The 72089-nt window shown below is 42.1% G+C and overlaps 2 protein-coding genes across 2 annotated transcripts; both read left to right on the top strand.

Moving 5' to 3' along the window:
• The first annotated feature begins 33956 nt into the window (after window positions 1-33956).
• LOC135770313 (olfactory receptor 6N1-like) lies at window positions 33957-34874 on the top strand. Its single transcript, XM_065280032.1, has one exon. It carries the CDS (start codon window positions 33957-33959, stop codon window positions 34872-34874), a length of 918 nt encoding a protein of 305 aa, XP_065136104.1.
• Window positions 34875-45172: 10298 nt separating this feature from the next.
• Window positions 45173-46090, top strand: LOC135720896 (olfactory receptor 6N1-like). The gene has a single exon (XM_065243006.2). It carries the CDS (start codon window positions 45173-45175, stop codon window positions 46088-46090), a length of 918 nt encoding a protein of 305 aa, XP_065099078.2.
• Window positions 46091-72089: the final 25999 nt, after the last annotated feature.

Genomic DNA, 72089 nt, shown 5'->3' with positions numbered 1-72089 from the left:
ATACTGCTACCTTACCTGTGCCCTTTTATCATCACAGAGTTGGAGGCGAAGGAGATCCGCCGCCCCGAGGTCTCGACGAAAGGGCGCCCCGGTCCAGTTTTCGATTGACCAACGGGTCTCGAGGAAAGGGCAGCGCTCGACCCGGTGTGCCGGCGTGACGTCCTCGCCCCTCTGTAGACCAACGAGCTCGCCGAGAGGGTTTTGGCCCCCGGCTTCACATAGGAAAACACTGTCTAGCTGACGCACCGCGCAGCCAGTTACCGTAAGTCCGCCACCCTGTTAAAATAACATATGACCTGTTAAAACTGCCAAATCAACAGGGAAGAGGAGTGTGATGTGAGAGCTGTGCAGAGAGCCATACCTACCTCGAAGCGGTAGTCAGCAGTCATCTGCGGAGAGAGAGAGAGAGCCAGCGTGAGCACTGAGATACTGAACTGTGCAGAGAGCCATACCTACCCAAAGCTGTCGTCAGCGCAGAGGTGAGAGAACCATTGGAAAATCGATTCATTGTGCCTTGTGTCCCAGCAGTCATCTGTGGAGAGAGAGAGAGAAAGAGCCAGCGTGAGCACTGAGATACTGAACTGTGCAGAGAGCCATACCTACCCAAAGCTGTAGTCAGCGCAGAGGTGAGAGAACCATTGGAAAATCGATTCATTGTGCCTTGTGTCCCAGCAGTCATCTGTGGAAAGAGAGAGAGAAAGAGCCAGCGTGAGCACTGAGATACTGAACTGTGCAGAGAGCCATACCTACCCAAAGCTGTAGTCAGCGCAGAGGTGAGAGAACCATTGGAAAATCGATTCATTGTGCCTTGTGTCCCAGCAGTCATCTGTGGAAAGAGAGAGAGCAAGAGCCAGCGTGAGCACTGAGATACTGAACTGTGAAGAGCGCCATACCTACCCAAAGCTGTAGTCAGCGCAGAGGTGAGAGAGCCATTGGAGACCGATGCATTGTGCCTTTATGTCCCAGCAGTCATCTGTGGAGAGAGAGAGAAAGAGCCAGCGTGAACGCTGAGATATCGGACTGTGAGGAGAGAGCCATACCTACCCTAAGCTGTAGTCAGCGCAGAGTCCTCTTTGGAGAGAGAGAGAGACAGAGTCAGCGTGACCGCAGAGATATCAAGCCGTTCAGGAAAGCCCAACGTACCAGAAGCTGTAGTCAGCGACGAGGTGAGAGAAACTATTGGAAACCGATTCACAGTGCCTTTGTGTCCCCAGTAGTTATCTGTGGAGGAGTAGAGAGAACCCGTGTGCGTGTTAAAGGAACAGTAAGGAAGGAAACCTATACTTACCAAGAGCCGCAGTCGGTGAAGAGGTGAGAGAATCCTCGGAGATCGATCCACCGTGTCCTCGTGTCCCGGCGGTAGCCTGTGGAGAAAGAGAGAACAGGGAAGGAGAGTGAGTCGACAAGCAAGGAGCTGTGTGAGATAGGCGGTGGACCGCCTCGAGCTAGCTACAGGTACACGGATGAGAGAAAGTCTATACCAACACTGATTTGATTTATTCTGCCTCCAGGAAGGAAGAGGAGCGCGCCACGGGCAGAGGGAACCAGAGGCGGGAGCCCGTTCCCCGACGCAACTTTCACCCCCCTGTCACTCACTTGCTCGTGGCCCCTTGGAGGACAGATCCAGACATTAGTTTTAATTTCCCTTTCCCCAATCCCCAGAATCTTTTAAATATTTAAACGAATAAAGAATATTTTTTTTATACTTACCTGTTCCTCGTTGTTGTTTGGTCATTGGGTTGGTTTTGGGGACCTCCTCGAGGTGGGAATTTAGAAGGGGCGTGGCTTAACCACTAGCAGCCAGCCCCTGGCTTGTGACAGATTTTGGCGTAGTCGGCAGGGCCCCACCTCGAGTTGAGTAACCAGACTAGCCCAATGACCGACAACGCGGGGCCCGCAGCCCAACCCCGTGCGGTGCCTGTCTTTATGGGTAGCCCTTGGGTCCAAAAGTATGGAGGGATAGAGTCGGGGATACGACTAACGGAATGGAAGGCCCAGTTGGAGTATTTAGCCGACCTGCAAAGCCTTAGTGTAGCCCAGCGGCTCCAGTTCGTGTTAAACTCCTTAGAGGGAGAAGCGCGGCGAGAAGTACAGGCCGCCCCTGAAGCTGTCCGAGCCAGTGCCCAAACTATATTTCAGTTCCTTACCGAGCAATATGGTGACCACACCCCCGTAGCTGTCCTCCGTTCCCAATTCTTCAACAGTAAACAAGGCCCCCGACAACCCATTAGAGCTTTTGCCCTGAGACTGCGAGAACAGTTCACCCGGCTACAGGCCCGCCGCGACCATGGATTGGGAGATGGCGAGACTTTGCTGCGCGACCAATTCCTCCTGGGGATGAAAGAGGGCCCCGTGAGACAGAGTTTGAGGGTCCAGTTTCGCAGAGACCCCGACCTCACATTTGAAGATCTAAGGAAGGAGGCGTTAGCCTTAGAGGGCGACGAGGTCGAGGTGAGTGAGACCCCAGTATGTGCAGCGGTAAACGAGAGTGTGCCACCACCACCAGAACGCACGGATTGGAAGCAGGCTCTAAAAGTCGAACTGTTGAAGGATGTCCGGGAGCAGATGTCAGAATTATCCAAAACTCTTCTGGGAGAGCTGCGCCAAGGTAGGGCGCGGGAGGAGCCAAGGCCGGCACCCCGAGAGCGAGTATACTCGGAGAGGAGCCGAGAGCCGCCGGGACGCCCAAACCGTTATAATCGACCCCGTTTCGAATGGGATGACCAGGGACGACCAATTTGCAATCGTTGTGGTGAGCCTGGACATTACAGTCGTCAGTGTGGGCCTCGCAGGGCATCTGAAGGGGGTTTTTAGGACGACCGGCCACAGTGGGTCGTGTGGCCGGGACCCCTCGAGAAGACCCGGGAAGGAGGGACAGCTCTAGGCAGCAGATGATCGGGCATAGCCCGGTGGCAGAAGTAAAAGTGTGTGGCAAATGGATTCAGTGCCTGGTAGACACGGGCTCACAGGTAACGATGTTCGCAGAAAGCCTCTCCAAGGAGATATTCGGACAGGAAGGAACACGAGGAACAGAGGCCCCCTGGCTGACGTTGAAGGGCGCTAATGGCCTAGAAATCCCCTACATTGGCTATCGCCTGGCGGATCTTGAAGTGCATGGGTTGGTCGTCCCCCAGAAAGGTGTGATCATTGTTGAAGATAGGTGTTTGGGCGCCCACCGAGCCCTATTGGGCATGAATGTCCTCTCCGAATGCTGGGAGGAGATATTCCAGGCTAGGCCTGGTCCGAGGATTTCACCCACTGAGAGACCCAAGTGGGAGCGTGTAGTGGCCGACTGCCGTCGGGTCCAAATGAACCAGGTGCGTAGAAATCGGGAGGAAGTGGGAAGAGTAATGTGTCGTTTTGCTTTGTCTATTCCCCCTAGGAGTGAGGCTATCGTATGGGCAAGAGTGCCCCTTCGAGAAGCGAGCCCAGAGGAGTGGGTGTTGGTAGAGCCACATACAGACTGCCCACAAGTGGAGGTAGCACGGGGACTAGCGGCGGTCCACCGGGGGAGAATCCCGGTAAGGGTACGAAACGAGCACCCCTATGCAGTACAGCTACACCGGCATCAACGACTGGCCCGGCTGACGACGGTCACACCCCACCAGGTGAGGGAAGAGAGGGACGTCAGTTTTTGTCAGGTGTGCCCCACTGTGATCGAGGTGGCCCTGACCCAGTTGGATGCCCCGGCGAGTAGCCAGGAGGGAGGTGTGCCAAGACACCTAGCGGGTGAGTCACTGCAAGGGGACGACCTGGGACAGGTACAGACACAGAAACTGCAGGCACTCCTTCGAAAGTGGCAACATGTGTTTGCGAGGCACGATGAGGACTACGGGTGCACCAGGGTGGTGGAACACCACATCCCCACCGGGGATGCAGGGCCGAGTAGGGAGAGATATCGACCGATCCCACCTACCTTGTATGCGGAAGTACGTACACTCCTGCAGGGCATGTTGGGCCGGGGCATTGTCCGAGAGAGTAGCAGTCCCTGGGCGGCCCCCATCGTGCTCGTACAAAAGAAGACGGGAGCCTGGAGGTTCTGTGTGGACTATCGCAAGCTGAACCTGGTAACCAAGAAAGACGCCTTCCCCTTACCACGAATCGAAGACTCCCTTGCTAGCCTCACGCAGTCAGCCTGGTACTCCACCTTAGATCTGGCCAGTGGATATTGGCAGGTGCAAGTAGCCGAGGCCGACCGGGAGAAGACCGCCTTCACGACCCCGTTCGGACTATTCGAATGGGACCGGATGCCCTTCGGACTCTGCAACGCTCCGGCCACCTTCCAACGCTTGATGCAACGTTGTCTTGGAGGTCAGTTGATGGAGTCAGTATTGGTATATCTGGATGATGTGATTGTGTATTCCCCAGATTTCGATTCCCACCTCCGGCACCTAGAGGAAGTCTTCCAAGCCATGGAAAGGTACGGGCTGAAGCTGCAGCCGGACAAATGCCACCTGCTGCGGCGAGAAGTGAAGTTCCTGGGCCATGTGGTCAGCGCAGCGGGGGTGGCCGTGGACCCCGAGAAAGTCTCGGCAGTGAAGGAGTGGGACGCGCCTAAGACTGTGAGGCAAGTACGATCCTTTCTGGGATTCGTGGGATATTATAGGCGATTTATTAAGGACTTCTCAAAGATTGCCAAGCCCCTTAACCAGTTGCTGGTTGGCACGGGACGAAGCCGGGGCCGTGGGTCGCCCCCTATTAACTGGGACAAAGATTGTGAGATGGCTTTTCAGAGGCTGAAGCAGGAGTTGTTACAGGCCCCCATCTTGGCGTATGCTGATTTTTCTGAACCTTTTGTCTTATATACAGACGCGAGCAACCTGGGATTGGGGGCAGTATTGGCCCAACGGCAAGAAGGAACAGAGCGGGTGATCGCTTATGCGAGCCGGAGTCTCCATCCGGCAGAGAGGAACAACGCAAATTACAGCTCCTTCAAGCTGGAACTGCTGGCCCTGAAGTGGGCCCTGAGCGAAAAGTTCAAGGACTACCTTTGGGGAGCTAAGGTAACAGTCATCACAGATAACAACCCTCTAGTACATTTGCAGACGGCGAAGCTGGGGGCCGTGGAACAGCGATGGGTGGCTCAGCTGGCCAACTTCGATTACAAGCTGCAGTATCGGCCTGGACGAGAGCACACGAACGCGGACGTCCTCTCAAGACTGCCCGAGGGAAAGAGCCCCAGACGCCAGGGGGATCGAAGGGAGAATAGCCGTGAGGAGGGCTACATGATAGGGGCCGTGGAGGCGCCAGGAGGCCAGCAGGAGGCTGCACCAGGGAATTGGGGGTGGGACCCCCGCCGGTGGATAGAAAGGCAGGCCCAGGACCGGGACGTGTGCCAAGTGAAGACGTGGGTAGAGCAGGGCCGACGGCCCACGTCGGTGGAGAGGCTAGCCCAGACGGAGACTGGGAAGAAGTTACTGGGACAGTGGGAGAAGCTGGAGCTACAGGAGGGGGTGCTCTGTAGGAAGACCTGCGATCCGAAAGTGGGCGAGGAAGTGTGCCAGATCGTGGTGCCAGCCAACCAGGTAAACGCATTGGTCTCAGCCTATCATGACCAGTTGGGACACCAAGGACAGGAGAGGACCGTATCCCTACTGCGTAGGTTCTTCTACTGGCCGGGATTGGAGGCGTCTGTGCACAACTTAATTCAAGCTTGCCCCCGGTGCATGCTGTTTAAATCTAGACGAGAGGCCCGAGCACCGATGGTACCCATCCACGCGAAAGCCCCCCTCCACATAATGGCAATGGACTTCCTGACGCTGGGCCGCCCTCAGGACCGGTATCAAAATATTCTGGTCATCACTGACCTGTTTACCAAATACGCCTGGGCAGTCCCGACGCTCGATCAGACAGCCAACACCACCGCCACAGCTCTATGCCGAAATGTGTTCCAGACATTTGGATGTCCCGAGTTCCTGCACTCCGACCAGGGGGCAAATTTTGAATCCAAGGTAATCCGTGAGTTATGCCAGTTGTATGGATGTACCAAAACCCACACCACGTCGTACCATCCCCAGGGAAATGGAAGCTGTGAGAGGTTTAATCAGACCCTATTGGGGCTACTGGGGACCTTAGATCAACGACAGCAGAGTGATTGGGTGAGTGCTTTACCAAACCTTTTGCAAGCATATAACAACAGTGTTCATAGCACGACGGGGTATGCCCCTACTTACCTGATGTTCGGCAGGCACGTACGGATGCCCACTGACCTGGTCCTGGGAGTAGCAGCAGACCGGGAAGAAGTGAGTGTGACGGAGTGGGTGGGGCGCCATCACCAGCGCTTACACTTTGCGTACGAACAAGTTTCTAGGAAGATACAGACGGCAGGAGAAAGGAACAAACGATTGTATGATCGGACTGCTCGAGATGCCCCCCTGTTACCAGGTGAGAGGGTCCTGGCAAGGGATAACCGGCGGCAAGGAAAGGGAAAGCTGAGCGACCGCTGGGAGGCCATCCCGTATGTGGTTTGCAAGCAGCAGAGACCGGGACAGCCGGTGTACACCATCCGGCCCGAGGGAAAACCTGGCCCCGAACGGGTAGTACATCGGAACATGCTTCGCCCCTGTCCGAATTACCCCGAGACTGTGATAGAGGGACGTCAGTTTTTGTCAGGTGTGCCCCACTGTGATCGAGGTGGCCCTGACCCAGTTGGATGCCCCGGCGAGTAGCCAGGAGGGAGGTGTGCCAAGACACCTAGCGGGTGAGTCACTGCAAGGGGACGACCTGGGACAGGTACAGACACAGAAACTGCAGGCACTCCTTCGAAAGTGGCAACATGTGTTTGCGAGGCACGATGAGGACTACGGGTGCACCAGGGTGGTGGAACACCACATCCCCACCGGGGATGCAGGGCCGAGTAGGGAGAGATATCGACCGATCCCACCTACCTTGTATGCGGAAGTACGTACACTCCTGCAGGGCATGTTGGGCCGGGGCATTGTCCGAGAGAGTAGCAGTCCCTGGGCGGCCCCCATCGTGCTCGTACAAAAGAAGACGGGAGCCTGGAGGTTCTGTGTGGACTATCGCAAGCTGAACCTGGTAACCAAGAAAGACGCCTTCCCCTTACCACGAATCGAAGACTCCCTTGCTAGCCTCACGCAGTCAGCCTGGTACTCCACCTTAGATCTGGCCAGTGGATATTGGCAGGTGCAAGTAGCCGAGGCCGACCGGGAGAAGACCGCCTTCACGACTATTCGAATGGGACCGGATGCCCTTCGGACTCTGCAACGCTCCGGCCACCTTCCAACGCTTGATGCAACGTTGTCTTGGAGGTCAGTTGATGGAGTCAGTATTGGTATATCTGGATGATGTGATTGTGTATTCCCCAGATTTCGATTCCCACCTCCGGCACCTAGAGGAAGTCTTCCAAGCCATGGAAAGGTACGGGCTGAAGCTGCAGCCGGACAAATGCCACCTGCTGCGGCGAGAAGTGAAGTTCCTGGGCCATGTGGTCAGCGCAGCGGGGGTGGCCGTGGACCCCGAGAAAGTCTCGGCAGTGAAGGAGTGGGACGCGCCTAAGACTGTGAGGCAAGTACGATCCTTTCTGGGATTCGTGGGATATTATAGGCGATTTATTAAGGACTTCTCAAAGATTGCCAAGCCCCTTAACCAGTTGCTGGTTGGCACGGGACGAAGCCGGGGCCGTGGGTCGCCCCCTATTAACTGGGACAAAGATTGTGAGATGGCTTTTCAGAGGCTGAAGCAGGAGTTGTTACAGGCCCCCATCTTGGCGTATGCTGATTTTTCTGAACCTTTTGTCTTATATACAGACGCGAGCAACCTGGGATTGGGGGCAGTATTGGCCCAACGGCAAGAAGGAACAGAGCGGGTGATCGCTTATGCGAGCCGGAGTCTCCATCCGGCAGAGAGGAACAACGCAAATTACAGCTCCTTCAAGCTGGAACTGCTGGCCCTGAAGTGGGCCCTGAGCGAAAAGTTCAAGGACTACCTTTGGGGAGCTAAGGTAACAGTCATCACAGATAACAACCCTCTAGTACATTTGCAGACGGCGAAGCTGGGGGCCGTGGAACAGCGATGGGTGGCTCAGCTGGCCAACTTCGATTACAAGCTGCAGTATCGGCCTGGACGAGAGCACACGAACGCGGACGTCCTCTCAAGACTGCCCGAGGGAAAGAGCCCCAGACGCCAGGGGGATCGAAGGGAGAATAGCCGTGAGGAGGGCTACATGATAGGGGCCGTGGAGGCGCCAGGAGGCCAGCAGGAGGCTGCACCAGGGAATTGGGGGTGGGACCCCCGCCGGTGGATAGAAAGGCAGGCCCAGGACCGGGACGTGTGCCAAGTGAAGACGTGGGTAGAGCAGGGCCGACGGCCCACGTCGGTGGAGAGGCTAGCCCAGACGGAGACTGGGAAGAAGTTACTGGGACAGTGGGAGAAGCTGGAGCTACAGGAGGGGGTGCTCTGTAGGAAGACCTGCGATCCGAAAGTGGGCGAGGAAGTGTGCCAGATCGTGGTGCCAGCCAACCAGGTAAACGCATTGGTCTCAGCCTATCATGACCAGTTGGGACACCAAGGACAGGAGAGGACCGTATCCCTACTGCGTAGGTTCTTCTACTGGCCGGGATTGGAGGCGTCTGTGCACAACTTAATTCAAGCTTGCCCCCGGTGCATGCTGTTTAAATCTAGACGAGAGGCCCGAGCACCGATGGTACCCATCCACGCGAAAGCCCCCCTCCACATAATGGCAATGGACTTCCTGACGCTGGGCCGCCCTCAGGACCGGTATCAAAATATTCTGGTCATCACTGACCTGTTTACCAAATACGCCTGGGCAGTCCCGACGCTCGATCAGACAGCCAACACCACCGCCACAGCTCTATGGCGAAATGTGTTCCAGACATTTGGATGTCCCGAGTTCCTGCACTCCGACCAGGGGGCAAATTTTGAATCCAAGGTAATCCGTGAGTTATGCCAGTTGTATGGATGTACCAAAACCCACACCACGTCGTACCATCCCCAGGGAAATGGAAGCTGTGAGAGGTTTAATCAGACCCTATTGGGGCTACTGGGGACCTTAGATCAACGACAGCAGAGTGATTGGGTGAGTGCTTTACCAAACCTTTTGCAAGCATATAACAACAGTGTTCATAGCACGACGGGGTATGCCCCTACTTACCTGATGTTCGGCAGGCACGTACGGATGCCCACTGACCTGGTCCTGGGAGTAGCAGCAGACCGGGAAGAAGTGAGTGTGACGGAGTGGGTGGGGCGCCATCACCAGCGCTTACACTTTGCGTACGAACAAGTTTCTAGGAAGATACAGACGGCAGGAGAAAGGAACAAACGATTGTATGATCGGACTGCTCGAGATGCCCCCCTGTTACCAGGTGAGAGGGTCCTGGCAAGGGATAACCGGCGGCAAGGAAAGGGAAAGCTGAGCGACCGCTGGGAGGCCATCCCGTATGTGGTTTGCAAGCAGCAGAGACCGGGACAGCCGGTGTACACCATCCGGCCCGAGGGAAAACCTGGCCCCGAACGGGTAGTACATCGGAACATGCTTCGCCCCTGTCCGAATTACCCCGAGACTGTGATAGAGGGGCCCACAGAGCCAGTGCCGGCGGCCCCCTGGATGGAAGGATGGGCTGTGGTACCAGGTCGACCCGTGGCGGCGCTACCCCCTGCCGCCCAGATACAGCCAGAGATAGTACCCGAGCCAGCTGAACCCCCAGTGGCCCAGATACCGCCTGAGTTGGCACCTGAGCCGGTTGAACCTCCGGCGGCCCAGATGCAACCAGGGGTAGTACCCGAGCCAGTCGAATCCGATTCACCCGTGAGACGCTCCCAACGGGAGAGCCGAGGACGCCCCCCTGCCCGATACGGTGAGTGGACAACGCCGAGGCATTCCAGGGACTAGAATGCATTGGCGGGGGAGGATGTCACAGGAGTGACGATCTTTTAGGCGGAACCAAAAATTGGGAAAGTTTGGTTCCGCCCGGATGTTTCCGCCCAGACCGGTAAGAGAAAACACCGGACATCCGGTAGCGCCGCGAACGCTGTAATCAGCCGAATTACATACAGCTGAGTGTCATTAAGAGGAGCGCCGGGTGATTGGACGATGGCCACACTCAGGAGAGTATTTGAGAGCAGTTTAAACCACAATTGGAGTGCTTATTATTCCTGTTGGTGGTGTGTATCGTGTGCTGAGTTGGGCTCACCGGGTACGCTGTTTTGGATTGTTGTAACTGCTCTCTCTCTCGGTTGGATTATAGCCTTACATTGATGAAGATACCGAAGACCTTATAGGTAGAGGAATTAAACGAATACTGACCTTGGATGAAAGAAACGAAGGAAGGAAAGACGCATCATTGTGAGTATACGATTGTGGAAAAGTGGTGTTGGTGGCTGAAAACCACTTTGTCTATGCATCTAGAGTCCTAGCAGTGTGAGATAAATCTTGGAGAGCGTGGGACGAAGAAAGTACAGCAGCTGTGAGTAACGGAGTCTTTTTATGGATGTGTTGTACATATATTGGACCTGTATACCTCTTTGAGTGTTTTTGGAAGAGAGCGGGTGGCCCTACCCCTGAACCAGCGCGGTGGGTGAGCCAAAGGGTCTTTGTGCTGAAACAGCTCCAGTGACGAAAACAAACCCTAGGCCAAGTTACCATCTCCATATTCTTCGTCCAGAGTGAGGTGAAGGAAGACGGGCGTCTATTGTGTGCACTGAGCGTGGTGGGTGAGTCTTGGATGTAGAAATTTTCACTTGGAGTGGTGCTGTGAAATGCTGTGTATTTGCAGTGAGATTGCTGTGTCTTGTCTGACGTACCCCCGCCTCCAGTCACTCGTTCTTGAGACGACGAAGAGGAAGAACGGTTTAGAGTAAGACCTGTAGATAAATATGCTGTGAGTGTGTTCCAGTCTTAAAATCACGGAGTGGCGTCTCGAAGTATTTTCCCAGCCAAAACACTCAGCGGATTGGAGTTTAGGAGTGGCGGTGAAGAACTGTGCTATTGACGGTGTGTGAGTATTGCCTCTATACTGCTACCTTACCTGTGCCCTTTTATCATCACAGAGTTGGAGGCGAAGGAGATCCGCCGCCCCGAGGTCTCGACGAAAGGGCGCCCCGGTCCAGTTTTCGATTGACCAACGGGTCTCGAGGAAAGGGCAGCGCTCGACCCGGTGTGCCGGCGTGACGTCCTCGCCCCTCTGTAGACCAACGAGCTCGCCGAGAGGGTTTTGGCCCCCGGCGTCACATAGGAAAACACTGTCTAGCTGACGCACCGCGCAGCCAGTTACCGTAAGTCCGCCACCCTGTTAAAATAACATATGACCTGTTAAAACTGCCAAATCAACAGGGAAGAGGAGTGTGATGTGAGAGCTGTGCAGAGAGCCATACCTACCTCGAAGCGGTAGTCAGCAGTCATCTGCGGAGAGAGAGAGAGAGCCAGCGTGAGCACTGAGATACTGAACTGTGCAGAGAGCCATACCTACCCAAAGCTGTCGTCAGCGCAGAGGTGAGAGAACCATTGGAAAATCGATTCATTGTGCCTTGTGTCCCAGCAGTCATCTGTGGAGAGAGAGAGAGAAAGAGCCAGCGTGAGCACTGAGATACTGAACTGTGCAGAGAGCCATACCTACCCAAAGCTGTAGTCAGCGCAGAGGTGAGAGAACCATTGGAAAATCGATTCATTGTGCCTTGTGTCCCAGCAGTCATCTGTGGAAAGAGAGAGAGAAAGAGCCAGCGTGAGCACTGAGATACTGAACTGTGCAGAGAGCCATACCTACCCAAAGCTGTAGTCAGCGCAGAGGTGAGAGAACCATTGGAAAATCGATTCATTGTGCCTTGTGTCCCAGCAGTCATCTGTGGAAAGAGAGAGAGCAAGAGCCAGCGTGAGCACTGAGATACTGAACTTTGAAGAGCGCCATACCTACCCAAAGCTTTAGTCAGCGCAGAGGTGAGAGAGCCATTGGAGACCGATGCATTGTGCCTTTATGTCCCAGCAGTCATCTGTGGAGAGAGAGAGAAAGAGCCAGCGTGAACGCTGAGATATCGGACTGTGAGGAGAGAGCCATACCTACCCTAAGCTGTAGTCAGCGCAGAGTCCTCTGTGGAGAGAGAGAGAGACAGAGTCAGCGTGACCGCAGAGATATCAAGCCGTTCAGGAAAGCCCAACGTACCAGAAGCTGTAGTCAGCGACGAGTAGGGTTGGGTACCGAAACGCGGTGCCATTATGGCACCGGAACCTATATGGGCGGTACCTACCGGACCGAATCAGAACACAGATTTCGGTGCCTCATTTCGGTGCCTCTTTAATGCATGAACAGTTGACTGAAGTATTTTGCTCTCTGTAGCGCAAAAAGCATAATTACACAAGCACAGCACAATCGCTAGTTAAATTATAGTACACTCATATGGTGTAAATAATTTCCTGACTTACTAAATTCACGTGAATGTGAAAGTCGGAAAGCTTTGATAAAATACATAGGATTCAAGTTTGATTTCTTCGCTTAACTTAGGTGAGTTTGTTCATATTTTACATTATTGTAGCTTTATATTGATAAAAAAATGTAAACCAATCATGTGTTTTGAAAAATCTAAGGATCTTAGATTTATTTATGTTATAGGGCCGGTAAAATGTTTTCCGTCTATTCGTTTTTGTTAAATGTTTTGTTTAATATAAGCAAGTCATTTTACTAATTTATTGTTGTTCTGTTTTAATAAAAAAAATGAACAAATAAGCATTCGTAGTAATGAAAAATTATGTCAATTAAATTTTACATTTATTTGTGTTTTAACGCAGATACCATCCGTTGAATTCGTTTTATTAATAAACAAGCAATATAAGCAAGTTTGTAATTGGAGCTACTATTTTATTGGAGTTGAGTTTTTCGTCAAGAATAATAATGAACAAACATTAAAAAAATAGTTTATTAATAAATGTAAATATTAAATAATCTAATGTTAAAGATTAAATGTAGCCAACTTTTGAACTTTGCCAAATACATTTTCATTTAAAATATGCGCTGTGTTTAATAAGTTTAAAATGTGAAAAAATCCTCATCTGCACATCCCTAATAATACAAAACGAACAAATTTTGTAAAAACATAACGTTATGTCCAGGTTATTTTTATATTCTGACTTTAAAGAACAATTTGGAAAATGAGAACCTCTGAGGAGCGCGTGAATGCCGCAATTGATCTGACGGCAGCTTATTTTGCTAATATGGTAACATTTCTTCATTTCTTCATTTGCTAAAACGTATTATCTCACTAATGTTTTATTAGTACTTCGGCTTATATCGGCCTGAGATGGACCGCGGCAGTCACGGGTGTCAAGTTCATCGGAGACAAGCAGAAAGCGTCAAAACGTGAATGGTTTCACAAGCCGAGAAAATATTTGGGGTGAATGCCAAATGCCGTTTTTTGCGTCAAGGCACTTCACGAAGACGATGTCACATGAACAGTCGATCCAAATAAAAAGAAAAAGACGCTGTATTTTATTGCTCTATTTGCCAAGTGTGTTTAATTAGCCACACTATGAGACACAATTGCGCAACTTTCTCTAGAGTTCAAGAGATCTGGGGCCGTATTCACAAAGCATTTTATCTTATCACTAAGAGTACTCCTAAATCGCACTAAAAGATTTTAGCTAGGAGTTTTCTTTTAAAAGTTATTCACAACGCCTTTCAGACCTACTTTTAGTAAGGAAAAATGATAACTCCTAAACTAAGAGTGAGTCTTCGTTGCTACGGATGACGTCAATTCTCATGCACGAGCTGCCTCGCAATGACCACGGTGATTGGTTGTTAGATGACAGGGCTGTCTTGCGGGACATAACACAGACGCACCAAATCATGGAATTACAATATCGAAATATGTCTGTGTCCTTTACAAAATAATAATAATAGTAATGCCATCGAAATGCATATATAAAAGAAAAGTCGTGAATTAAATTAAATTAAATCAAGCCTAATACAAATGAAAAATTGCCTAATAATAAAACGACATTGCATTAACACTTGCTTGATTAATGTACATCCTATTAGCCTAAATAGACTACTTAAAGCAAGGAAATGTTGCCCATATTAAAGAAGCCTGCCCAATGTAATAAATAAATGATGTTGGAACTCGCCAAAACGAAAAAGAAAGCCCAAATGGATGCAGGATCAGTTTTGCTGCTGGCCCAGTTGGTGCTGGAAAAAAGAAACGTAATAAAAGGGAAATTCGGCACTGAGATATCAAGCAAAACTAAGCGTGAGACATGCGAGAAAGTGATGCGCGGGTCAATGTACAAAACAACTGGCACCCGACCATCGTTTTCAACTAACCCGCCCGCAACTCGGACCGCAAAAAATAAAAAATAAATAGTGTACCCGACCCGCTCCCTGGCCAGCATTTTTTTTAAGTAGTAATTGTTTAATAGTTAATTGCCATCTTTATTTCAAACGACCCGACCGACCGAACGCGACCCGAAAATCATAAAAAATATTTTTGGATGACTCGTGACCGCGGGTGACCGCATGCATCCGCTCATTTCGGATCAACCCGCGCATCACTGGGGAGAGGATTTGTTGCAGATCAATGCAACATTCCCGCTTATGTCGCGGACCCCGGACGAATGCGAGAGGCGGTGGTATATGCATTACAATCGCAGTAGAGGGTTGAGATTGCAGCCTTTAAACAGACTAGCATGGCAACAGTTATGCCTATAATATTAAATATTTAATATCATTATTGTTTCATGTAATTCTAAAAAACTTCCTGCTTGCCATGAATGTAATGAATTATGAAACAAATGTTATAAACAATATGCTTACATTAAAGTGTGCTTTTAAGTATGTGCAATGCTTTTGAGTTGGTGAAACTGTCCATGTTAAGGAGGATCAGCACCTAAGGCATTTTAAGATCTTTTGTGAATAGGTCTTAGGGAGTTAGGAGTCCTCTCGACTTCTTTTAAGCTGTCCCAGACTTAGGTGCTACTTTTAGGGCTAAAATGCTTTGTGAATTACTCTTAGTGAAAAAAATTAGGAGTCCTAAATTTAGGAGTGACACGCCCATTATTTTTAGGAGTTGCTCCTAAATTCGCCAGTTAGGAGCTACTTTTAGCCTTAAAATTCTTTGTGAATACGGCCCCTGATCTTCGAAGGGAATAATAATAATAATAATAAGTTTAATTTATATAGCGCTTTTCCATAGCTCAAGTACGCTTCACAATAACAGTTAGGAGTAAACAGTAAATACATACAGTAGCAGACAATGGACAATAGGGAGGATCACTTTCGATTAGAACTCGCCCTTTATCTTTTTGTGAGCGGCAGCGCTTTAACCAATCATTGAACAGATTATTAACAACCAATCATAGAACATTTTTCTGAGCTCAAAGTGGAGTGTTGAGAAGATTTATTTAATTCACAAATCAAAAATCTTATAAAGAAGAAATCAAGAATGCAGGTCTTAAAAGATGATGGTGCTTTAGGCAAATCATTAATAAACAAATTATGACAAACAGATAAGAATTTTCATTGTGTTTTATGCTGTACTTTCATCTACCATCTTTTTGTGACTCTTTTTTTCAAAGTATCGCTTTAGGCACCGTTTAGGCACCGGAACCGTTTTAAAAGTATCGATTTGGCACCGGTATCGAAAAAACCCCAAACAATACCCATCCCTAGCGACGAGGTGAGAGAAACTATTGGAAACCGATTCACAGTGCCTTTGTGTCCCCAGTAGTTATCTGTGGAGGAGTAGAGAGAACCCGTGTGCGTGTTAAAGGAACAGTAAGGAAGGAAACCTATACTTACCAAGAGCCGCAGTCGGTGAAGAGGTGAGAGAATCCTCGGAGATCGATCCACCGTGTCCTCGTGTCCCGGCGGTAGCCTGTGGAGAAAGAGAGAACAGGGAAGGAGAGTGAGTCGACAAGCAAGGAGCTGTGTGAGATAGGCGGTGGACCGCGGATGGTACACGGATGAGAGAAAGTCTATACCAACACTGATTTGATTTATTCTGCCTCCAGGAAGGAAGAGGAGCGCGCCACGGGCAGAGGGAACCAGAGGCGGGAGCCCGTTCCCCGACGCAACTTTCACCCCCCTGTCACTCACTTGCTCGTGGCCCCTTGGAGGACAGATCCAGACATTAGTTTTAATTTCCCTTTCCCCAATCCCCAGAATCTTTTAAATATTTAAACGAATAAAGAATATTTTTTTTATACTTACCTGTTCCTCGTTGTTGTTTGGTCATTGGGTTGGTTTTGGGGACCTCCTCGAGGTGGGAATTTAGAAGGGGCGTGGCTTAACCACTAGCAGCCAGCCCCTGGCTTGTGACATTAATTATTATTACAAGACCATCTAGCCTAATATTTGCAAGTCTGAACTGAACATCAACGCAGACATGAATTTCCTCACAGAAGTTTAAGATCATATACATCTTGAACGTAGATATATAAATTAACACATAGAAGGGAAGTTTATCACTGCAGCACAAGCAAACATGCAGAGCAACTGAAGGCAGCTAAAAACCATCAGGATATAATCACAGGCTTATTTTATTGCATTTTGAGCCTTACCTCCAGATAAAGTAATAAACTGGACTGATGATTTAAATGTTGTTTACTCACATGTGCGTTGTAAACTCTATGGATTTTATGTTGCAGCACTGCTTCACTTGTTCACTTCTCCACATGGACTGTTTGTTTACAGTGTCGCGTGAGCAGCTACACTCCAGGTTCGACTTCATTTGGCGTAAAGCAGACCTCTTGGTGATGTCAAAGTACCGCGAGAGCGATTCAAAGCAGATTTCTCCATGTGATAACTGGAGTCTCTCTCGCGGTACTTTGCTATCACTCGCTTGTGGCGCAACACCAGTCTGCTCCCCAGTCACTTTGGCGTCACTATAGTAATTTGATTTCATAGAAATTAATACGCCGATCGGATCGCGCAGTTCGACAGGAAGTATATAGCCTATTATGTATTTCAACGAACCCGCTAAAGTAGCAAGTGTAGAATGCTAATGGTCAGTGCTTCACATGTATATTATGACTAAAAGTTTAAAAATGTCACAAAACCATGCTGTTACGCATCCTCACGCTATTTTTAGTGGGTATACGGAAATCCTTGACAATTTCTAGTGGGTATACGGCGTAGTCCTGCGTATCACGTAGACTACACCACTGGTTTAGAGTAATATAAACAAAATATAAATGTGTGCAGTTTATTAGCTGTTGGCATGTAAGGGCAGAATGAATATGGATATGTAATATGAAGCATGTATGTATGTGCGATGTAGTAGCAGTAACCTAATAGTAGTATAAATAATATTGATTTATGCAGTGTATAAACAGAATATATTATAAGAAAAACACAAGGAGCGAGGGATTGACTGATCCCAGGCCAGAGCCCACACGACACAAACTGCTGCGTCTGCTTCCAAATAAATTGCATTTTTCATTCCTAAAATTAACATAGACCCATATACCTACGAACATGTAATTAATTGGGTTATGTGAAAAAAAAGTATAGTCATCTACGTGACACACGTCACGTGACTCCGGTTGACGGGCGAACAGACGTTGTTGGCAAAATGTAATGCAAAGTTAATGATGTCGAGTCTTCATCATCATGGATCAAATTAAAAGACCAAAATAAGCCATCAGTTGCCCAGTTCAGAAAAAGAAGACAAGAAGATGAGGGGAAACGGGCAAAAGATAAAGGTATGCCGAGTGACAACATGAGTGACTGTAGGAAATAGGCCATTTATATTAGCCTCGGTCTCTTGCTAATTTGTTGATATTAGCCACAGAATACGACTGTATTTGGTTTTAGTTTTGCTGAACTAGCAACTATTAGAATTGAGGCGTCATGTCATGCAACTTCACCCATAGGCAACAGTTTGTGTGTGCAACACAAAAAGTGCAAATTCACACAGACCTCCTGACTTTGTAACATTGACATGGCATTATGTAAGCTACAGTGATATAGCTTTTAAATAATTTGTAGTGTGTTATGCTTAGTTTATAGGATGTTAACAAATGCTAATAAAATGTGTGTTATGGTCATTTTAATAGGGTAACTGATGCATGTGTGAAATAAGTGTATCTAACTTACATATTGTATCTTAATTGTAAATTCAGGTGCACTTCTGAAATATTTTTGAGCTAGAGCACCCATTGGCCAAAATAAGGAGTCAGATACTTCCACAGCAGCAACAGACATGGTTGTGGAGGCTGATGAGGAGCCATCTACCTCCCCAGCCACATGATCCTTGCAGGATTTCACAGGTGTGTGTCTGTGTGCGCGCATGCATGTGTGTGTGTGCGCGCGTGTGTGCATGAGTGGGTGTTTATACTGTATTACATGTTTTTCTATGTTCTTGTTACCTTTTTGTATTTAAGATTATATATAATAAAATAATACATGTTGGTGGCGGGGTTTGGGGTAATTTTTTTTCTGGGGCGGTCAAGGGATGGTTCGCCCAGGGCATAAATCTAGCCAGGACTGCCACTGCTTTCACCAAAATAACAGCGGAAGTTTGACTTTGCAGGTAATTTTTGAATTTCACCACCGGATCAATAAAGTCTGAATATGAATATGCAAAGTAACTAAAGCTATAAATATGATATGCAATACAGTAACATGCAATGATAAATTGCATATTACTATATTTTACAGATAAAATGCAATGGTATTTACGTGTAGCAAGCATAAATATTATTTTATTAATAATGTACATCTCGCAAATGTATCTGCAGTTATCTCAACCGGTAGGCGTAACTAGGAAGTGGCCTCGTAGAGCAGCGAAGCAATGCATTCTGGGATTTGGTGTTTTTCATCCACATAAGCCAAAAACCACATTTTCTGGCTTTTCTCGGCATATAAGGCACCAATTTCTAAAATAACTTCACACTTCTACTACAGGTGACCCAATTTAATAATATATTCAAATTTAAATTGGCTGAAGAATTCCTTTAACACATGAGTCAGATTTGGTGAACTTGTACTTCAAAACTCAACACACAAATCCCTACATTTCTCAGTGCTTGCACAATGTGGTCATATGGAAAGCACGAGCATTTAATACTGTTCAGTCAAGTCAGCATAGCTTAGGCTCAATTACCAAACAATTACCAAGGTGGAAACACTTAGAGTCAAAATTGAACACACATCAATCAGATCCGTTAATAGATAGATAAAAGGGCCTGAATCAGTTCACTGAGCTTTGGAACAATGGATCCAAAGTGAAATTAAGAAATGGGTCGAGGAGAAGGAGGAGGAAGAGGAGGGAGAGGAGGAGGGAGAGGAGGAGGGAAAGAAGGAGGACATGGTGAAGGAGGAGGAGGCAGAAGAGGAGGAGAAGGAGGAGGACGTGGTGAAGGAGGAAGAAGAGGACATGGTAAAGGAGGAAGCAGGAGACTTGGTAAAGGAGGAAGAAGAGGAGGAGGACGTGGTGAAAGAGGAGGAGGGAGATGAAGGGCAGATCATGCAATATTTTACCCTCGCTGTTTGGCTAGAGCCAGTATAGCCTGTGATGAGGACTAGATTCTCTGGCCTGACCCAGAACAAAGATGGGATGTTGAGGCGGAATAAAAAAAAAAAATTGTACAGTTGTGCTGTGTAGCACATGAATGCATAAAAATGTGCTTATGCTTTTTTGGTCATGTGAAAAGGTGAAAAGAACCACAAGCAACTTACCAGTTTTGGATATATTGTTTTGAATTTTTTGCACCAGTGTGTAATACTATGTTGTAGTGTGTGTGTTTTTAAAAGCTTGTGTGTGATGTCTGAGGGAAAAGTTTGGTTTTTCAGTAAGAGTGAATGGTTTTGAGTGTAGAGCTTCATTTTTACACGAAAATAGGATGTTTGGAGAATAGGATGAGATGTTGTGAATTTGTGTTTACTGTTTTGAGAATATGAGGCATAGTTTCAAGAAATGTGTTTAAGCAACCAAGAAAAACTGTAATAAAAACAACAGAAAAATCATAAGACAACAAAGTAGCAAAGTAAAGCGGCTAAGATTAAACCGTACTAGTTAGCGGAGTAATAATGTAACGTAAAAAAAAAACTCCTGAAAAATTCCTTTGGAGAAAACAAACCCATGAGAGAGAGCCAAACTTAGCTGATCCTATAGAAAATATACTTTATGTTGAATACTATATATATATATATATATATATATATATATATATATATATATATATATATATAATTTTATGGGAATTAAAAGTTTTAATAATTTAAATTAAAAGTTCAAGGAAGCGGTTGGTTGTTGCTATGCAGACTTGGACGATTCAGTAGAAAAAAAACAATATACTATAAGATGTATTTAGAATTAAAAATGTAGAAATAAAGTGAAGCAGTCGGTGGTCACTGGTCAGACATTGGCTGAGCATCACGATGATGGAAGGCCAGATACTGACTGGTTTTGAGATTCTCTATGATCTGCTTACTGGTATTTGTTTACCACAAGCGCATGCTGTTGACGTTGCGCTAATGTATGACGCAGCCGCCGAAGCTTGCGTATCATCATTGTACAGCCTACGCACCTGTTGTACCTGAGTTTAAACAATCCATGTCGCACAGTGTGATAAGGTCATTATCTTATAGGTGTGCAAAAATCCTGCAGTGTATTCCAGGCTTAACACAGATTTAGACAGATTTGTGAACAATATTTGAAAGAAATAGGCCTTTTGTGTACATAAAAAAGTCTTAGATCTTTGAGTTGAGCTCATGAAAAATGGATTGCATTTATAATTTTGTTCAGTGTAGATAACATTATATTATCTGATGATTCTGAGAACAATTTACCATCTTATCAATTACCAATAAAGAATCTATTATTAATGAAATTATTACAGACCAAAATGCTGTGCTTGACAGAAACTTGACAGAAGCATGAGCCTTGTTTTAAAAGGTAGGGGGGTGGTGCTAAATATGACATTAGTAAACCGTAACAACTATCATTGGCCTAGCTACTATTTACAGACCACCAGGCCATCACACAGACTTTCTTAGGGAATTCCTAATAAAAGACATCCACTGTTTGGAGACAGCTTTCCCTTCTGCATGTATATCCGCAGAGTGCAGACATAGCAAATCCAGGGCTGGGTCTGCCTCCTCCAGGGTCAGCACTTGCAGGTTCACTACTTGATCCTTAAAGGGAATGGAAGGAACCTTGGGCATGTAGCCAGGCCAGGGTCTCAGGATTGAATAAGTGTCTTCAGGCTCGAACTCAAGGCCCAAATCAACCAACTGAAACCCATCCAAGTCCCCTACCGAGGAAACTCCTGGCACGGATGCACTGGCACACAGCGGGCCATGGGGCCTGCAGAAATATGTGATTCCCCTAGTCAGCCTTCTCGCACAGACATTGTGTAAATTCAGGGAGGATGAGGAGCAGGCCTGCAAGTAGCACCCTAATGGCCCAACCAGATCTGGTTCCCAGAATTTGTACTTTTTGCGACAGTCCCTCCCTGGACCCTCCATGTGTGGTCCCTGGATGAAACATGGAGGTTCTAAGTTGCCTTCCCCAGCAGGTAGTGCGCACTTTGGCATGAACATGAGACATGCTTACCCTTAGAAGTGAAACCTGTTGCTTTTTTACAGCATGGGCTAGGGCAAAACTCTTAAAGTTTATGTTGCTGTTATCTCCGCCCACCACAATCCCATAGCAGGTAAGTCAGTAGGTATGCATGACTTGGTCATCAGGCTTAGGGGGTGAGGAGATTAAATCCACTTGTCCATCATCTATACCCTCTTAGGACTTGTCCTAGTTAGTGCAGCTCAAGTTTCTCTCAATTAAAACCTTGCTCTTGGCTGCATTGTCCTCAATGGGCGGGTCAGGGAATAAAACAGCTGACAGTGAGGGGTTTCTGGAGACACAAACAAGTCTGTCTGCACAGCCGAACCATCTCCACATCAACTGGATCGTCTGGGGTGGAGTCACCACTCGCCTGGGAGCACTGCTCGTGAGAGCTCGTCAGCCGCATGATTTTGCGTGCCCGGGATGTAATTGGCTCCAAGCAACTCAGATGCGCCTGACTCCACAGAAGGAGTCGGCGGGCGAGTTGTGACATGCAATGGGAGCATATACCACATTGTCAGTTGATGTAAGCAATGGTCACAGTATTGTCTGTGTGCACCAACACGTCTTTGCCCTATAACTAGGGATGGGTATTGTTTGGGGTTTTTTCGATACCGGTGCCAAATCGATACTTTTAAAACGGTTCCGGTGCCTAAACGGTGCCTAAAGCGATACTTTGAAAAAAAGAGTCACAAAAAGATGGTAGATGAAAGTACAGCATAAAACACAATGAAAATTCTTATCTGTTTGTCATAATTTGTTTATTAATGATTTGCCTAAAGCACCATCATCTTTTAAGACCTGCATTCTTGATTTCTTCTTTATAAGATTTTTGATTTGTGAATTAAATAAATCTTCTCAACACTCCACTTTGAGCTCAGAAAAATGTTCTATGATTGGTTGTTAATAATCTGTTCAATGATTGGTTAAAGCGCTGCCGCTCACAAAAAGATAAAGGGCGAGTTCTAATCGAAAGTGATCCTCCCTATTGTCCATTGTCTGCTACTGTATGTATTTACTGTTTACTCCTAACTGTTATTGTGAAGCGTACTTGAGCTATGGAAAAGCGCTATATAAATTAAACTTATTATTATTATTATTATTCCCTTCGAAGATCAGGGGCCGTATTCACAAAGAATTTTAAGGCTAAAAGTAGCTCCTAACTGGCGAATTTAGGAGCAACTCCTAAAAATAATGGGCGTGTCACTCCTAAATTTAGGACTCCTAATTTTTTTCACTAAGAGTAATTCACAAAGCATTTTAGCCCTAAAAGTAGCACCTAAGTCTGGGACAGCTTAAAAGAAGTCGAGAGGACTCCTAACTCCCTAAGACCTATTCACAAAAGATCTTAAAATGCCTTAGGTGCTGATCCTCCTTAACATGGACAGTTTCACCAACTCAAAAGCATTGCACATACTTAAAAGCACACTTTAATGTAAGCATATTGTTTATAACATTTGTTTCATAATTCATTACATTCATGGCAAGCAGGAAGTTTTTTAGAATTACATGAAACAATAATGATATTAAATATTTAATATTATAGGCATAACTGTTGCCATGCTAGTCTGTTTAAAGGCTGCAATCTCAACCCTCTACTGCGATTGTAATGCATATACCACCGCCTCTCGCATTCGTCCGGGGTCCGCGACATAAGCGGGAATGTTGCATTGATCTGCAACAAATCCTCTCCCCAGTGATGCGCGGGTTGATCCGAAATGAGCGGATGCATGCGGTCACCCGCGGTCACGAGTCATCCAAAAATATTTTTTATGATTTTCGGGTCGCGTTCGGTCGGTCGGGTCGTTTGAAATAAAGATGGCAATTAACTATTAAACAATTACTACTTAAAAAAAATGCTGGCCAGGGAGCGGGTCGGGTACACTATTTATTTTTTATTTTTTGCGGTCCGAGTTGCGGGCGGGTTAGTTGAAAACGATGGTCGGGTGCCAGTTGTTTTGTACATTGACCCGCGCATCACTTTCTCGCATGTCTCACGCTTAGTTTTGCTTGATATCTCAGTGCCGAATTTCCCTTTTATTACGTTTCTTTTTTCCAGCACCAACTGGGCCAGCAGCAAAACTGATCCTGCATCCATTTGGGCTTTCTTTTTCGTTTTGGCGAGTTCCAACATCATTTATTTATTACATTGGGCAGGCTTCTTTAATATGGGCAACATTTCCTTGCTTTAAGTAGTCTATTTAGGCTAATAGGATGTACATTAATCAAGCAAGTGTTAATGCAATGTCGTTTTATTATTAGGCAATTTTTCATTTGTATTAGGCTTGATTTAATTTAATTTAATTCACGACTTTTCTTTTATATATGCATTTCGATGGCATTACTATTATTATTATTTTGTAAAGGACACAGACATATTTCGATATTGTAATTCCATGATTTGGTGCGTCTGTGTTATGTCCCGCAAGACAGCCCTGTCATCTAACAACCAATCACCGTGGTCATTGCGAGGCAGCTCGTGCATGAGAATTGACGTCATCCGTAGCAACGAAGACTCACTCTTAGTTTAGGAGTTATCATTTTTCCTTACTAAAAGTAGGTCTGAAAGGCGTTGTGAATAACTTTTAAAAGAAAACTCCTAGCTAAAATCTTTTAGTGCGATTTAGGAGTACTCTTAGTGATAAGATAAAATGCTTTGTGAATACGGCCCCAGATCTCTTGAACTCTAGAGAAAGTTGCGCAATTGTGTCTCATAGTGTGGCTAATTAAACACACTTGGCAAATAGAGCAATAAAATACAGCGTCTTTTTCTTTTTATTTGGATCGACTGTTCATGTGACATCGTCTTCGTGAAGTGCCTTGACGCAAAAAACGGCATTTGGCATTCACCCCAAATATTTTCTCGGCTTGTGAAACCATTCACGTTTTGACGCTTTCTGCTTGTCTCCGATGAACTTGACACCCGTGACTGCCGCGGTCCATCTCAGGCCGATATAAGCCGAAGTACTAATAAAACATTAGTGAGATAATACGTTTTAGCAAATGAAGAAATGAAGAAATGTTACCATATTAGCAAAATAAGCTGCCGTCAGATCAATTGCGGCATTCACGCGCTCCTCAGAGGTTCTCATTTTCCAAATTGTTCTTTAAAGTCAGAATATAAAAATAACCTGGACATAACGTTATGTTTTTACAAAATTTGTTCGTTTTGTATTATTAGGGATGTGCAGATGAGGATTTTTTCACATTTTAAACTTATTAAACACAGCGCATATTTTAAATGAAAATGTATTTGGCAAAGTTCAAAAGTTGGCTACATTTAATCTTTAACATTAGATTATTTAATATTTACATTTATTAATAAACTATTTTTTTAATGTTTGTTCATTATTATTCTTGACGAAAAACTCAACTCCAATAAAATAGTAGCTCCAATTACAAACTTGCTTATATTGCTTGTTTATTAATAAAACGAATTCAACGGATGGTATCTGCGTTAAAACACAAATAAATGTAAAATTTAATTGACATAATTTTTCATTACTACGAATGCTTATTTGTTCATTTTTTTTATTAAAACAGAACAACAATAAATTAGTAAAATGACTTGCTTATATTAAACAAAACATTTAACAAAAACGAATAGACGGAAAACATTTTACCGGCCCTATAACATAAATAAATCTAAGATCCTTAGATTTTTCAAAACACATGATTGGTTTACATTTTTTTATCAATATAAAGCTACAATAATGTAAAATATGAACAAACTCACCTAAGTTAAGCGAAGAAATCAAACTTGAATCCTATGTATTTTATCAAAGCTTTCCGACTTTCACATTCACGTGAATTTAGTAAGTCAGGAAATTATTTACACCATATGAGTGTACTATAATTTAACTAGCGATTGTGCTGTGCTTGTGTAATTATGCTTTTTGCGCTACAGAGAGCAAAATACTTCAGTCAACTGTTCATGCATTAAAGAGGCACCGAAATGAGGCACCGAAATCTGTGTTCTGATTCGGTCCGGTAGGTACCGCCCATATAGGTTCCGGTGCCATAATGGCACCGCGTTTCGGTACCCAACCCTACCTATAACAGTCATTTCAGACGGATCAGCACAAGATACTCTAAATAAATTGGAAGGGACCACTGTCTTGTGTTCAAACACATGTAGGCAGTTAAATATTGACTGAACACGCTCCTTGCTAAGGCATACTGTCTGTGCAACTGAGTCCACTTCCATACAGAGATAAGAGATCTGCCACATAGGGCCAAGTTTGCTCTTTTCCCAGTTGACCCAAAGTCCCAGACAGGCCAGGTGCCTGAGCACTAGGTCCCTGTGTTCGCATAACTGCTGTCTGGACTATGCTGGAATTAACCAGTCATTAAGGTAGTTGAATATGCGAACGCCATGTTCTCTCATGGGAACAAGGGCCATCTCCGCGACCTTCGTAAAGACGCGGGGAAACAGGGACAGCCCGAAGGGCAGTACTTTGTACTGATATGCTCGCTCCTTGAACAAAAAGCACAGAAACAGCCTGTGTTGGGGAAGAATTGACACATGAAAGTACATGTTCTTCAGGGGCCGTATTCACAAAGAATTTTAAGGCTAAAAGTAGCTCCTAACTGGCGAATTTATGAGCAACTCCTAAAAATACTGGGCGTCACTCCTAAATTTAGGACTCCTAATTTTTTTCACTAAGAGTAATTCACAAAGCATTTTAGCCCTAAAAGTAGCACCTATGTCTGGGACAGCTTAAAAGAAGTCGAGAGGACTCCTAACTCACTAAGACCTATTCACAAAGGATCTTAAAATGCCTTAGCTGCTGATCCTCTTTTACATGGACAGTTTCACCAACTCAAAAGCATTGCACATACTTAAAATCACACTTTAATGTAAGCACATTGTTTATAACATTTGTTTCATAATTCATTACATTCATGACAAGCAGGAAGTTTTTTAGAATTACATGAAACAATAATGAAATTAAATATTTAATAGGCATACCTGTTGCCATGCTAGTCTGTTTAAAGGCTGCAATCTCAACCCTCTACTGCAATTGTAATGCATACCACCGCCTCTCGCAGTCATCCGGGGTCCGCGACACAAGCAGGAATGCTGCATTGATCTGCAACAAATCCTCTCCCATCAGTAATGCGCGGGTTGATCCGAAATGAGCGGATGCCTAAGGTCAACCGCGGATTTTTTGCGGTCCGACTTGCGGGCGGGTTGAAAACGTTGGTCGGATTTCCCTTTTATTACGTTTCTTTTTTCCAGCACCAACTGGGAAAGCAGCAGTAACTGATCCTGCATCCAGTTGGGCTTTCTTTTCCGTTTTGGCGAGTTCATAATCCACTGTCATCTATTTATTACATTAGGATTCTTCAATATGGGCAACATTTCCTTGCTTTAAGTAGTCTATTTAGGCTAATAGGATGTCAATTTATCAAGCAAGTGTTAATGTAATGTCGTATTTTATTATTAGGCAATTGGTGGTTTTCATTTGGGTATTAGGCTACCTTGATTTAATTTAATTTCATTCACGACTTTTCTTTAATATATGCATTTCGATGGCATTACTATTATTATTTTGTGTAGGACACAGACATATTTCGATGTTGTAATTCCATGATTTGGTGCGTCTGCGTTATGTTCCGCATGACAGCCCTGTCATCTAACAACCAATCACCGTGGTCATCGCGAGGCAGCTCGTGCATGAGAATTGACGTCATCCGTAGCAACGAAGACTCACTCTTAGTTTAGGAGTTATCATTTTTCCTTACTAAAAGTAGGTCTGAAAGGCGTTGTGAATAACTTTTAAAAGAAAACTCCTAGCTACAATCTTTTAGTGCGATTTAGGAGTACTCTTAGTGATAAGATAAAATGCTTTGTGAATACGGCTCCAGGTCAATAGCTGCAAACCAAATGAGAGACAGACGTATTTGAAAATGCGCTTCTGTGTCAAAATGTTGAGCGTCATCTTGTCAATTGCCTTGTTCAGCGTGTGCAGATCCAGGATCTGTCTTAACGCACTGCCTTTCTTGGGTACAGTAAAGATGAGAACATCTGCATTTTTCATTGCAGTGAACTGGATGCCCCTGAACTTGGAGGGGCGCTGGGCGAATTAAATTGCATAGCTAAGGCTATGTTTACATTAATGCGTTTATGCTTTAAAACGCGTTACTTTTGCTACGTTTACGCCTTTCATCTACACTACATCACCGTTTTCGACCCTCATAAACGGATTCGTTCGCAAACGCTGAAGACCCCGTTTTAGTTTGAGAACTCAGACGTTGCTCTGAGTGTAAATGAACATAGACGGAGTCTTATGTAAACGAACAGCTGATGTTAACGTGACAGCGCATCATTTTCAAAGTAAAAATTATTTTATTCATGTAAATGTTGGTTTGTTACGGAGGTTTTGCCAAAAATAGTAAACATCTACCAACCAGCTATTATAAACGCTATATCGGATAGTTTTAACATGTATCCTTATAGATAATGTCTGTTTTATATGAATGTTTGAGTATTGTTGGGTTTAATGTGTTTATGTTTTGTTTAAATGTAGTTAGCTTATGAAAGATAGACTGTAATTTTAAATGCCATATAGGCATTGCAAAGGCCAATATGAAGGGAGAATTGTAATGGGTCAGACATTATTTTCCAGTTTAATGTAAGTTTTGTTTGCTACTTTAAAATGAATTTCGTTTCAGATAATTTGTCTCTTAATTTTAATCTATGTTTTGTTGATAAGTTTTGTGAATATAAATTAATAAAAACAATAAACTCAACGTCATTAATATAATGCTCGTTTAGGCGCTTGGCTTTTAGCTATTTGTGTGTTGCTAGCGGAGGACGTGCACGGACCTCGCACACTTTTAAAAATTAATGCAATAAGCATTTCTGGTAAAGGCTAAAGCAATACTTCACCTCTTACTATGTTTGATTGAAGTTTGAATTTGCTGATTTATTTTTGCTTCAAGTTCGCTACTGTTCAGTACTGTTCACTTGAATGCTTTCTTTTTAAATCATAAAGACCTTTCTGTTTAGTTATAAAATAAAAATTAACCTATTAATCATATTAATATGTTGTAGGGGGGAGCTAGAACAGTATAAGTGTTTATGTTTTGTTTAAATTTAGTTAGCTTACGAAAGATAGACTGTAATTTTAAATGCCATATAGGCGTTGTAAAGGCTAATATGAAGGGAGAATTGTTATGGGTCAGACATTATTTTCCAGTTTAATGTAGGTTTTGTTTGCTACTTTAAAATGAATTTCGTTTCAGATAATTTGTCTCTTAATTTGAATCAATGTTTTGTTGATAAGTTTTGTGAATATAAATTAATAAAAACAATAAACTCATCGTCATTAATATATAATGCTCTTTTAGGCATTGCGCTTTTAGCTATTTGTGTGTTGCTAGCGGAGGACGTGCACGGACCTCGCACACTTTTAAAAATTAATGCAATAAGCATTTCTGGTAGGCTAAATTAATACTTCACCTCTTACTATGTTTGATTGAAGTTTGCATTTGCTAAAATTTATTTTTTGCTTCAAGTTCGCTACTGTTTAGTACTGTTCACTTGAATGCTTTCTTTTTAAATCATAAAGACCTTTCTGTTTAGTTATAAAATAAAAATTAACCTATTAATCATATTAATATGTTGTAGGGGGTAGATAGAACAGTATAAGACTTTCCCAAACACATTTTTATAGGTTAAAAAATAGTGTCTGTTGTAGTGGCCGACAAAGGATCTAGCTATGAATTTTTGTCAATATCGCACACCCCTAGGCTGCGTAAACGTGCAGGTAAGCTATTATTAGAGTAATAAGTTATTTTACACTTTTATGCGCATGCCCAGTTACATGATTGGTCATGTTTCATGCGTTTATGGTGGTGTATAGTGTGGATGAAGATTCTTTTTAAAATGCCAGTATAAACGAGGATCGTTTTCATTTTAAAATGCCGTTTTAAAACGCAAATGCTCTAATGTAAACATGGCCTAAGTCTGATAGTTTAAAGCGTAACTAAACCCTAAACCAACTTTTTTTAGTTAATGATCTGTAAGAATGGGGCTTTATTAGTGCTGTTCATTGATTTTAGTCAGTTTTTTGACATTTGGATGTAAAGTGTTTCAATACTACAATATATGGTGTAAAAACGTCTGAGTGCTGCCCTCTTCAGGTTGAACGGTGGCTACTGCAGTTGAATTTTCCTATTGGATGGTGGGTCCAAAAAATGACTCGTGACGTAAGCAGGTTCAAGATCAAGATTTCTTGTTACGATCTCACCACACACTTAGTTCATCTCCTTGGGATCTGCCCACTTTTCTTGCATTTTTCAAATATTACCAGTGGGTGGAGTCAGGCTCTGACCAGGGGTTTAGTTACACTTTAAACTTTAAAGGAGCCAGTGGGATGGGCTAGTAAGTGTTAACCATGCTCCCAGACACCGAGCCAGTGGAACGGCACCACAGACGTATCCGCAGAGGTGGTTTGGAACTCTCTGTAGATGCCTGAAGTGGGATATAAGTGTGTGGTGTGACACTCACCTGGCATCATACTTGGACAGATGGTGCGTGAAGGTACATGGTTGTGTTCTCCCATCCAACTGTTTCTGCTGGCGAATAATAATGGTCACAGCCAAAGCTGGTTTTCTTGAATCACCATAATTGTCACAGCCAATATGCGTTGCCTGGACCACCATAATAGACATTGCAAGACCCACGGATGGCACAATGCCATCATAGCACAAGGTCAGTTGCAGTGCTCAGTTTTCTGAAAAACTGCTGGGCCATTCCTTGGCCTGATTGACCTGCAGCAATGCTATAGCATGCAGGCCAGAGCAAGCCTGGTCACAGGGTACACCCATGAGATGGAGACACAGTTTATCCTGCCTGGACAGACACAGTTGCGACACAACCAACCATGCCCCCGGAGAATCCCTGTGCATTGCTAGCTGTCCGCCATATGTGATTAGGGGGGTTACCATGTTTATTTTTGGCAATAAAAAAGTGCTGCACATGACCTAGTTAGCTCCCATGCACTACAGGAAAGAAAGACATTTAGTGTCAGGTTCATATATACTATATTAAAAATGTAAACCAAGAGACCCCTTTGAAATATTTTGCTGTAGCCAATCTGAAACTCATAAAATCCTACCTGTTGTCCAACATCTTACAATAACGTCTAAAAACGGGTGTTAAAATTAATTAAAGCGTTTCTCACTTTCCTAAATGCTCGGGGGGTTGCTCTCCATGGCGTAGGGTCAAGCTCTGTGGCGTGGCGTCTTCTGTTGGTATGCAGCCATGAGCCGCGCGTTTCGTGATGATGAGGATAATGAAATGCGTGATTTGATTTTAATTCCTCATCTGAACCTAGCGTCAAAAATATCATTGTCACCATGCGATCAGTTAATCTGGTCATGACTTTGTAGTGTTTGTCCAGAAAAGATTTTTTACTTCTGGGTGGATTAGCTGTCAGCTGTTAATCAGAGAAGAGCTGCGGTGGGTTTAGTTCACATCAAGTCACAGCTTCTAATGGAGACACTGCATAATGTGTGGAATAACAAAGATGTAACAAAATTAAATCAATACTATGACTGAAAACAATCCAAAATAAATTAAAACAGAAACACTTACTGGTGGTAAAAATATAGTATAAATATAGCTGCAAGCAGCAATCACCGGGGTCAAGCCAAAAAGGGCACAGCAGAAAGTAAAGTTGACTTTGGATGAGCAGTTTAAAGAACCTAGGAAAATCTCTTGATTTCAGACAAAACAATATAACAGTTAGCAGCAAAAAAGCTGTGTTCTCATTCAGTGAAATCTCTCCCTCTCTTTCGACGAGCATTGATAACTAGAACACTGAAGTAAAAATGAGTGGTGCTTTCAGTGGCAATACTCAGCTCACAAAATGTTACAGTGGTGTTAATGAGTCAAAAGAGCCCACCCCCATGTCTCTACGATGTTCTGACGCAGAGATATAGCTCTTGCAAAAACGGTTGATAAGGTATTCTCATTGGTTGCTAGGGAGTGAATTGGCAACCACCAGTGATTATAGTCAAAGCCATGAAAGGAATAAGCCATGATGACTCATGGTTTTAGATGTATTGTTGCAGTAGTTTTAGGCAAAAAATGCCATATTTCTATCTCAAAACCAGTAGGTGTCGCAATGACAAAATTGTGCATGCAACCTCAGGTCATAACTGTGTTAAATCTAGCTAGTTTTATGACTATACACTTTAGTTTAGTGAAGAAACAGTTGTATGACCATAGGGTGGCTTGATTTCAAAGGTTTTGTTCAATTATAAGGCCAACTAGTGGTGCAAGCATACATTTTTTTTGTGTAGCCTCAGACTGTGTTCGTACATCAGCATATTAAATCTGGTGAAAAAATCTCTTTTCGTTACGAAGTTATAACGATTTATGTGTAAAAAATGCAAAATGTAAAGGTAATTTATCGTTTTTTGCATTTTTCGGCCATTTCTAATGAAAATTTTAATATAACGCCAATAGAACTTTTTGTTCAGAAGGTAATGCAATGTTCTTCCTATGGTGTTTTCGAGTCGCTCGGAATAACGCTCGCGGAGATATTCGCGCGTGTTTTTTAAGTGCTAATTTGCTGCGCAGTGCTAACCGTATGACGAATCCTGGCATGTTTGGTATCGTTGGACTCGGCGACTACTCAGGACTCCAAAAAATCAAGTCCCGTGAAAATACTTTTATCGCAGTCAAAGTTATAGGCGTATAGAACATTTGTCTGGCCACTAGGTGGCGCTGCAACGAAACTGTGCATGCACCCTCAGTTCCTGACTGGCATCTCAAGTACCAAGTGTCGTGTCAAAAGGCCTAAGTTTGGCGAAGATACAGCCTAAAATCTGTTTTTTTGCGCTCTAAGTAAAATTCGTTGACGCGCTATACGACAACGGATTGGTTTATCGAAATTCTTTTAATAACTTTTTGCCTTGAGTGTCTCTAGATGCTGCATACCGATTTTCGTGGCAATCGCGTAAAAACTCAAGGACGAGTTCGCAAAAGTAGGTTTTACGAATAATTCTAAATGGCGGAAAAATTTTCATGACGGAATTTCGTTTCTAGGACTTACGGATCAGAAGTTATAAGCAAAAACGTAAGTGCAACTTTGGACTGTTGGTGGCGCTAGCGGGTTTGAGATAGAGACTCCAAAATTGCTATGGAAATTATTTGGACTGTCCTCTGTCAGTGTGCCAAATTTCATACTTTTTACAAACTTTACAAACTTTCCTACGTACGGTTCTATGGGCTCTGCGGCTCTCCGATGAAATGTCAATCTCAGAAATGGCCCCAAGCCAGTTTGAGAACCCTGCCTTAGAGTAATCAGTAATAACCCTGCAAATGCTGGGCAGATTTCTTATGATAAAGTAATTGATGACTTTGCATCAAAGAATGCAAGAAAGGGTTTAGGCAAGTTTTGTTTTAAGTGTTTAATAAAACAATAAATTTTGTAGATGATGTTCATGGTACCATACAAGCTATTATTGGCGTTTCCTGCCTGTGGCCAAGATTGATGTCTAGAAATTAATCAAGATAATAATCATAAAGACATACAAAGTTTGCTTTGATGATATCACGAGAAGGGCTGTGCTCTTTATGCAAAATAAGCCAAAGATGTCTTCTGAGACATGTTATGTAGTATAAAAATACAAGCATATACTGGTTACCCAAAGCTCGTTTAAAACAACAGAAGCAGCACCATCTGAAGTAAGTAACTAGTTTATATAAAATGCTTAGATTGTCATTACAAGGAATATCCCAGAAGGTATGGCAAAGACACACTGATGATATCCCAAGCTGATAACTATGAGATTTTTTAAAATTACTAAAACATATACCCTCCAGTTATTTTTATTTGTATACTGTTTGTGAGATTAACTAAAAGCAGCTTTACAGAAAAACATACTGTTTCTGTTAAATAACCTGTTTAGCAGGTCATTTCTTTAATGCCTTAAAGAGTAACTAAACCCCTGGTCAGAGCCTGACTCCACCCACTGCAATATTTGAAAAATGCAAGAAAAGTGGGCAGATCCCAACGGAGATAGAGGGGACGAACTAAGTGTGTGGTGAGATCGTAACAAGGGCGTGGTGAGCTTGAACCTGCTTACGTCACGAGTCATTTCTTGGACCCAACATCCAATAGGAAAATTCAACTGCAGTAGCCACCGTTCAACCTGAAGAGGGCAGCACTCAGACGTTTTTACACCATATATTGTAGTATTGAAACACTTTATATATAAATGTCAAAAAACTTACTAAAATCAATGAACAGCACTAATAAAGCATCATTCTTACAGATCACTAACTAAAAAAAGTTGGTTTAGGGTTTAGTTACTCTTTAATGTTTTTGTCTTTAGGACCCCAGTGATCAAGTTGAAGGGTACTGTAACTGTGAACATTCTGAGGTCAATAAAACCATTCTATGTTAATGGAAAATAAAACATATTTTTCCTTTATGTTGTTTAGAAATCTTGGGCATATAAGATATGCTTTGTTCAGTTTGGGGTTTGTTTTATACTGTGTGATAATAATCCTAAATGTCCTTATTATTCTTGCAATATGTCTGGATAGGACTTTACACCAGCCCATGTACATTCTGATTTCATGTATGTCCATTAACTCTCTGTATGGTACAGCTGCCTTTTTTCCAAGGGTGTTGTCAGACTTGCTGTCTGATACAAACATAATCTCCCCTGAAGCATGCATCATCCAGAGTTTTGTCCTTTTCTCATATCTAGCAAATGAGTTTGCAACATTAATGTTAATGGCATTTGACAGATTTGTTGCCATCAGTAAACCTTTACATTACCACAACATAGTTACTTTAAGGGTAATAACTGTTTTAATTTTTATACACTGGATTTTTCCATTGCTTTGTCTTGGTATCTCAGGGATTTTAACTGCCAGACTTACAATGTGTGGAAACAAACTGTGGAAGGTGTACTGTCACAATTTTGAAATTGTTAAGCTCTCTTGTACAAACAGTTTAATTATTAATGTTTGGGGTTTCTTTATGATGATTATATTTGTTGTTATGCCATTATGTTTAATATTATATTCTTATGTTAAAATTCTTATCATTTGTCAAAGAAGCTCATCACAGTTCAGAAGCAAAGCTTATCAAACTTGTATTCCACACATAGTGGTTCTTTTAAATTTCTCAATTGGCATCATTTGTGAAGTCACATTAAGTCGGCTTGTGAATTTAGAAATGCCAACAGGGCTGTCAGTCATTATTTCTCTGGAGTTTCTTGTTGTACCCCCGATTCTTAACCCTCTTGTTTATGCTTTAAACTTGACTGATATTCGAACAAAAATTATTCGCTTTATAAAGGCATCCAGGTAGATGTGCTAATGTGATCCAAAAATAAAGGTTACACAGAATGTTACAGATTGATTAAATGGATTGTAATCCTATCAAATCAAAAGTTTCTCTTAACCCCTTATAATTATAAAATATTACATTTATTTTCTTTAAAATAACTGACTAATGACAAAATACTCATGGGTGGAGTTTGTGTAGTTGGGGAAAAGCTAAGCACAGTGTATATATTAACTTGTGTATATATTAACTTGTTCTTGCAATAAATATAGTCATAATTGCTAGAATGGCATAAATAATAAAATAAGATGTATGGCATGTTGTAAGGCTTAAACAACAAATTAAACTGTCAAATATCAGCTAAAATGTACTTTAGTGTCATCAACAGGGCCCAGTTGTAAAGTTGAATCTGGTTTAGAATAATCCGGATTTGGAAATTCCATGTTTTGCTATCCAGGAACAGGTCATCTGTATTTTGTCCCGGTTTTTCAAAGCAAAATTGGATTGATCACACTGATCCAGATACACACTGTAATACCCGCTCACAAGAACTATACTGTATATACACACATGTAACCATTGTTTGCTGAATGTAGGCCCAACGTTCTATAATCCCAGTTTATGTTTTAATTTCACAAGATTGAAGATTCTGTTTTTTTAAGGATGCAAAGCACTCACACAAATATACGTTTTAACTGAGAAACCTTTTGGTATTTTTTCTGAAGAAATGAAGAAAGGAAATTAGAAAATAACAATTATGCAATGAGAACAAAGTATAATATTAAACTATGAAAAAAAATCTGTATAAATCAAGAAGAAAAACGTTTGAGATGTTGATGGAAAATAAATACATCCAATAAAAAATAAATATAAATGAATATTTGGGTTTGTTCACCTCTGAATTTTTGTATTCCTCTAAATATTTTTGACTTATTTAACTGTAGTATCTAGTATTATTGCTTTGGTTTACTTTACTGAGATGTTGTGACTTTTTATCTGTCAATACCAAATACCAATTTACCAAAAGAGGCCCAATTGACCCCAATTGAAAATGAATGGGAAATGCAAAAAAAACTTTTTTTCTTCTTTTATTTGTCAAAAAAAAAATCAATGAATCTAGAATAAATCTGGAAATTTCACAGAAAAGTAGGCCTAGTACTAGAGCACAAATGCATATAGAATATAGAAAAGACATGCTAAATCACACACACACACACACACACACACAAACACACACACACACACACACACACACACACACACACACACACACACACACACACACACACACACACACACACACACAGGCATAAACGCATACAAACAAAGACTTACACACAAAGTCACAAAAAAACTTACAAACACATAAAGAAACATTACATATAACAAATGGCGTTTGAGCCAGTGGCGAAGCTACGGGTGGGCCAGGCCCGCCCACTTTGAGTTGTGGCCCACCCAATCAGGCGGCCACATCCAGACAAATATGTAAATAATTTAACAAAAATAAATAATAGTACTACAAATAGATGTCTTATCACACTATAATTTCATTTATGTAATAAAATTCTAAATATAAGTAAAATATAAGTGCAAGTTTGCATGTTCAGGCAGTTTCGCAGTTTTCTTTTACCCTATAGGTGCACACGCTCAACATGAAACGTTGAATATGATTCGTCAGTCATTGTTAGTTCCGCCTACGCGCGATTGACCTGAATTTAAAAATAGCAAGTCGCAAATCATCGAGTTTAACAGCCTTTCCACGATGACATCTGCTGTTGTCTGTTTACTTTTGGAGACACAGACTATTACATCACTCATGGAAATGTTGGATTACTGAGGACATCTTTTCAAACGTCAACAAAATGAAATGAGCACTTATTACTATGATAATGACTTCATGCTGTGTTGAAAGACTGTTCTTCAACACATATTATATAAAAAACATATAACGTTTCGCTCATCGATACTAAATGCTTCTGAGAAATGTATTTCTGCTTTTCTTTGCGCGAAGGGACATATTATGATCAAAGATATTGGACTTTGTTTTTATGATCGAGACTTTCTCCATCTTTAACCAGAAGCCCCGTCTCAGACTAATACAGTAGGAAATGTACAGTAACGGTGAGTTTAGACATTTTCTTAATATTTATAGTGGTTTCATTATTATTTACAGTTTATAGTCAGGAGTATTACTCCAGTCAGCTATAGGGGGGCAGACTCTGTGTTGTGTCATAGGCTGTATGATTTAATGTTGTTGGAATATTTACACTTAAATGACAATACATGCAATTTTGTATTGCGCCATGTTGTTTGATGGCCATTTTCTCATTAAATAACAATCTCTCAAACGAGTTCTTTAGTAAAAACACTACCTGTTGAATCTGTCGTAGCCTATGACGCTTTCACGTCATGCATTTGGCTGACGAGGAATGACATATCATTGTTCGGATCTATGTTCACGCAACGTAAATAACGTAAAAACTAATTCCGTTACTTATTCAGTTAACCTAGTTAGCTCCCATGCCGTACAGGAAAGAAAGGCATCAGGGCGAGGCGCATCTAACACAGTTGCATCTGCAAGCCGCCCCCCAAAAAAAACAATCGTCCCAGGAAGCATAGCCCCCATCTCCAGATCAGACTCAAAACATGCAACTTGACCCATCCTCGTCCGCAAAGATAAGGGGCTTGAGGTTTGTGTCTGTGGAACAAATGCATTTAGTATCAGGTTCATATTACAAATGTAAACCAAGAGACCCCTTTGAAATATTTTGCTGTAGCCCCTGACACAGCATTTCCAATCTGAAACTCATAAGATCCTACCTGTGGTCCAACATGTTACAATAACGTCTAAAAACGGGTGGAAAATAAATAAAAAGCGTTTCTTACTTTCCAAAGTACTCGGGGGGTTGCTCTTTGTGGCGTAGGCGTCAAGCTCTGTGGCGTGACGTCTTCTGTTGCTACGCAGCCATGAGCCGCACGCTCCGTGATGATGAGGATAATGGAATGTGTGATTGGATTTTAATTCCTCATCTGAACCTCGCATCAATCATATCATTGATACCATGGGATCAGTTAATCTGGTCGGGACTTTGTAGTTTTTGTCCAGAAAAGATTTGTTACTTCCGTGTGGATTAGCTGTCAGAAGAGCTGCGGTGGGGTTAGTTCACATCAAGTCACAGCTTCTAATGGAGACACTGCTTAGGGAGGCAGAGCGGAAGATGCATTGCAACACATCAAACTACAAATAAGAAAAAGAGCCACCAAAGTGCACAGGTTAGGAATAGAGGAAAGATGAGGAGAAAAAACAGAGGATAAAATGATGTATACTGCTATATATAATGAAGTATAATATTATTTTGTAGCTTGCTATGCAATTTCACATAGAACAGTAATATCCATTTTATATGTCCAACTAGCTTATGTAACATTGACTACCTATTCAAAAGTTTTAGAATCACTTATTTATATTTTTCCACATATAATCGCAAATTCATTACAGCTGTGGAATAACAAAGATGTAACAAAATGAAATCAATAGAGAAGAACGTGTTAAAGGGAACACAAAAGTAAATCTCAATAAGTGAAAGTAAGAGCTGGGATTCGAACCCATGACCTCAGGTTCCCAAAGCATGAAGCTTACCGTATGTGCCACTGAGTAAACGATTAAACCACTGAGTTGGTGTGTCCAATCTATAGAAACGAGCTTTAGAGCTGTAAACATTTATATCCAGCAATCACCAAAAGTGCAGAAATGACAAGAGAGAGCACAAATAACTGAAATACAATGTATAGTATGAAAATCACAAAACTTAAGTGAGAAAAAAAGTTAAGACAAAAAAACCACTGCACATGGGATTCGAACCCATGAACTCAGGTTCCCAAAGCACGGCACTTACCGCATGCGCCACTGAGTAAACGATTAAATTACAGAGTTGGTGTGTCCAAGCTATAAAATACAGCTTTACAGCTATAAACATTGATATCCAGCAATTACCAAAAGTGTAGAAATGACAAGAGAGAGCACAAATACTTGAAATACAATGTATAGTATGAGAATCACAAAACAAAATACCACTGCACATGGGATTCGAACCCATGACCTCAGGCTCCCAAAGCATTGCACTTGCAACATGCACCACTGAGTAATCATGGGTTGAAAGGCTGTGGAAAAGAGGCTTCAAAGCTGCAAACATTGACATGCCAATCACTGAAAGTGCTGAAATAACACAACCAGGGTTCTAAATTAACACCCGCCAACCCGCCAAATGCGGGTTAAAATTAATTTTGGCGGGTGTTCATAAAAACTTACTAGCCATTTTGGCCGGTGTTGCATGAGGCATTGCATGCATGATACATAATGCTCTGTTCTCGGACATTTATTCCTCTGGCAGTACTTCCTACATTTCCCATGAACACTGTACCGTAATGCTACGTGATGATGTTTCATACATCCATTGGCTGCGCGCAGTGTGCAGTGAAACCAGCGCGAGAAACCATGGAAATGAACGGAGCGCATCCACAAGAACACACAAGGAAGGCGGCACATGCCAATCTGTTGTGCCCCGGTGTAAATCTCAAGTTAAGATTTTAGCAGTTAGCTAGTGTATTCCTTTACAAAGATAATCGCGGCAAAAACGGATCTATATGCACTTGTAAAAGCGAATAAGCGATGCAGCAGGTGCACTGATGCATACACGCACAAAGCCATGTCGGCGCGCCATTGCGTTTATCCACGCACAACTGCATTCAACGCCACGCGATTATGTTAGCTTATAAAAACATGACGAAACTAAAGTAAGTTTCTAAATTATACTGTTAATCTTATTTTGACTCGATTACTATTGGCTTCTGTAAGAAATGTTTTTTGCAAAGCAGGGAAAGGGAAAAGGAGAGATGATGAGTTTAAGGGAGGTAAGAGAAAACTACATCCTCACACCCTGTCAGGTCTCAAACATTAGAGGAAAACATTTCAGGAGAACCTCTTGTCAAGTCTATAGAATTGCATTGTTGCTGAGAAAATCAACACATGTATGAAATTAATATTTAGTTTACTAATGTTTAACTAGGACATACATAAACAGTTAGCAGTAACTATGACTGAGATTATTTTAGTATAGCAGTCATAACATGACTGGTTTCTTAAAATATTGTACAAATATTCTTGTAAAAATAAGTTATTAATCATTGCTATCATTGTATAATGTTGAAAATATGCATGTACGTGAAAGAAAAAAATGAAACGAACAATTTGTTGTGGGAACAAATAATTTTAAAGTTGAGGCAGTAGGGCTAAAGGACCATGAGAGTGCCCAAAATTATCAGAGAGTCTAACGTTAATTAAAACTGCCAAGACAGGTCGTACTGAAGAGAGCCTTGCTTGGAGAAGCCTCACTTTATGTGTGTTTTTCATACTAACAATGTTAATAAAATTATCAAATGCATTCATAATTTCTCTTTTTCACCGGAAAAAATTTGGCTAGTGGAAATGCTGATTGGCTGGTAACTTTAGAAAGTTACCAGCCACATTGGCTGGTGATCAAAAAAGTTAATTAAGGGTGTTTTCACATATACACTGTTTAGGTCGGCCCAAATGACGTGTCGCTCCGAGTACGGTGCGTTTGGGTCAGTGTGAACACAACAGCCGCACTCGGGTGCGCACTAAACGGCCGCTCCGAGACCGCTCTAAACAGGTGGTCTCGGAGCGGCTGTTGCCGAACTCTGGGGCGACCCACCTGTGGTGTGAACACTGCTGGACCTTGGGCCGAACCAAATACAGGAAGTTCTCCACATGTTTGAGCCACTGGGCTTTCGTTGTGACGTGAGCCGGGTGTTATATTGTGGGTTAACAACAAACAAGCCAATCCTGGTCCGTTGCATAGAGATTCGCTGTCTCCTTTACGTTTGAGCTGATGATTTTATAAAATCATAGCTGTCCTCCACACACAAATAGTGACATTACGGGCTTTTTAGCAAACGGCTCAGTGAGAAAGGCTTTAATAGAACAGCTACGCAATTTCGCGTTAAAGCAAAGAAACTTCGCAAAGACGTGCATCGTTTATCTCCACATCTTGATAGCTTAGCTCTCCCTGTCAGGCTGGTTGTCATGGAAACGTGGGGGTGGTCATGAGACGGTAAGAGCTGTCAGAGACCAATGACAGCGCTGACCGTTGTCACATGGTGTACGGTGCAGCATTTTGAGTAAAGTAAAATATATATATATGTGAACACGGACCGCACTAACTGAAAAATGATACAATGTATTTTGGTGCGCTCCGAGGCCGCACCACGGTGCGCACCAACATATGTGAAAACAACCTTAGAACCCTGAACACAACAAAGCAAAAATAAACAGAAATACAAAGTGTAGGGCAATCAGATAACTTAAATGGCAGTGAATTCGTGAAGAACATTTTATACAATAATGAACAACACAAGCAAATTTTGTCAGATTCTTTTTAATATGACAAAGGGACAGCATGACAGGCAAGGTCCCCTTTACAGAGGTATTTCTCAAAATTTTGACACGCAGCAGAAAAATCTGTTCAGTCACGTCTGTGCGGATTGCTCCAAACATTATAAGAGCAGAACCTGGCATAAAATAAACAAAATTTGTAAAAGGAGTTGTGAAAAAATCATTTACCATATGCCTTACAATAACACATGAACAGAATAATGGAAAATGACAAACAAGGTATTGTTGCGATCGGCATAAACCAGTGAATAAAATTTCACAAAGAAAATGTATATCAGACAAAGTATTCTGAAGATATAAGCAGTTCTATAAGAACTGTTATAGTTTATAACCCCTAGGTGGCGCTGTACTCTGACTTCCCAGGTACTTTCAGGAAATCATGTCGAAGCTCCTTACTAATTTTTGCGCGGATATGTCCAACAGTTTAAAAAATATAACAAATTATGTGAAATTTCAAAATGGCGGACAGGCGGTTCGGTCAAACCCTGCATTATACACATCGACAGATGCGGCATGAGGTAAGCAATCCATAGACATCAAGATCATAATTTTCTGACAAACAGTTTCGAAGTTATGGGCAAAAATAGCCTATTTTCATATCTCATGACCCATAGGTGGCGCTGTCACCAAATTTGGCATGAACTCCAAGTTCATGGTCCACATGAAGTGTACCAAATTTCATTTCAATTGATCAAAGAATGACCGAGCTACAGCTTCAGAACCATTTTTGCGTCAACCTCATTAAGTTTGCGCATTTATTACTTTTGAACAAAGATAAATATCAAAATTCTGTTCAGTCATTTCTGTGCGGCTCACTCCAAAGTTCACCTGTGCCAAATTTCCTAACAATTGAACCAAATTTGAAGGAGGAGTAGCGAATAAACGGAATACTGTAAATTTCAAAATGGCCGCTACTGTAATGGCAAATGTAGAATTTGCATAGATCAAGCGGATCAGCAGTTATAACCATTTGAACATTGAATTTTTGCACTGCTGGTGGCGCTATAGAGTTAGTGCTAAAGACCTCATTTTTGGTCACTTGACTTTTCAGGACCACCTCTACAACTGTGCCAAATTTCATCATTTTCCTATGTACGGTTCATAGGGCTGCCATAGACTCCCATTGGGGAAATATAATAATAATAATAATACTGACAATAACAATAGGTGTCTCAGCACCTTCGGTGCTTGACCCCTAATTAAAATAGAAACACTTACTGGTGGTAAAAAATATAGTATAATAATTCAGAAATCTATTCAGACATGTAATTTGTTAGTGCAATAAAACTAACAAGGCCCTTAGTTATTTAAGATAAGGTAAGAAAAGATTTACTTAATTTTATAAAAAAAGTATAAAAAACACACAGCTTATATATTTTCAAGTATTATTATACATTAAAGCTCTACTGTGTACTTTATTGAGTTAATTCTTAACAAAAACCCATGTTTTCTTTCAAAAGTATGTGCTCATTCATGTGTAATTAATTCCCACCCACTAATGAAAGTATTCTCGTAAGTGTAGAATCTGCTATTTAAAATGCATACCGTCGAAGCGCTCTCTGGCTGAATCCATGTTGTGCCTCCATCTTTGAAATACATTCGCCGACGAGGGACATTCCTGAAATTCAAGCTCCGCCTTTCGCGCTTTCACTCTACACTCAGGTGACCGATAGCTGAAGCCTCCGTAGGTTGCATGTGTAGGCGGTATACGTCATCAAGACAGTCTTATTTCAGAATATTAACAATTATAAAGCTGACAATTATTCTTAGTTAATTGTAAATTGATGTAATATGCGTATGACTTGCGAATGTAATGCTCAGTTGATTTAAATAAACCAGGCTTGATGACGTATCTAGCTTGTGACCTGCGTAGCTGAATCCTTCGGATTTTACAACAACCGCACACCGTGATGAACCTGCGATCTAATGCTTTGATTTGAAAGCCTGTTGAAGATATTCTCGAGGACATTAAAACAAATCGCCAAGGATGCGAAACGGGGATTTTAAACGACAACGTGACAGGAAAAACATCAAGACCAAAGTCACTATTGGAGTTAGTTTTCCAAGATGGGGCTCAAGGGACACTGAAGTTTACTTTCTATATTCTCCACAGGTAATTCAGCATATTCGTTTACATCTATACAGTCCATGTTGTAAACTTGAAGTTTTATAGTTCCTTGGCTAACTTTAGCATGATTATGCATAACACTTGTTAGTGTAAACATGCATGTGGTTTAATGTGTCCGAACAGACACACGCAGTCTCTCCGCCCATTTATGTAATCTGAGTTACTGAGATAAATGTTTTTCATCTTTTCTGACCTCTAGCACAAACACACGGTGACAGCGCTATTTTTAGCCTTTCATTGATAAAAGCGTCTGATCTGCGCGTCTTTCGTTTCATTTTACAAGCTTGTGAAAGTTGCGCGATCTTTTTTCACCAATATGAGAGAAAGCTCTTACATATACACGGACATGTAACGTTTACTTAAAACATAAGCATTGTACTCTGACATAATGTCTGACATAATAGTCTGATAAAAGCGTCTGATCTGGGCGTCTTTCGTTTCATTTTACAAGCGTGTGAAAGTTGCGCGATCTTTTTTCACCAATATGAGAGAAAGCTCTTACATATACACGGACATGTATTGTTTACTTAAAACATAAGCATTGTACTTTGACATAATATTAGTTCGCGTCCATTTAAACCCGTCATGGTTGCTTTTTGTATGTGATTTTAAGCGGACATATCCGACAATCAGACTTTTTTCATGTTAAACATAAATCTGTGTGCTTTGATGGATCACAGGCAAAGGACATTGCAAATTGTTCATTTTTTTCTCATTGCTTTTGCTTTGTAGCTACTGGAAGCCATGTAAACCTTGGCATGACACGGCTGGGCCACCGTACGAGTTAAAACGCGTTCCGAATGGGGGGGGCTAGAAAGTAATATTCAGTTACTTGTCATATAGACTTTCACCGCTAGATGGGAGTAGATCCTACACAGTGGAGCTTTAAATAATAGAATTTAAGCAGACATTTACTGACATTAAAAATAGCTCTGCGGCTCTCCGATGAAATGTCAATCTCAGAAATGGCCCCAAGCCAGTTTGAGAACCCTGCCTTAGAGTAATCAGTAATAACCCTGCAAATGCTGGGCAGATTTCTTATGATAAAGTAATTGATGACTTTGCATCAAAGAATGCAAGAAAGGGTTTAGGCAAGTTTTGTTTTTAGTGTTTAATAAAACAATTAATTCTGTAGATGATGTTCATGGTACCATACAAGCTATTATTGGCGTTTCCTGCCTGTGGCCAAGATTGATGTCTAGAAATTAATCAAGATAATAATCATAAAGACATACAAAGTTTGCTTTGATGATATCACGAGAAGGGCTGTGCTCTTTATGCAAAATAAGCCAGAGATGTCTTCTGAGACATGTTTTGTAGTATAAAAATACAAGCATATACTGGTTACCCAAAGCTCATTTAAAACAACAGAAGCAGCACAATCTGAAGTAAGTAACTAGTTTATATAAAATGCTTAGATTGTCATTACAAGGAATATCCCAGAAGGTATGGCAAAGACACACTGATGATATCCCTAGCTGATAACTACAAGATTTTTTAAAATTACTAAAACATATACCCTCTAGTCATTTTTATTTGTATACTGTTTGTGAGATTAACTAAAAGCAGCTTTACAGAAAAACATACTGTTTCTGTTAAATAACCTGTTTAGCAGGTCATTTCTTTAATGCCTTAATGTTTTTGTCTTTAGGACCCCAGTGATCAAGTTGAAGGGTACTGTAACTGTGAACATTCTGAGGTCAATAAAACCATTCCATGTTAATGGAAAATAAAACATATTTTTCCTTTATGTTGTTTAGAAATCTTGGGCATATAAGATATGCTTTGTTCAATTTGGGGTTTGTTTTATACTGTGTGATCATAATCCTAAATGTCCTTATTATTCTTGCAATATGTCTGGAAAGGACTTTACACCAGCCCATGTACATTCTGATTTCATGTATGTCCATTAACTCTCTGTATGGTACAGCTGCCTTTTTTCCAAGGGTGTTGTCAGACTTGCTGTCTGATAGACACACAATCTCCACTGAAGCATGCCTCATCCAGAGTTTTGTCCTTTTCTCATATGTAACAAATGAGTTTGCAACATTAATGTTAATGGCATTTGACAGATTTGTTGCAATCAGTAAACCTTTACAATACCATAACATAGTTACTTTAAGGGTACTAACTTTTTTAATTTTTATACACTGGATTTTTCCAATGCTTTGTCTTGGTATCTCAGGTATTTTAACTGCCAGACTTACAATGTGTGGAAACAAACTGTGGAAGGTGTTCTGTCACAATTTTGAAATTGTTAAGCTCTCTTGTACAAACAGTTTAATTATTAATGTTTGGGGTTTCTTTATGATGATTATATTTGTTGTTATGCCATTATGTTTAATATTATATTCTTATGTTAAAATTCTTATCATTTGTCAAAGAAGCTCATCACAGTTCAGAAGCAAAGCTTATCAAACTTGTATTCCACACATAGTGGTTCTTTTAAATTTCTCAATTGGCATTATTTCAGAAACCATTTTAAGTCGGCTTGTGAATTTAGAAATGCCAACAGGGCTGTCAGTCATTATTTCTCTGGAGTTTCTTGTTGTACCCCCGATTCTTAACCCTCTTGTTTATGCTTTAAACTTCACTGATATTCGAACAAAAATTATTCGCTTTATAAAGGCATCCAGGTAGATGTGCTGATGTGATCCAAAAATAAAGGTTACACAGAATGTTACAGATTGATTAAATGGATTGTAATCCTATCAAATCAAAAGTTTCTCTTAACCCGTTATAATTATAAAATATTACATTTATTTTCTTTAAAATAACTGACTAATGACAAAATACTCATGGGTGGAGCTTGTGTAGTTGGGGAAAAGCTAAGCACAGTGTATATATTAACTTGTTCTTGCAATAAATATAGCCATAATTGCTAGAATGGCATAAATAATAAAATAAGATGTATGGCATGTTGTAAGGCTTTAACAACAAATTAAACTGTCAAATATCAGCTAAAATGTACTTTAGTGTCATCAACAGGGCCCAGTTGTAAAGTTGAATCTGGTTTAGAATAATCCAATTATGCAATGAGTACAAAGCATAATATTAAACTATGAAAAAAAATCTGTATAAATCAAGAATAAAAACCTTTGAGATGTTGATGGAAAATAAATACATCCAATAAAAATAATTGTTCAACTGTGAGTTTTTGTATTCCTCAAAATATTTTTGACTGTAGTATCTAGTATTATTGCTTTGGTTTACTTTAGTGAGATGTCAATACCAAATACCAATTTACCAAAAGAGGCCCAATTGACCCCAATTGAAAATGAATGGGAAATGCAAAAAATTATTTTGTTTTCTTTTTATTTGTCAAAAAAAAATCAATGAATCTAGAATAAATCTGGAAATTTCACAGAAAAGTAGGCCTAGTAATAGAGCACAAATGCATATAGAATATAGAAAAGACATGCTAAATCACACACACACACACACACACACACACACACACACACACACACACACATTCTGGTTTCCCTGTTTTGTGGGGACATTCCATAGACGTAATGCATTTTATACCATACAAACTGTATATTCTATTCCCCTTACCTGCCCCATTCCCTAACCCCAACCATCACAGAAACCTTTCTGATAACTTAGATTTTTAAGAAACATCATTCTGTTTGATTTATTAGCTTGTTTCCTCATGGGGACATCAAAATGTCCCCACAAGGTCACAAAAACACTGGTATTCCTATCTTTGTGGGGACAATTGGTCCCCACAACGTGATAATTACCAGGTACACACACACACACTCACACACACACACACACACACACACGTCACCAGGTGACGATTTGTGAGGGAGGAACCAAAAGTGTGGAAGACGGGTTCCACCCGGACGACTGACTCCGAACACCGGAATTTCCGGGGTTTCCCCGATTAACAAATCAAGCCCGATTACGTACAGGTGAGGGCGATTAACACAGCGATTGCTGATAGGTCGACAAGGAGAGAAGGCTGAGTATAAAAAGACCTTTGAATGCATCAAATGGTGTGCTTTGTGTGTGCTTTTGGGTGCGCTTCGTTGCTGCTGTGCAGATCTGCTGTGTTGGTTTATATCGATCCCTTAGGGAAGATAAGAGGTTGGAGTCGACTGGGCGAAGAGGATATTGTGGTATTTGACTGCTGAGAGGGCTGAACACGGAGTCATCGGATGCATTAATGCAGAGATATGCTGACCACGAAGTGTGAGTAATAATTGAAGTGTGATTATAAACGATTCAGAAGAAGAGTTACCTGGTGTGTTTTGTGAGTGTGCTGAAGGTTACCGGCCCCACTACGAAGGGAAACGTGGGCGTGCCGTGTAATTATCGTGGAACACGATCCGGGAGATCCGCTGGGGAAACCCTCCATCACACGTAGCTGATATTTACGTGCCAACCCTTTCTCTCTGTGGCAAGAACAACGCCCAACCAGCCTCACGAGGAGCCTAGGCCCAGCCGGCCGAGTCCTAAATTCACGCGGAGTGTGCGTAGAGTGCTGTGGGTGAGTTGAACTTTCATCGTGTGTGTTTTCACTAAAGCTTGCTGTGTGTGTGCTTGTAGTAACAGAAGCCGCCCTGGCCCGTGCAGATCGTGAGAAGTGAATGGCACGTTGAGGCCTGAGCCGCACGAGAGGAGGCAATTAAAACCTAAATCCCCTGTGTGTTGGCGAGAGCCCGCGCCAACCCGGGAAGCAGACAGTGGTGTAGTCCAGCTGTATATCGGAGTGAGTAACGGCCAAAGTACACTGTACGGACTGAGGGTCGTGGCTGTGATTTGGTCTGGTTAGGAAAACCTTTTTGTGTGCGCGCGGAGCCTCGTCGAGAGTTCGCCCCAGCGGAAGACCCCTGTCATCGACAAGGAGGGGGAGCTAGGGAAGCGTTCGGCTCCGCGTCGCCCGACCCATCAGTCCCCACGACACCTACGAAGCTCTGGCGGACGGGTGAAGGTATACGGTGTGCAGCCGTTGTTGTGAAGGCCCGCTGCCTGGAGAAACGTGAAGGAAAAGCCCCAGTTTTGTGAGTAACTTACCTGTGTATTGTGTGACCTACCTTTGCTTACAGCAACGCCCTGAAGAGGAACGAACAGTGTCAGTAGTGAGAACCTCTTACCTCTGTTCCAACGTATGCTCTGAAGCGAATGAAAAGCCCAAGTCTTGTGAGTAACTTACCTGTGTATTGTGTGACCTACCTTTGCTTACAGCAACGCCCTGAAGAGGAACGAACAGTGTCAGTAGTGAGAACCTCTTACCTCTGTTCCAACGTATGCCCTGTGGCGAATGAAAAGCCCAAGTCTTGTGAGTAACTTACCTGTGTATTGCGTGACCTACCTTTGCTTACAGCAACGCCCTGAAGAGGAACGAACAGTGTCAGTAGTGAGAACCTCTTACCTCTGTTCCAACGTATGCCCTGAGGCGAATGAAAAGCCCAAGTCTTGTGAGTAACTTACCTGTGTAGTGTGTGACCTACCTTTGCTTACAGCAACGCCCCGAAGAGGAAGCGAACGGCCTCAGTAGTGCGAATACTCACCTTTGGTCACTGCCTCGCCTCTGTGGAACGTGGAAGACCCCCAAGTGTCTAGCGAGGTTCCAACGGAGAGACCTAAGGGCGAGAGGGAGAGAAAGAGACGAAGACATCAGGCAAGTAGCGACCCAGTACTGGACCAAGCCATTAATTGTGTTCTCTCGGTTTTGCCTCCAGGAAGAAGCGGAGGGCGCCACGGATTGAAGGAAACCTCTGGAAAAGATTCCTAGCCCCCGCTCCGTGGTCCAACTCGTCCTGGAGGCGAGAAGAAGATTGTTTTAAACTGCCCTTCCCCTTCACCCCTTTCTTTTAAATATTTAAATAAAGATACATTTTAATTGTAGCATACTCGTCTGTCTGGTCATTGGGGTGGTCTTGGGAACCTCCTCGAGGTGGAACTTAGAGAGGGGCGTGGCCCTTTAGCTATCTTGGGTCCGCCCCGAGCCGTGACACACACACACAAAGCTATGACTGCCATAGAGAGCATTTTGTACAGAACTTGGCAAAAAACAGCCACAGATGCAAACAAAGATGTAAATTGGTGGGCTCTACTGCTCACACACACACACACACACACACACAGGCATAAACGCATACTAACAAAGACTTACACACAAAGTCACAATAAAACTTACACACACATAAAGACACAAACATAAAGAAACATTACATATAACAAATGGCGTTTGAGCCAGTGGCGAAGCTACGGGTGAGCCAGGTCCGCCCACTTTTAGTTGGGGCCCACCCAATCAGCCGGCCACATCCAGACAAATGTGTAAATAATTTAACAAAAATAAATAATAGTACTACAAATAGACGTTTTATCACACTATAATTTCATATATGTAATAAAATTATAAATATAAGTACAATTTTCTTTGCACGAAGGGACATATTATGATATAACTATGATAAATAACTGTTGGTTATTTATAAGTTTTTTTCCTTGATACATTGTGCTGCCTGCATGGCATCAAGGTAACTTGGCTTAGGTAGCATGCACATGTCACAGGTCGGAGCGGACCACAGGTGTCGTGTGTCACGTCCCTTCCTAGTTTCCACCTCGAGGAGGTCCCAAGACCACCCCAATGACCAGACACACAGAGAGCGTAGGTATAATTAAAACAAACTTTATTTAAATTACTTCAAAATATGGGGAAAGGGAATGGGGGAAACTACACAGAAAGGCACAGTCTTGAGTCTCCTTGACTCCGTTGCAGGCCAATCTCAGGTGGGTCCTTCCTTTCCTTATCTTCTGATTTCTGCGATGACTAAGTTTATTCACTGGACTTCTCTATGTTCTGCTTTCAGGGAACCGATCCGGGACACTCTCCTCTTCCTAGGTGTAAGGAGAAACAGAGGGAAAGTATTTAAAGGAGGGTGGAGCGATACCTGCGCTTGTACGTGCCCAACTCCAAGTCGGTCAAGTAGGGGTGATCCTACTCGCCCTACAGCCAGGGGAGCAGCACTCCTGCTGCGGGACTCGGTTCCGCCCGTCAGGTGGAAATGTGGGAGGTTGCTGATGTAATTGTTCCGCCCGTTTCCCTGGATGGTGGCACAGGTGAGTACTGCAGGAGGGAGGTAACTCTATATGTGGTGTAAACACAGGTAAGAAAGCACTTTACAGGTAACTGGGGCTTTGCTTTCCTCGCAGGCGGCGTACACCACAATCTGCTAGTTCTCGGCTGTGGACAAAGGGTGAGTACTTTACGACTGGGGCATTGCTGTTGCTTCAGGTAGTGTACAGCTCAAACTGCTGGCTCTTAGCTTTAGGCAGAAGGTAAGTATTTTACAGACAACTGGGGCTTTACTGTTGCTTCAGGTAGCGTACAACTCAAACTGCTGGCTCTTAGCTCTAGGCAGAAGGTAAGTATTTTACAGACGACTGGGGCTTTACTGTTGCTTCAGGTAGTGTACAACTCAAACTGCTGGCTCTTAGCTCTAGGCAGTAGGTATGTATTTTACAGACGACTGGTGCTTTACTGTTGCTTCAGGTAGCGTACAACTCAAACTGCTGGCTCTTAGCTCTAGGCAGAAGGTAAGTACTTTACAGACGACTGGGGCTTTACTGTTGCCTCATTCAGCATACAACTCTAACGGCTGGCTCTTAGCTTTAGGCAGAAGGTAAGTATTTTACAAACGACTGGAGCTTTACTGTTGCTTTAGGTAGCGTACAACTCAAACTGCTGGCTCTTAGCTTTAGGCAGAAGATAAGTATTTTACAGACGACTGGGGCTTTACTGTTGCTTCAGGTAGCGTACAACTCAAACTGCTGGCTCTTAGCTCTAGGCAGAAGGAAAGTATTTTATAGACGACTGGGGCTTTGCTGTTGCTTCAGGTAGCGTACAACTCAAACTGCTGGCTCTTAGCTTTAGGCAGAAGGTAAGTATTTTACAGTCGACTGGGGTTTTACTGTTGCTTCAGGTAGCGTACAACTCAAACTGCTGGCTCTTAGCTTTAGGCAGAAGGTATGTATTTTACAGACGACTGGGGCTTTACTGTTGCTTCAGGTAGCGTACAACTCAAACTGCTGGCTCTTAGCTCTAGGCAGAAGGTAAGTATTTTACAGACGACTGGGGCTTTACTGTTGCTTCAGGTAGCATACAACTCTAACGGCTGGCTCTTAGCTTTAGGCAGAAGGTAAGTATTTTACAAACGACTGGGCTTTACTGTTGCTTTTTGACTTCTTAACAGCGGGCGGGTACTTCTCATTACATACTCTTCCTGGGCAGTGGACTTATGATAAGTAGACTGCGAAACAGTAAGTAGATGTAGCTTACAGACCTTAAGCGGCGAAAACGTCTGGACACTGGCCTATGTGGAGGCTCCACTAGACGACGGTTGAAGCTGGAAACTGTTATGCTGGGCCGAACGCTTCCCTCTCCTCTCCTCCAGCTGACGGGACAAGAGATCTAGACAGGGGCGAACCTTTGAAGGGGCTCCACAACAGGTAATGTTATCCACACAGCTAATTATCCTCCTACAGCAGCCAAGCTTTCTCTTTGCATATATGTGACCCGTCACGGAAACCAGGGACACAAGTCGGCAGCACAAGTTTCGAGAAAATGAGAATCAAAGTTTTTTTTTCCAAATTTGTGATTTTCGTTTTATTGCAGAATTTGTTAGTTGAGATCACGAAGAAGCCTCTCCATGTTTGAGATAGCAGTTTATGTATATTTAAAAGCATACATTTTGCGGTTGAAATGGGCTTGTTTTTCCGGAGATTCTAGCGTGCTGCGTCATTGTCTGTGTGTATATTTACATACTGGATAAGCTTGTGTTTTCGCCTCCGCCCCCAAAGGGAACAGCGTGACTACTGAATAAGGATAGTTCGCCCAAAACTGAAAATAATGTCATTAATGACTTACCCTTATGTCGTTCTAAACTCGGAAGACCTCCGTTCATCTTCGGAACACAGTTTAAGATGTTTAAACTTTAGATTTAGTCCGAGTGCTTTCTGTCTACTCCATTGAAAATCTATTTACGGTTTCCATGTCAAGAAAGGTAATAAAAACATCATCAAAGTAGTCCATGTGACATCAGTGGGTCAGTAAGATTGTGTTGGAGCATCGAAAATACAACTTATAGCGTGTGTTATAGCGTGCGTCTCCCCAGACTGTAAATGAAGCTCGGGCGCACAAAACAAAAGAAAAATAAAAGAAGCTGGGGCGGAACAAATAACAGTCAGCCGCATCATACGTCAGCCGCGTCACTGAGTTTATGGGGCGCCGCAGTCGGATGACGTCAAAGTACCGTACTTTGACGTCTTGCAGCGCAGCATGAAGTCAAACTCATAAGTTACACAGAGATCGTAGAATTCTTTATATAATTGGCTACATGTTTTGTCTATCAATATTTTCCATGAAGTCATTGGCTGGTGGAGCAACGAGCGAGCGATCGGTAACATCCCTTAAGGACTTCACGTTTTCAGCTGTGCTGTTTTTGGATTATCTATTATACTACGTCCCTATTTTAAATACAAAATTTGAAGGCGGGTTTATGTGTTTGACGGAACGTAAATACCGGAGTGTAATCTGATATACCCTTACATTTTACGATGTAAATAGTCCTCAGACTGTATATTATATTGTATTACCAGAATTCATGCGAAATCTGATGTAAACAATAGACTATATATCTATATTTCACGGATTATACGCATTTGTGGACAAAAATAATTGGATGATTCAAACATCTGAAACAGACTGGATTCGACTTGTGATCCCCACAAATGTAAAAGTCCTGTTTATTTTTGCATGTTGTTCATTCGGACTTCTGTAATAAAATACTATATATGATGCTAGAACATCTGTATCTCAAAACGGCTTTACAGGGGGTATGGCTTAGCTAAATGATATGTTAATGAGCCCTATTGTCTCTCCAGCCAGGGAAAAGGGAAAGTGTTAACTTTTTTTCTTTCTCAAATTTCTCAGCTTCTCTTTCTTGAATGTGTAACATTCAAATGGCCACAACTTCTCCAAATCTTATCGGATTTCCATGTGTTACACATCGTTAGAAAGCTTAGAAACTGCACTTTCAGAATCTATAAATAACTAAAAAGCCGCGCTTCCATTGAAAAAAAAAACATACGCCAGGCACGGGTGTAAACACTTTGTTGTGCACGCCCCCAGTTTATGTACATTCTATACTTTGCCCACCCTGTTTTATAAAGGCCCACCCACTTGAACATTTCTGGCTTCGCCACTGGTTTGAGCCTGCCGAAAGGGGCAGGGACTATGCCTTATATAAGTTGGGGTCGAACGCCATACAGTACCATTATTCTCCTTCAGCGCAATCACCTAGCTCCCCCAAAGATAAAGCCTTCGCTTGCTGTGGAACGAGCCCTGCAGCAGATTCACACCTCTGGAAGCGTTCTCCCCTGCGGACATCATATAAGAGAAACATTCTGACCTAAAAGGCTTTCCTCTAAAAAAAGCAAACGTGTTGTTCTAATAGCACCTGAGCAAGGCTCATATGAGTTTGACTTGACAGGGAAGACTCGACAATGACTTGAACTTTGAATAAAAAAATTATTATTGTGACGTCAGCACCCCTAATCAGCGTCTGTGCCTTTAACGTAGCACCGCTCAAACCGCGGCAAACATGTCAGAAAGGAATGTTAGTCGAGCTCCACAAATAGTCTCGTTTGGGTATAAAGATGTTTGAACTGGACCGTGCCAATAAAAAAAGATTTGCAGATGCAAAATATGAATATGCATATGCAAAATACAGATGCAATGCAAGAATATCCAACAGGACAACCACAACGTCAAGAACCATAAGGAAAGAAAGTAATCTCTTTAAAGTCAGTTTTACTCTGTAACGATTACTAATGTAAATTAATCTTTCCTGTTTGTCATAATTTGGCCTTGGTTGCATATTATGTTTTTTCTTATTAGAAATGTGACCATTATCCTTACTGATACATTTTGTAAATATGTATTGGGGAGTTTGGCTATAGCAGTGGCGTATCCTGAATTAAAATTAAAATGAGCAGGCCGCTATATTACATGTAGGCTATAATGTCTTTATTAAATGTGCACATTTTCAAGTGTTTGTTTTATCCAGCCAAGTGGTGACCACAGATGCCTCTATGACAGGATTGTGACGGCGAGCCAGGCTTTGGTATGTGGAATGCATATCTGACTCAGCTACATATCAACCACCTTGAGATGAGGGGCGGTGATGTTGACACTTCAGTATTTCCATCTGAAAATCTGGCAACATCATGTTCTGGTTCGTTCGGACAACATGACGGTGGTTTTATTTATAAATCACCAAGGAGGGTTGAGATCTTAGCCCCTTTATGGACTGTCAAAAGCCCTCCTTTTATGGGCTTAACAGAACATACGCTCTACACAGGCACAGACATGCTCTCTCGCAATGGCCCGCCACCGGGAGAGTAGAGACTGCACCCTCAGATGGTCAAGATGATCTGGACCAGAAATCAACCTGTTTGCCTCGGAGGAGAATGCACACTTACTGAAGTATTTCACTCGAACAGGCGGACCTGTGAGCAGTTATGAAAAAAAACGGCATACCTTTAATTTGAAATATGACCCTCAGCCGCACTCATTGACCGTTCTGTCTGGTGGATATCTATGTTTGAGCAGTTGGACCTGACGCCTGGATATTGCCTTGGAGTTTATTTTCCACTGTTGTACTTAAGTAAACTTCGTAACACGCTTTTGAATTCAGACGTGTAAGCGTGTCACGTAGACTGCGCTCAAACTGCAGCAATGGTGTTAGATACCGCTTGTGGTAAATCACTCAGAACCTCCATGCAGAAAAGACCATAGGTGGGGGTTCCACAGGTCGGGGTGCGGGTGCCATAAAGTGCCACCCCTGGAGAAAGAAGGTCCTTCGTCAGATGAAACCGCCAGGGAGGGGTTGTCCCGAGGAGCATGAGTTCAGGGAACAAGTTCCTGGTGGGCTAATAAGGAGCAACCAGTAAGATGCGCTCCTCGTACTCCCTGACTTTGCACAGCGTATGTGCGAGAAGGCTCATTGGGGGAAATGCATTTTGCGCAGACCCCGCGGCCAGCTGTGTGCCAGTGTATCCACACCGAGTGAGATGTCGGTTAGTGAATAAAACAGGTGACAATGGGTTGTGTCCGGAGATCCAAACATGTATATTTGTGCTCTGCCAAAACGTTTCCAAATCAGCTGAACCGCCTGGAGGTGGAGTCGCCATTCGTCAGGGCGCTGCTCTTAAAAGCACGTCTGCCACTGTGTTGAGCGACCCCGGGATGTGAATGGCACGAAGAGACCGCAGATGCTTCTGGTTCCAAAGGAGGAGATGATGGGCTAGATGCGACAGGTGACGAGAGCGAAAACCACCTTGGCGATTCATATATGCAACAGCCGCAAGCTGTCTGTGTGAACTAATACATATTTTCCTCGTAGATCTGAGACGAGATGAACGAGTGCCAGATATACAGCCCACAGCTTGCGGCAATTGATGTGCCAGTGCAGTTGGCATGCTGTCCACACCCCAGAGATTGCTAGCCCGTTGTACGTGGCCCCCACCTTGTGTTGGAGGCATCTGTGTGTACTACAGCATATCTGGAGACCGGTCTCAAGGGCACACCAGCCAGAAGAAACGCCGGGTCTATATCACGGAGTGAAAGTGAGACGGCACGCAGGTGTAATGGTTATACGGTGTGTGCCGCTGGGCCACGCTCTCCTCTGGATTCATTGCAGCCAATGCTGAAGCGGTCTCATATGGAGCAGCCCGAGTGGTGTCACAGCCGCAGATGCTGCCATATGCCTCTGAAATTGTTTCAGGGAGACAGAGGCAGCCCGAATGGTAAAACTTGTACTGATATGCCCTCCCCGTGGTAAAAAGGATAAATCAATCAAGTCCAGTTCCATACCGAGAAAAGAGATCCTCTGCATGGGGCAGAGTTTGCTCTTTTCCCAGTTGACCCGAAGATCCAAACGGGCGAGATGCCAAAGCGTTAAGTCTCTGTGCTCGCAAAGCGTCCGCCGAGAATGCGCTATTATAAGCCAATCGTCGAGGTAAGCTAGAATGCGAACACTGCTCTCTCTCAGGGGCTTTAACGCCGCTTCCACTACTTTCGTGAACACACGGGGAGAGCGAGACAGCCCGAAAGGTAAAACTTTGTACTGATATGCCCGCCCCTTGAACGCAAAGCGGAGAAACGGCCTGTGACGAGGGAGAATGGACACATGAAAGTACGCGTCTTTCAGTTCTATTGCTGCAAACCAATCTAGGGGGCGAATTGAATGAAATATTTGCTTCGGCGTTAACATCCTGAAGGATCTCTTCTGAAGAGATCCATTCAGTACGCGCAAATCCAAGATCAGTCGTAGCCCACCGCCTTTTTTGGGTACTATGAAATACGAGCTGTAAAACCCTGACCTCATCTCGGTTGGAGGGACCGGCTCAATCGCATCCTTCACCAGCAGGACATCGACTTCTGCACGCAGTACATGTGCATCGGACGCTTTCACCGTGGTGAAACGAATGCTCGAGAATTTGGGTGTGTGCCGGTTGAATTGTATTTAGTAACCGAGACGGATCGTGCGTAAAACCCAACGAGACGGTGTGCCGTGAGAGCACGAACATCTACAGTGTGTGTGTGTGTGTGTGACACTGACCTGAGCCCGCTGAGGGTGATGGTCGTCTGGTCAAATTACCTTTGGATATACTAGTATAAAGTTCAATACATGCTAATCCAGAGCTGAAATTGGAAAACCTAACATGTTTCACCCACATGATTGTTTTCCACTTTCAAATTTCTGTAAGTTAACTAATGAAAGCAACTAAAGTATAAACACACTTTATAAAGTATAAAAAAAATCCTAAAATGAAGTTGAATTGGATGAACTTCCCACAAAGTACTTAACTGGTTCATTGCTAGCTGTTTGAGATGCACATGATCTTTTCAAGTCTTTTCATACTCAAATGGCCATATTGATGAGAAATGACCATATTAATTATGTTCTTTTTAAATCTCAAATGACCATATTAACAATGGGCTTTTCAATCTCAAATGGCCATATTCATGATGGACTTTTCAATTTCAAATGACCATATTAAAGGGATAGTTCGGCCAAAAATGATATTAAACCCCTGATTTACTCACCCCCAAGCTGTCCAGGTTGCATATGTCCATCGTTTTTCAGACAAACACATTTTCGGATATTTTAGAAAATGTTTTAGATCTTTCAGTTGATTAAATGTAATGTTATGGGGTCCACGACCTTCAAGTCCAAAAAATGTACGTCCATCCTTCGAAAATAATTCCAAACGGCTCCAGGATGATAAACAAAGGTCTTCTGAGGGTAATCTGCGTGGTGTTGTTGTAGAAATATCCATATTTAAAACTTTATTAACGTAAATAACTACCTTCTGGTAGCGCTGCCATCTTAGACTCCTCTGTATTCAGGAGAGAGTATTAGCGTAGTGTACGCACTTTTCTTAGTGACATATGACAAACTCTGGGCGGGGGCACAGAGCAGCAGCAGAGTAGCCTCCGTAGGCTGCGTAAGCTTTCATCCTGAATGCGGACGCGACTAAGATGGCGGCGACTATAACCAGTGTTGTAGTTGAGTCACCAACTGTCGAGTCCGAGTCGAGTCTCGAGTCCCAGTGTTCGAGTTCGAGTCCAAGTCCGAGTCACCAAAGAAGAGTCCGAGTCGAGTCCAAGTCGAGTCACCATTACCAGAGTTCGAGTCTGAGTCGAGTCTCAAGTCCCCAGTGTTCGAGTCCGAGTCGAGTCTCGAGTCCCGTATTCGAGTCTGAGAGTGCCTACATGTCTCCACTCTGGGACCTTCAAAAAACTGATAAAATGTATTAAAAAGGTTCTACATTTAACAAAAATGACACCACTGTCACGATTGCAAAGGGAGTTTGTGTGAACTAATCCTTTAACACTGTATTACAGAAATACACTCAGCGAAAAAAATAAACCTGCATTTTACAGGACACTGTATTTTAAAGATACTTAAAACGTAAAAATCAATGCGATATGCAGAGAGAGAGAGAGAGAGATTGTGTTTGTGACCGAATGATTTAACGTGTGTGTGTGTGTGTGTGACGGCATGCGACTGGTCATAAAGCAACGTGTAACGTTAGTCTGACAGTGTACATGCTTACTTAAACCTATGAGCTCAGACGGGATGGTACAAAGGTTTGCAGGACTTGTGGTCACATCCCATTCTACAATCACCCACAGCAGAGGTCTGCATTAAGGAGGAAATGTGGCTCTGCCTTGTTAAGAAAGGCTACATATTCGAGTGGTGAAGAGTATGTCCATCCAATATGTTCCTACTGTTTCAAGAGTGTTGTGCAGTCTCTGGGAGGACTTGTTAAAAGACCTGGATTTGAAGAGAAATTAGATAAAAGGCGAAAGCGGGAAATGCCAAAGGGTGTGTTAGGAGTATGTATATGATGGACAAGTATGGCACGATTACCAGTATGTGAATTCAGTAAACTGTAGTCATGCCACTTTGCACAGTATTTGAGCTGTGATGTAATTGCACAAGTTTCCTTGCTTCATTCCCATCCAGACAGACATTTTGTTGTTTGACATGTTGTTTGATGTTGTTTGCATAGAATGCACAAATTGAGCCTGATTAAAACTCTGTTAAAACAATAAAAATTGTTGAAATAAATTGTTTTGCGTATCTTTCTTTACCTAACATTGGTTATTGCTAATGACATACAGAGTAATCAATATACACCGTTAGCCTGGAAAAATTGAATCTACTTAAAGGGATAGTTTAAAAAAAATATTAGGAAAAAAATATTTTGATAAATGATTGTCATTAAACTTAAAGTTGATTTTGAATTACTCTGTCCAACATCTCTGCTTAGTTAACTGAGTTGAAAGATTTTCTATTTTTAATTCATTTATAATTTTAATTCTCTTAGTGTTATAAATGGTATTATAACACAAAACTCATGCCTAAGTCAGTCATTGAATAAACTTGATTCTCCACTGAAACATACACAAAACTGTGAAAATTACAATGTGCTGTTTATGTCAATAAACACCGATCACCTGAACGGTGACTTTCATTTACAGAAATGGTAATTTATCATTTACAACTAAACAACATGAATAATATAAGAGCATAAACCTCTATGACATTTTAACAAATATTTAAGTAATTAAAGTTCTTATTGGTTCTTAATTCTGTAAAAAAGCTTAAATAATCATAACAGGGTCAAAGGATTATGGGAATTCCTTACAACAATGTACTGCTTAAGTTCATTCACTTGAATGTTTTAGTTTAATTTTATACGCTTAAAAGTTAAATGAACTAAGATTTTTTTAAGTATATGTCCAAAACTCAAAATATTAAGTGATGTTTACATCATTAGGACAATATCTGGGTTAACAGTGTAGCATACTTTAAAAATAAATAAATACACGCTAAAATTTAAGAGTCTGTAATTTGGCTATACTGGTACCAGAGATTTTCTTAAAATGAAGTTAACACCTCTCAGAATGTCACCTGAGTAAAACTCCCCCAGCTGCTACCCTGATTTGCATTTGTATAGCTCACAGCATGTTCATTTACATATTAAAGCCTCCCCTAGAATTAGGGGAAGGGGAGACAACTTCCAAGTAAGACCCACGTCAACTTCTGACAACTTACGGCAGTTTTCGGTGTTGGTTGCAAATTGTCGTGCGCAGTCATAACCTTGGAGTTTCACAACAATCTACAGTGCCACATTCTGACGAAAATTCCACTTTTCATGCAGTGTTAACTATTATAAATGATGTTTTAGTAATGTGAATTAATATTATTGCTGCAACATTGTGTGTGTTTTGCTTTTGTATATTTTTAAGGTGGGTGAATAGTACATACTGTTGGATAGTTTAATCTACAGTGTTTATTTGTGTAAAATAAAAAATATCTGGCTTCATATTTATTTTTAAAAGTTTGAAAGGTCTCAGCTGTTGTCTCCTGCTGACAAGTGTAGCGGGCGGGAACAGCAAGTGATGCAACTTCCCCCGTAGGCTAGACTCATTTCAGTTAACTTTATGGCCTTTAGAGGCTGCCGCCTTCCCATATCGAGCCTGGCCTTCAAATGACCATAAAAGGACCCAGACCCTGAATGGGGATGCACCCAGTGTTTGTACTGGCTTCTTTGAAAGGCCTCTTGATGGGAAACATTTGTTTCTATTGCCATTGTGAGTATTTCTACTGTGATGCTTTGACTTTTTTATGAAAGAATGTTATATTTCTGACATTGACTGTTATGTATTGTAATGAATACAAACTTGAATTTTGAGTTTATTTTGCATACATAGAATGGCCTTGTGTGTCCATCCCATTTCATGCTTAAAGCATAATACGAACAATGGATTAAAACTTTGATGGATTACTTTTATTTGAGTTGGAAAAATCTAGCTACTTTATTCAAGTGTATGTCGATGAAGATGTTTTAAGTACACAAAGAAGATTATCCTCAACTGGGTAGTTATTAGCTTTAAGCTGTGACCTTATCTAGCGAGGGGGGGCAAGGGCCTCCTGATAAAACACTTCCAGACCTATCAAGTCTTTCTGATAATTAATTCTGCTAAAAACTAAATTTGTATAGTTAATTAAAGTTAATTATACTTATTATCCATTTGATCTAAAATCTGTGATTCACGTAGTCAGTGTTGTAATGTAACAAAGTAAAAATACTTCGTTACTATACTTAAGTAGAATTTTCACGTATCTGTACTTTACTTCGCTATTTAAATTTATGTCAACTTTCACTTTTACTCCACTACATTTTCTAGATAAAATGTATACTTTTACTCCGATATATTTCCACTAAGCATAATCGTTACTCGCCACTACAAAATAAAATCAGAAGAAATGTATGCGACCTCAATAAGGGAGGTTTTGGCGAATCAGTGCTTCTAGATTGCATTACGCACGCTCCGCACACTCTATTTCACGCACTCTATTTTAGCATAGTGTTGCCAAAGGATGAAGAAGCACAACTGTAACTGCAATGAAAGCACCTACTGGAGGACCTCCCGTTATCGTAATCGACCACCCCGACGATGAACAGGGTGAGAAAGCTAACGTTATACACCTGTGGCCGTATTTGTAAGAAATGTTTTTGCTACATTGTAAAGCTGAGAAACATTGTGTTATCATATTAAATGAGGGTTTAAGGTGCATGATAGTTCATATAAATAATTGTCACGGTGTGACAAAAGAACAAAAACGAAAGCGAAAACGGAACTACTTTTGTGGAGGCGGTTTACGACCGTACCGATTTAAATGTAACACCCAGCCAGTTCCGATCGCTCTGTCAGAGATTTGATGAGCAAACGAGCACTAGGTGTGAGGGTTGAACGTGGCAACGGCCGATTGGGACACGTGAGAGGAAGACAGGTTTTAAAAGGGATGTTGAAAGAAGGAAGTTTCGTTGTTATTGCTATTGTGGAGCTTTCAGTCCCGTCCGGTTAGAGGAAGAGGCAGCAGTTCAGCGAGTGGACACGAGAAGAGTGTGTTAAAGCCAAGAGAAAGGACTAAACCATTCATTCGGTTGAAGAAGGACTAATGCTGGGTGTAAGGAGCTAAGAGAGAATAAAAAAACGGATGTGAACGGATGACCCTTGAATGAGCTAAGTTATATGCTTTTCAGCCACGCTGCTTTGCTGGGTTTGCACGATTGATTATTTGCTCTGTGTGGTTATGGTGTGCTGTTTTCTTGACCCTTTGTGAAGACTACTCCGTTTTGTTGTTTTTTTCCTGGGCAATGCTCTCGGTTGCGTGAGAGAAGAGGAGATAGCGTGGCCGGCAGCTGGATTTGCATGTGGAAGTGAAGCACTGTCTATGTGGTTTCCATCTCATTATTCCCATCGGACACTCCGACTCCAGGAGATGGGTCTTGGTCAAGGTGGCCGCTTATACTCTTGGTCAAAGCGTAATAGCACTTTTGGGAGTACTTCAACTCGCCTGAAAATCTGCTCCCCTTCTCCCTCTCATAATGGGAGAGGGAGAGTGTTACTACGCCAAGTCGAAGTACTCCCAAAAGTGCTATTACGCCATACAATATAGTTCCTCTTTTAAATCCTCTTAGAAAAGCGCTACATTTTATTTTGTACCACCAAACTTGCTCGTATAACTATTCGTCTTAAATAGGAAAAACTTTGATGTGTTTGGTCACTTCTAACTTTCTCTCTGAGTGGTACCACTGAATAAATGGGGCTAAGCTAAATGCTATCGAAGTGTCGCAGCGTTCCCCAGCGCTTACGTGCACACACTAAGATGATAGAGGGATGTATCAACTCTTCTTAGTTAAGGTAATAACATAGTTTAATATTGAAAATGAGTAGACTATTCCTTTAAGGCAGGAGTGGGGAACCCTGGGTCCTGGAGGGCCACTGTCCTGCAGAGTTTAGTTCCAACCCTAACCAAACACACCTGAATTTATTTTCAAGTAATCCTGAAGACTTTAATTTGATTTTTCAGGTGTGTTTAATTAGGGTTGGAACTAAACTCTGCAGGACAGTGGCCCTCCAGGACCCAGGGTTCCCCACTCCTGCTTTAAGGTAACTATACGTGTGCATTGCTGTGAATTGGTTTGACTATTGGAGTGTGTGGAGCACCTGTCTTGCTGATGCTCGTCCTGTGACCGTGAGTACCATTCACTTGTATAGCGTAAGTTTTCCATTAATGATCTGTAAACTAGCTATTCTAAGGCCTATCTAGATGGTCTTCACGTCTACCTGCTCACCGTTGTGTCTGTATAAGGAAATTCTTTGTGCTCATTGCTGTTGTTCACGTTGGAAAATCTATCTGCACACTTACCAGTGTTGCTTGCATAGAAACGTCTTTTCTGCTTCCATTATTGTGTGCTTACGAAGAGAGCCTCGTCTGGGTATTCATTGATGCTTATATAAGACAACCCTTACTGTTGCTCCCGTTGAAAAACTTGTCCGCATACTCACTATTGCTGCTGCATAGCAACGTCTCCTCTGCTTCCATTATTGTCTGCTTACAAAGAAAGCCTCGTCTGGATATTCATTGATGCTTATATAAGACAACCCTTGTCTCTACTGCTGATGCTTGCATTGGAAAACTTGTCCGTAAACTCCCTATTGCTGCTGCATAGCGACGTCTCTTTTGCTTCCATTATTGTGTGCTTATGAAGAAAGCCTCGTCTGGATATTCACGGATGCTCAGAGGAGAAAGTCTTTTTGTCTACTGCTGTTTGCTCATGTTGCAAAATCTGTCTGCATATTTACCAGGCTGCTTGCATTAGAGATCGACCGATACTCTTTTTTTTTATCGATACCGATAACAACTATTTGGATGCTTATGTGCTCGATATGCTGAACCGATTTTTGGACTAATACAAAGTTTGCGCTATGGTTGCCAGGTAACGGAGCGGGGGAGAGAGAACAGTATAGCGGAGTTGGCTGCATGTTGTACATAGTTCATAGAGTAAAACAGGTGGATTAAGTGCCTTTTTTGAGATATAATATCAATGTCTTGATCAACCTGTAGCCTTCCGCAATCCAACCAGTAGTTAGCAAAGAGATTTTACAAATAATATCACTGACTGGAATACATTAAGGAAAGTAACAAACAAAACTGCTTATATATCATTGAATTTCTTAACTGGTAATGTTATTTAATGTAAGAATAATTAATATTTTGTTGTTATAGCTTATGAAATGGCTGTTGACAGCGCTGTTTATCTATGCATTTACTCACACATTAACTGTATCAAACTGTGATCGCGTGCAGAGGTAATAAATAATTAATTAATATCCACAGACATTTATTTAGATTTTTAGCAAAATAATGTTTATCTGGTAAATGCTAATATAACTTAGGGTAAATCTTGTTAAAAGTTAGCTACATGTGGTGGCTAGGGTTGCCACCTTTGATTTCTGAAAAACCGGGACACTCAGATGAAATTTATTTTTGTTTTGTTTTTTGGAGGGGGGATCAACTAATATTTGCAAATATACTATGTTAACAGTTGTAGGACTCTATTCCCTCTCTAACCTATATTTGTCCTGACATAGATGCTTTTCCTGAAGTAGAAGCACTCCCTTAAGTAGATGCACTCACTCTAGACTCCTTTCTACATTAAAGGCGAAGTCCATGATGTTTGAAAGCCAATGTTGATATTTGAAATCACATAAACAAACACGCCCCTACCCCAATAGAATCTGGACCTTCTGTTGATAGACCCGCCCCACACATACGCAACCCAGCAAGTATGTCGGTTAGTAGACACGCTCCTTACTGCTGATTGGCTATAAGTGTGTTTTGGTCGGCCCGACTCCTTTTCCAAAGCGTTTTTCAAACATCGTGGACTCCGCCTTTAAATACATACATTAAATACATTTTTGTATAAATATTGTGTAAACATGTACTGCATAATTATATTCTATTATAAAATATAATAATTTGTACAAATATAGGATACATTCTTTAGCAATTAAAACATGATTACATGTATTATAATAGATTATAAACAACTTTTTGTTTTTGTTAACTTAGTAAATTTGGGCAACCTAAAACTGACATTTTTCACCTCTTTTTCCATGTGTATTTCTCATCCCTTTTTGCTGCCTGCAGAAGTCTTAGCTGTCCCTCAATGAATGCTTTAAACTCCAAGCATGATCATTTAAAGTTTAATCTAACTTGAAGTTCAGCTTTGACCAACCCCATTGATCGTTTTAAGCTGACTAGCAACTTAACTCAAACTATTTCATCCAGGATGTGTGTGTGGAATCTGTGGATGCGACGCGTGCGACCAACCGACAGCATAGGTAGTTGCTAGGCGATAAGTTGAGCTTCCAATCAAATAAAAGTAAACGCCTGGCCAATCCACTGTGTTACCTGTTCTATTTTACCCGGTTACAGACACAGGATTGGATGAACACAGAAACAGTGAAACCAGGAAATTCTGCTTTAAAAGTTCATTTTCACAAAAAAACGGGACAATTCGTGTCCTGGGAAAGAATATAAATTTTCCGGGACAGTGACTCAAAAAAGAGAACAATCCTGGGAAAACCAGGACGGGTGGCAACGCTAGTGGTGGCTGTGCTTCAGCCTTCAAGTGAACAGCATATGAACGTGATTTTACGATGCTAATGATAAGCATAAATAACAGAAAAAGAAATTTAATTTAGCGATTTTAATTCCACCAAGCATTAATTCATGGCTGTTTTATTCATGCAAAGCTACATCGTTATTGGGACCGGATTTTATGGAACAGCGTGACTCTGTGAGTTCGTCTCTATTTTTGGACAAGCTGCATACATTGCTTTTAATAAATCAACTTATTTAACATAACATACATTAATGCACAAATAAGATGTGTTATAAATGCCTGCAAATATGCAAAGTAAGTATACTCAAAGACCTTTTAATGAAGTCGCGTCACTCCGCCTTCATATTTGCTGTGCACGCTGCTGCTGCTGCTGTGAGCTCATTTTCTCTCGTTTATCGGTCAGTCCGATATTACAAAACCGATATCCGATCATCGGAAAACTCTAAAATATCGGAGAAAATATCGGAAAACAGATATATCGCTTGATCTCTAGCTTGCATAGAAACGTCTCTTCTGCTTCCATTAACGTGTGCTTATGCAGAAAGCCCCTGTCTGCATAGGCGTGGGAAGTGGGGGTGCTGCAGGTGCTGCAGCACCCCCTGGTGGCAAAGATTTAAAACTGCGATGACAATAAAATAATAGCTTATACAGTAAATAGCCTATCTCTGATTGTTTTTTATTTTTGTTCCAAGACATTTTGTATGTCATGTATGGGGTGTGTGATGAAGAGAGGGATAATTTTAGTAATTTTAAAATTATTTAATTTATTTCAGTGTGTATTAGCCAATCAGATTAGTCTTGACGACGTGATTGCGATTCAGCGACAAATGAGAACAACAAATTAGTTTACTATCTGTATCTATCATCTATTATCTGTATATATCAGCTTCACGATGTCTAAGAAGAGAATTTTGGATTTTTTTCAATCACAAAACCCAAAAGTCCAGAGGACTAGCGTTATTTCTACTGACACCTCATCCTGCATACCAGAAAAAGGCGGTACATCCCCGAGGATCGCGCGTGAGTAGGACAAGCTAGCTTCTGTCGTTACTGGTGCTGCTAGCCAACACGACCAGGCTGACACTAGCCCTTCAAGGTCTGAAATTCCGCGCGCTGCCCCTGACGAGAGTGAAACTGCTGCATTATTACCATCTGAGCCATTTCAGCCCAACTATCTCGACTTCCCCACTAAGCGTTTTGGAACTGAAAGTTTTTCAAGATAATTTAAATCAGATTGGTTTAAAAGATGGAAATGGCTTCATTATGTCAAGGACACTGACAAAGCCCTGTGTTTTATTTGTTGGTCTGTGGTAGCCAAAAAATTGGTACATGAGGAGCAAACCAGAGCTGATGCCGTATTCATCAGAGGAGGCTTTTCGAATTGGCGTAAAGCCACAGAAAAATTCAGAGATCACGAGAAGTCATCCTTCCACCTAGAAGCTGTGAATAAAATCTCTGCGCTAAAAAATAAACCGATCAGTGCCATGCTCTCAGCCGGGGTTGCGAAGGAGCAGAATAATGCCAGAGTGGTCCTCCAAGAGGCCTTCAAGTCAGTACGCTATTTGGGCTGACAGGGCTTACCTCTCCGAGGCCACGATCACCATGAAGGACATTTCTGGCGTATGATGATTGACCGCACAGAGTCGCTTCCCGCAGCTTGCCAGTGGATGCTCCGCAGGGATAACTGGCTGTCAGACACGATCCAGAACGAGATAGTAGAACTGCTTGCACATGCTGTGCAGCGAAGGTTGGTCTCTGGGGCAAGGGTTTCTCATTTCTTTGGACTTACGGCTGATGGCACTACAGATATTAGCTCATCCGAGCAGTTTTCCTGCCATTTGCATTATGTGAATGCTGATTTGTGTCAACAGAGTGTTTTTTTGGGGTTTTACAGCGCACCAGATTCGAAAGCAGACACTCTCTTCAGGTGCATCACTGACATATTTTTGTGGTTGAACCTGTCAATTGAAAAGCTTCAGTGCTACTGTTTTGACGGGGCAAGTAGTATGTCTGGACGTTTCACCGGCATACATGCGCGTCTTGCAGAAGTCTGCCCTGGCTCCTTGTTTGTCCATTGCTGCAACCACTCCTTAGATCTAGCTTTGCAAGAGGTGGCTCGGGATGTGTCTCTCGTCGCAGACGTATTTAACTTTGTACAGAGCGCCTCCAACCTTATCCGAGAGTCAGCAAAACGCAAGAGTTTGTATCAGTCTTTTTTCCCCGACGGAGAACCGGTGTCCAATGTCGCAGCTCTGTGTCCGACAAGGTGGTGTGTAAGGACCAAGGCGATAAGCAGACTCCTGCAAGGATATGGGCCACTATTGGAGACCCTACGAGCTCTCCAAAATGACCGGAGTGTTCGTGGGGAGACCCGGTCGAAAATATTTTTCTGCTGTGCTGTGAGGCGTGGTTTGGGCCTTGTGAGGCTGTGGCAAGAAGTTTGCAGAAGGCTGATGCGAGCGTTTCGGGTGCACTTGAGTGCATTCAAGTTCTTAAAGAGCGCAAAGGTAATTTATATTCTTTGCCTATAGTTGTATTTTTTAAGTAGCTGTATTATCTTAATTTTACCCTTAGTCCTGATTATTTATCCTGTTTTATTTCTGTTCATATAATTTATTAAATTTGGTTGCAATCAATTTATTTAAGCTTCATTAAAAAAAAAATTAGAAATACAAAACAACAACAACAAAAACCTTTTGTTTAAATGTAGCTTAAACGTAGGTTAAATAATAAAATGTATTATTATTATTATTATTATTATTATAGGTGCACTGAGAGGAGAAGTAGTTGTGGACACTATTTTGGTAAAAGCAAAAGGGTCTGCATCAGCTCTCAGCCTGAAGTGGCCAAAAGATTCCAGGGTCAGCAGAACACCGAGTCATTTAAGGGACACCACTTTGTTGGAGGATTTAGCAGACAGTGGCGAATCAAAGTGGCGACGTGAATTTTTTGAGGCTGTGGATTTAATGAATTCGGAATTAGAGCGCAGATTCGATCAGGCTGGCTTGTCAACAGCCGCAAAGAGAGAAAAAGTGCTACTGGATTCTGCAAAGGGCCTTGTTCAGATGCTGCCTTGCCCTTGAGTAACCTTCAGCTTCCACAGATGGACATTGCATCCCTCGACATGCAACTGAGGATGCTGGGTGGCCTCACAAAACAACACACATTCCACTCGGTCAAAGAACTTGCTGGCTTTGTATAAGCTCTACATCCACAAACAAGAGGGCTCTTCACCGAGGTGGAAAAGCTGATCCACTTGTGCCTCTGTTTACCAGTGTCTACTGCTGGCTCCGAAAGGTCTTTCTCAGCTCTTCGCTGCCTGAAAACCTGGCTCCGTAGCACTATCAGTCAGAGTAGACTTTCGCACATGGCACTGCTTCACGTCCACAAAGAAATGTTGGATGATCTGGATATTCAGGGTCTTATGGCAGAGTTTATCAGCTGTACTCCGGAGCGCAGGTAGTCATGGCTCATTAGGTAGGCCTTGAGATGGTGTCTTAAATCTCTGCGTCTTTTTCCTGCCGCCGTGCAGGCCCAGATGGTAGCAGCTTTTCTATAGCTAGTTTTATTTAATGTGTTTGTAATGTTTTATATGTCGAAAATAGTTAGCCTTCACTGAAAATTCTCTTTTTTTTTAAGGTAGGTGGTCGCAATTACTTTATTTAAGCTACATTTAAACATAGAAAATTAGAAATACAAAACAAAACAAAAAAACTTATCTTTAAATTTAGGTTATAGTTTAAATAAATTGATTGCAACCACCTACCTTAAAAAAAATTGCAAATTAAAATATTTTTCCAGTGTTTTGCATTGCATTTTCTGTATTTTTGTTGTACGCACTAATGTTAAGCCTACATGATGATTTATGTGTTTATGTTACCCCTGCTGCAGGTAGCCTATTAAATATGATTTGTTAAATTGGGGGTAAAAGTTATGATTACCTTACATTGCATTTCATGTTCTGTATCTTCTTCGTGGTTTTATAACGCACTTATTGCTGTAGTCTGTTAGGCCTACGCGCTGGTTATTTATGTAAGTGCATTCAGGTCTGTTGTGATTTTGCCTATGAATTGTTTTTTTTTTCAGATAACCTAGTGATTGTATAAAATAAACATACATTGTCTTGAAAACTGATCCTGGTGCATCGAGCTCCTTGTTTAATGAACAAACATTTTTGACAATATATGAATTGCTAATATATGATTTACAATGATCATACTATATAAATAACATTTTAGTTTGTACGTGTAAAAAAAGTGTGCATGCAACAATGATACACACAGAAAATTAACAAGAATGAACTTCAATTTACTATTTTTTTTCAGGTAAGTGGTTGCAATTTATTTATTTAACCTACATTTAAACAAAAACAATTAGTAAAATAAAATTAAATAAAATTAATTTAAATGTAGCTTAAATAAATTTGTTGCAACCACTTACCTTAAAAATAGTTAATTGAATAAAAATATGTCAGTGTACTCTAAAATAATTTAACATGGTTTTATTATATTTTAAACAAAATATGTAGGCCTATTCCGATGCAAAAACGACTTTCTAGTTCGTCATCTTTTAAAGAAATATTTAAAAATATAGCCAAATTGTTTTGCGGGGTTTAACGCACAAGTAAATGTTACACAACGCGTGCTTTATTGAATGAAAGTAAAAACAATTGAATTAAATGATTAAAATGACGCAAAAGGAACTAAATTGTCACCAGAGTGTGGTGGGTATTTCAAAAATGTATATAAATTATTCCCATGCATCGATTTTAATGCTACACATCTATAAATCCAAATGAATCCATATGGAATATATGTTGACAGTTTTAGGATATGATGTTTGAATTTTAAAGTCGAAAAATATCTTTTTTTACACCGCGCGGCGCGCGGAGTGCAGGCATGGAAAACTGAAACAAAATTTAAGACACAGATATTACATTTACGTGTAAAAAATAGAATTAAATGAAACCCGTGAATTAAAAAAATGTCTAACTCGAGTGATGTCAATCTCAAAGTTAATTCTCCTGTTTTTCTTTTTTCTTTACACCTTCAAACTCCATATTGCACTTAAGCCACACCATACAGCACAGGTCCGGTGTGTGATGCCAGAGGAGACTCCGCACATGACTCGCGTTGCATTTTGTAACTTTTACAAATCATTTTGTAATTTGTGTAACCGTTTTGGACACATCTGTTATTTTGGCCTAAATATTTTCTTAAGACTATATAGCCTACTATTTCTGATTATACGGTATTTCTCCGCACGCAATTAGGCTAATAAAGTAATGATAAAAAAATATGCTTAATAAACGGCCCGGGCGAGGACAGTAGCGGGCAATAACGGCCCGGCCGGAGAATCTAAACTCTTCCATGTTGCAATAGGCTATATATATATGCACCGTCAGCTCAGCTATAGGCTACTTCATGGATGGGAGGGGGCGATGGAGTTTTTAAAAGAAGACATAAGTAGAGTGGTCTGCAGAATAAAAAGCTTGTGAACAACATTAGAATTATATAACTCTATACCCCCCCCACCCCGCCGCATCCGCACCCCAGCACCCCCTACCGAAAATATCTTCCCGCGCCTCTGCCTGTCTGGGTATTCATTGATGTTTATCTAAGAAGGCCTTCGTGTCTACCGTAGTTGCTCACGTTGAAAAACCTGTATGCACACTTACTGTGAGGGCGACTTGTTTCAGGTCAATGAGAAAGTCAGAGAGTATATGAAAACACAAAAGACAGCTAAAATGCATTTTAAGCAGAAGTTTTTGTGGGTTCTACATCTATGCAAAGACCGGCATAGTCAGTAAATATGTTAATAAGTGATTAAGTTTAATAATTACAGTAGTAAATACAGTTTATAGGTACCATGTTTAGAATCTGTTTACATATAACATTGATTCTTAATATTGTTTAATGTAATTTAATTATATTCACAGATTGTATTAAAGGACTCTCATCATGTAATACTGTCACAGAGCAGTTGTTCTTGTGTTGCTGGGACAGCACATTGTTGCACCACTCAGAGCTTGGCATCAGTGAAGTTCACAGCTGTACTGAAATGGAGGAGAGCTGACAAAAACCTAGCACAATAGTCATTTTAATTGAATGTACTTATACAAATATATTAAGACATAGCTACTGGATATGCAATCAATTAATAAATACAATGAGCATATTTGAATTACATTTTTTATTAGCTTAGTTGTAAGTAGTATGAATGAAACCACATAATCACTGCTTTTTACGATATATAATTTTGACAGGATGACAGTAACAGCATTTCTGTGGACAGTGGTTATTATTAGGGGTGGCACGGTCCATGAAAAAAATCCGAACCGTTCGGTTCGCTTGTCTTGGTTCGGAGCGCGTGTGTACCGCACGGTTCAACGGTTCATGGCATGCGCAATGTAGTCTCATGCCCTGTATGTGACCTCAGATAGCGTGTTTCCCTTTCGCGCGAAAGAAGAGGTGACTGGTTTGGAGTATAAGTACTGCAGGTTATGTTACGTGTAGAAATGGCAAGTGGGAGAGAAAAGGAAGTCTGCCCGCAGTTGGAGGAT

Source organism: Paramisgurnus dabryanus, chromosome 8, assembly GCF_030506205.2.
Source record: "Paramisgurnus dabryanus chromosome 8, PD_genome_1.1, whole genome shotgun sequence".
Taxonomy (NCBI): domain Eukaryota; kingdom Metazoa; phylum Chordata; class Actinopteri; order Cypriniformes; family Cobitidae; genus Paramisgurnus; species Paramisgurnus dabryanus.
This window is presented reverse-complemented; position numbering and strand designations above follow the sequence as displayed.

Excerpts from the sequence above, each read along its gene's own strand:
- LOC135770313 (XM_065280032.1), top strand. The coding sequence starts at position 33,957 with ATGGAAAATAAAACATATTTTTCCTTTATGTTGTTTAGAAATCTTGGG.
- LOC135720896 (XM_065243006.2), top strand. The coding sequence starts at position 45,173 with ATGGAAAATAAAACATATTTTTCCTTTATGTTGTTTAGAAATCTTGGG.